Source organism: Bubalus kerabau, chromosome 1 (genome assembly GCF_029407905.1).
Source record: "Bubalus kerabau isolate K-KA32 ecotype Philippines breed swamp buffalo chromosome 1, PCC_UOA_SB_1v2, whole genome shotgun sequence".
Classification (NCBI taxonomy): domain Eukaryota; kingdom Metazoa; phylum Chordata; class Mammalia; order Artiodactyla; family Bovidae; genus Bubalus; species Bubalus kerabau.
In genome coordinates, this window is record NC_073624.1 from 82,324,208 (window position 1) to 82,396,296 (window position 72,089).

Genomic DNA, 72,089 nt, shown 5'->3' on the forward strand with positions numbered 1-72,089 from the left:
TGCAGAGTATATCATGAGAAATGCTGGGCTGGAAGAAGCACAAGCTGGAATCAAGATTGCCGGGAGAAATATCAATAACCTCAGATATGCAGATGACACCACCCTAATGGCAGAAAGTGAAGGGGAACTAAAGAGCCTCTTGATGAAAGTGAAAGAGGAGAGTGAAAAAGTTGGCTTAAAGCTAACGTTCAGAAAACGAAGATCATGGCATCACTTCATGGGAAATAGATGGGGAAACAGTGGAAACAGCATCAGACTTTATTTTTCTGGGCTCCAAAAGCAATGCAGATGGTGATTGCAGCCATGAAATTAAAACACGCTTACTCCTTGGAAGCAAAGTTATGACCATTCTTGATAGCATATTGAAAAGCAGAGACATTACTTTGCCAACAAAGGTCCATCTATCAAGGCTATGGTTTTTCCAGTGGTCATGTATGGATGTGAGAGTTGGACTGTGAAGAAAGCTGAGCACTGAAGAATTGATGCTTTTGAACTGTGGTGTTGGAGAAGACTCTTGAGAGTCCCTTGGACTGCAAGGAGATTCAACCAATCCATCCTAAAGGAGATCAGTCCTGGGTGTTCATTGGAAGGAATGATGCTGAAGCTGAAACTCCAATACTTTGGCCACCTCATGTGAAGAGTTGACTCATTGGAAAGACCCTGATGCTGGGAGGGATTGGCGGCAGGAGGAGAAGGGGACGACAGAGGATGAGATGGCTGGATGGCATCACTGACTTGATGGACATGAGTTTGGGAAAGTCCGGGAGTTGGTGATAGACAGGGAGGCCTGGCGTGCTGAGATCATGGGGTTGCAAAGAGTTGGACATGACTGTGTGACTGAACTGAACTGAGTTTATTCAGAAAAGAAGGAAGGGCATTTAATGAGAGGAGGTCAGCAGGTGCAAACGCTGTACCATTGGAATGTGCCTCATTTATTTGAAGAATAGCAAGGAAGGCAAAGCAATTTCTAATCCTTTTTGTTCTCTTCATCCTTATGCTTTAAGCATCATCAAAGTCTCTCAGTTATTAGGCATGACTTATTATTTTTAATGATATATCTTTCACATTCTTTTTCAAACTAGGAATATTATCTTAAATTCTGAATACCAACAATTCTTCCTTTAAAAGTCCACCTAAATATCATCTCAATTTTCCTCTCTCAGACATATTGGGATTCTGTTTTTATAATGTTCCTTTGTGCCACTAGCCATGATAATCATTTCAGTCTGAGTATTTTGAGTTTGTTATTTTTTTCAATCCACGTAGAAAAATTTACCAGAAAAATGGATTTGTGAGTCTGAAATGCAGAGTATATCCAATGTTGGAGAAAGATTTAGAAAAATTATTGTATAGGGGGATGTTAGAACCAGAAGAATTTGTGCTACCACACATTAGAAGAGGTAATAAGAATCAAGTATTGGGTATAAAATTATTCTCTAATTTAACATTGAGAGAAACAGAGAGAAAAAGACAATTTGGAGAAGAAACTTTAGAGTTCTTAGAGAACTAGGATTAAAACTAGGAGAAAATTAAAAAGTGATAAGGATATATGAGTGTCACAATGGACAATTTTCAGTTCTCTAGGTCTTGTACCATAATTAGAGGGAAATGCAGGGTTAGAGTAATTTTTCACGAAAGAGACAAACATAGTTTTTATGAAAAAGGAGGTCTAGAAAAATAGGTATTGACAATAAAAGAGATACAAACAATAATTGCTGAAAAGGAGACAGGAAGAGGTAGGTGGGGAAGAAAGTATTTTTAGTTGGAATCGAAACTAGTCAGCCTTCAATCAGAACATCCATGAAAACTCAGGAAAATCTGGTTACAAAAGCCTAGTAAACTAATAATATCAAGCAATAATTTGCCAATTTCTGGATAGATGATTTCTTTTCAATTTTTATGCCTTCTAAATTTTTATAGTTTCTACAATAAAAACAACTATTACATTGTGTTAGATCACTCAGGAAACAGATTTTAGAATGGAATTTTGTATGCAGAAAATTTTGGGGGGTAAATGTTATTTAGACAACTTTGCGTTTTTTTTTCCCCCTTGAGTATAATTGTAATAACAGTTTTAAAATCCTTGCCTGCTAATTCAAATATCTGCCTTCACTTTTAAGTAAATCACATTTTCCTGTTTTGTTTTTGGAAGAGGGATATCAGAAGCACTCAGGTTTGTCTAGTTGTTTTAGATTATATTTTGGACATTGTGACAATACATTTTGGAGATTCTAGATTTTTTTTTTTTTTAGTTTGTTTTTGAAAAGTATTAATAAGTTTCACTTTTTGTGTGAGAAAGCTGTTACTTTAACAGAATGCAAAGTTCTAACTCTGTGTCCCCTTTGGCAGTCAGCAGTTGAAATTTCTGGTAAGTTCTTATATTAGTTTCCTTATGGCAGCTGTAGCAAATTATCACCACAACAAAACAAAACAATAATTATCTTCTCAGTAAAAACAATAAAATTTATTTTTTCATTGTTCTGAAGTACAGAATGTCCGAATCAGTCTCACTGGGCCAGAATCAATGTGTCAACACAGCCACCCTCCTTTCAGAGGCTCTAGGGAATATCTACTCCTTGCTTCTTCCAAGTTCTGGTGGCTGTGGGAATTCCTTGGAAAATGGCTGCATCACTCCAAATTTTGAGGCCAGAATTCTCAAATCTCTCTCTGCTCTGCTTTCATATGTCTTCTGCTCTGTGCATAGTAAAATCTCACTTTGTGTTGCTCTTATAAGGATATATGTGATTGCATTTAGGATGGAGCAGGATAATCTGAGATAATCTTCCCATCTCAAGATCCTTAATTATATCTGCAGACTTTGCCATAAAAGGTAACATTCACAGGGTCCCGCAATTAAAGAGCATTATCCAGCCTACTAAGTTCTGTTAGCCTTATTTGGTCTGCTAGGAGTCTGACCTGTATATACACAGTTCAGAAGTCAGTTTAAATTTGACTTATACTCGGAATTGAGGACTCTCCCTTTATCTCTCCTTTCTGGAATTTTTCTCTTATTTTCTTTCTTCCATCATCATCCAGAACTCTGTCCTCTGTTTCTTCAAACCAGAAAGATTTTTTTTCTTTTTTACCATGTTGTCTTCTGATTCCTCAAGCCAGAAAGGTTTTATTTATTTGTGTATTTATTTGTTTTAGTTTTATCCATCCTGTTTGGCACCTACTGGAACTTTTCCTCAAGCCCAAAGTGTATAAAATGGGAAACTCATTTTCTACCATTTCCCTTTCCCATGTATAGAGTAGATACCTCATCACATTCTGCCTGCTTTTGGTTTTTAACAGTGGCTTCAAACAGGTTTTTCTTTTTGCTAGAGCTTATAATTTGTACATATGTATATGGAGGATGGTTCCACAATAGCTATTCCTCTATCACCAGAAGCTGAACTTTTCTAATTTTTAAGAGTACATGGGACATTCACCAAAATGCATTATAATTTTGCATTATAAGCAAAGCCTCAATAAATTGCCAAAGGTTAAAATCCAAAAGGTTTAGAATATTTTTTTGACAACAGTAAAATTAAACTAAAAATTTAGAAAGACAAGCAGGAAAACCTAAGGTAACTTTGGATCAAAAAAAGAAAAAGAAAAAAACAGAGATTAGAAAATATTTGAAGTGAACTATATGACAAGACATTAAAACTTGTAAGATATACTAAAGCACTACTTAAAAATAATATTGCAGCATTGAAGGCAAATATTAAAAAAGAAAAAAGGCTGAAAAATCAATGACATATACTTGGATTTGAAGAACAGAGAGGGACACCAAGTTAAAAGTGAGTGAAGAGGAAGAAAATAAGAGAGATAAGAGCAGAAATCAATAGATTAAAAAACAAACATACAATAGAATAAAATAAAAAAATCAAGAATTGATATCTGAAAAGGTTAATAAAATTTCTAAACACTGGAATAAGGGAAAAATACAATTTCTTGAGAATGAAAATGGATTATATATACAAATCTAATAGATGTTAAACACATAAAGGGTATAAATAACTTCAGACCAATAAATTTGGATGAAACGGACAAATCTTTTCCTCTGTTCTTTTCCTTTTACTTCTTTTGGTTGTTTTGGGAGTAGGATATATATTTGGGTAGATGATCTTTTATAAAGATGCTGATATTATACTCTTAGCAAATAGTTTTTTATTGTGCAACTCTGCCCCTCTTCTTATGGCACTGGAAACTGAGGTTTAAATCCAGTCTCTATCCTCTCAGTTAGTTATTAGAGTAGAACAAAGGTCTTCTAACACCCCGTTCTCTGGCCCTGTATCTGCCTCAGATGGTGAAACTGTCTGTCATTTCAAGGAAGTATTAAAGAAAATGGGATTTTCAGTATCTACAATGGCAGTTAAAAAGAAGGGAAAGGACATCCTAATTAAGGTTGTTAGTGAGAGCTAGTGAGAGTTAGTATCTCATCTCCTGCTCTCAGAGAAGAGAGATCGAAGTTACAATTTAATAACTGAATTGAGAATTGGCCCCTCCTTATGAGTTCCATGAGTTGGAGGAATTTAAAAGACATATTGGCTATGAATTAAGGAGTAACATGCCCTTTTGTTATAATACACATGGATTCTTATGTACCAAAATGGGCACCGTTACAGAATCCACAATAGTGAACTCGTGAAACAATGGAATCTGTGTGAATATATCCTTGCAATGTTAGCATAAGACTTTTCTGTAAATCCAGCTTTTTGGTGCATGGCAGTCATTGCCAAAACCAAAAACATTCTATTCTTTCTCTTAACCTCCAAAAAGATTGCAGAAGCTCTGGGTGAGCAGCAAGCTGCTACCGTTGACTGTATTTCTAGTCTTCAGTACTTGAAAATTATCTGCCCAGCCTTCTTCCCACCATGTGGTCCTGATAGTGTGTGTGTGTGTGTGTGTGTACATGTGCACAAGCACATCCCTTGGCCTGTGTTCCCAATCGGCTCTACAAAAGCTAGGTCAGTGGGCTGATGTGATTCTCCTCGAGATGCTGCAGGCTGGGATCAGCATGACTGTCTTCAAACCAGTTTCTGCTGTGTTAAGTTTGCTTGAAATTTTGATTGGAAAAGTCTTTTTTTTTCTAACTCTTCCTTCTCTTTCCTATATCAGGCTGTTAGCAACTGTTCTCCTGGGAAGCTTCAACGTGATGAAATGGTGGGTGGATCAGAGAAGAAAGAAAGGGAATGCGTGCTGTGGAAAGCTGTGCTGTTGCTGTAGTTTCCTTTCCTCTCACTGAGATGTAATCACTAGTTGGAGAAAATTGGAGTGTTTAAAGAATGAGAGCCAGTGCAGGGTGGGAGAGGGAGGGGATGGCAGGAGAATTCAATAATAGGGCCAAGGGGAGATTAGCAATGTAATGCCCAGTAAATTGTGCTGTGGAACTCTGCCAGTGATTAGAGAATCAGAGCTACTGGGGGAAAAGGCAAATTTTCCTAGTGTTTCTTTTGGAAATTTGCAAATAAGTTTGCTACCATACTGCCAGGTAAGGGGGGTTGAGACATGTTTCTGCAATTCTATTCTTTCTCACTTTAGGGACAATATGTGCTAGAGGCCATTGGTCTAGCTGACCACCCATTTTATCTGCTTTCTTTATACCCAAACAACAGCCCCAGTTACTCTGATTCCAATCTGGTGAGGCAGACCCCAAATTTACAAGCAAACTGATTCTCAACTACTGATTATGCCCTACATAATTTCCAATTAAAGTGGCATTCTTTCATATATATATTTATAGATGTTGGAAGATAGTACACCATTGTGTCAGTTCTGAGCTTCAAAAGGTTGTGTGGTTTGGAGTATGAACTCTCCAGGACTATATAACCAAAAATTTACTGTTCATTGAAGTGGAAAATATAGTGAACTGATTTCTGCACTCAGCTTTGTCCCTGTCTAGGTACATATCTTGGGCAAATTATAATGTCTGAATTGCTCCTTCATAGAATAACGGATGGAAATTGATGGTTTCTAAGTTTCTTTAAACTTTCAAATTTTGTAATGTACATATTCATCAATGTTGGATATCTTCATATGTTGGATATCTCCTACATATGAAGCATTATATACTCAACTAAGCTTTTTTATTAACTTTTGTTTCAAAGTAATACATTTCCATGGCTACTTCAATTTCCTCAGTTGTGAAATTGGGCTACTAATGGGCCTTCTTAGTTAAGAACATAAATACTGATTGCATCTGAAAGTGATTTGGAAAATGTAAAATGCACTGTAGCAGATCAGTTCAGTTCAGTCACTCAGTCATGTCTGACTCTGTGCCTGCATGGACTGTAGCACGCCAGGGATTCCCTGTCCATCACCAACTCCTGGAGCTTGCTCAAGCTCATGTTCAGTAATACCATCCAACCTTCTCATCCTCTGTCATCTCCTTCACCTCCTGTCTTTAATCCTTCACAGCATCAGGGTCTTTTCTAAGCAGTCAACTCTTCGCAACAGGTGGCCAAAGTATTGGAGTTTCAGCTTCAGCATCAGTCCTTCCAATGAATATTCAAGATTGATTTCCTTTAGGAGTGACTGATTTGATCTCCTTGAAGTCCAAGGGACTCTCAAGAGTCTTCTCCAACACCACAGTTCAAAAGCACCAATTCTTCACTGCTCAGCTTTCTTTATGGCCCAACTCTCACAGCTATACATGACTACTGGAAAAACCATAGCTTTGACTAGATGGACCTTTGTCAGTAAAATTTTGTCTCTTCTTTATAATATGCTATTTAGGTTGGTCATAGCTTCTCTTCCAAGAAGCAAGTGTCTTTTAATTTCATGGTTGCAGTCGCCACCTGCAGTGATTTTGGAGCCCAAGAAAATAAAGTCTGTCACTGCTTTCATTGTTTTCGCATCTATTTGCCATGAAGTGATGGGTCTGGATGCCATGATCTTCGTTTTTTGATTGCTGAGTTTTAAGCCAGCTTTTTTTTTCACTCTCCTCTTTCACTTTCATTAAGAGGCTCTTTAGTTCCTCTTTGCTTTCTGCCATAAGGATGATGTCAACTGCATATCTGAGGTTATTGATATTTCTCCTGGCAATCTTGATTCCAGCTTGTGCTTTATCCAGTCTGGCATTTTGCATGATGTATTCTGCATATAAGTTAAATAAGCAAGATGACAATATGCTTGTCAATATGCTTGACATGCTCCTTTCCCAATTTGGAACCAGTCCGTTGTTCCATGTCGAGTCCTAACTATTGTTTCTTGACCTGCATACAGGCTTCTCAGGATGCAGGTAAGGTTTTCTGGTACTCCTATCTCTTTAAGAATGTTCCACAGTTTGTTGTGACCCACAGAGTCAAAAGCTTCGGTGTAGTCAGTAAAGCAGAAGTAGCAGACACTGCAGCAGGTACTTGTGATATATTCACATACATGGGAAAACATGTACTCCAGGAACAGACATGGAGGTTTTATTCTCTGAGATAATAACCAACAACCTGGCGACAATTTGCTCTATGCACCTGTGACCAAATAGACTTAACCTAATAGTGTTCCCAAATTGTGTGTGTGCACACACTTCATTCATTGCCATGTTTACAATAGTAATATTTATCAAAGAAATGAAGGAATGAAACAATGAGGATAGAATAGAATTCTTTAGTAATCTTTTCACTTTCAATTTCAACTTCCATGGTAACCTCAGTGCTCAGTATTTTTCTTTGATACTCTGCTTTCTCACTGCTTAAATCTAGAGGAGGGTGTGCTAGAATTGATTGTGACTCAATATATGCTCAGGGATCAAAATGTTAGTACTGACTATGTACACTTCTTCTACAATATTTTACTATCTTAATTGCTTCCTGAGTCCCTCTTTAATAAGCTCAGTGGATTATTCTTACTTTATTCCTTAACACCTAACACAAGATGTGGCACAAATTAAGTGCTCAGTAAATGCAGTAAGTCATGAACAATTTGCCCAGTTCAATGACATAATTGGTATGGGTGCCTAGGTGAAGGCACAAGACTAATGGGAATATTATGTGGAAATATGAATGATGGGATCTTGAAATTTGCCATTGAATTTTAGTTATTTCTATTAGTGTTAAGAGGGTTCTTGACATAAGAATCTTGTCTATTGTTCACTATAAATTATGTCTAAGATCCCTTCTGCTTTCCAAATAAATTAATTTAATTCCTCCAGTTTCATGAAGAGAACATTTTATGAAGAATCTGGCTTAACAGTGATGACAACCTTAAATATGAAGCTAAGAGCCTACACTTGCTTAGCATTTTAATAACAATGTCATCTTCTCTACAGTTGTCCAGTGACCCACGCCCATCATAAGCTCTGAGAATGCGAGCTCTGTTATGCTCTGCACTAGTTAAGACAACTACTTAATTTAGGTGGATGAAGAACTTGGCTCTTTGCAGAAAGAAGGCAGCCTGTGAAGAAGACTGTTTCCTTATATGGCATTAGAATAAGATGCCTCCTTACCCCCAATTTGACTTGTGATATTCTATGATTATCCCTAATCTGAGCAATGGCTTGAATTCCAGGACTTTCTGACTCCACCTAGACCAATGGCAGAGATAAAAGTGGGCAGGCAGAAAATGGTTTTACCATCCTCCTCATTCACCTAAAGGTGACAGAGGATGAGATGGCTGGATGGCATCACTGACTCAATGGACTTGAGTCTCAGTGAACTCCGGGAGTTGGTGATGGACAGGGAGGCCTGGCGTGCTGCGATTCATGGGGTCGCAAAGAGTCGGACACGACTGAGCGACTGATCTAATCTGATCTGATCATTCACCTAAAAGGCAGACTTGGGATCATGTAGGTTTGAGTTGGCTTATCCACCCTCTGCTTCTCAGTTTGAGCACAAAAGAATCACAATCAGTAGAAAGGGAACAGATTGATTATCAGTCTGGTGGTAATTGTTTGAAAACTTTTGCCATCAAATGAACTGCCCAAGGCAAGTCTCTTAAGCAGTTTAACCTTAATTGCCTTCCTTTAGTTTTTTTTGAGAGGTGATTATTGCAACATTTTCCCTTCTAAAACATTGTTCCTGCTAGGGGATATTTTGGAGTCTCCCTCCTCTTATAGAATGAGATGTTCAACCTTATTTCCCTTCACGAAATACTGCCATGTTACATTTAGGGGGAAAAAAAGGAAACTCGAAACAAAATCTTCAAGATTTTTCCTTTTCTTATGATATTTTTTTCCACGTAATTATATGTATTTTTCTATTTAGCTTCATTCGTTACCGAAGTTCGTGCCTCTCTATCTAGGCACTCACTGCTGCTAATATTTTGGCCTGTCAAATCTCGCAGAGCAGAATGGTCCCTTCAGGAAAGCCCTGGAAAGTACTGGGTGTCTGGTTCTGCCTGGTCCCTCCCTCCCTCTTGGGGTCTCAGATGACAAGTCAACAAACCAGTTTCCTCCTCTTAGGGGTCACGGATCCAGTGGCTGCAGGGTTTGGTTCCAGGGACTGCAGAGACCCTTGCGGTTGGGTCTAGCAGCAGCTACCCTGTTCCGCAGCAAGCCCTCGTCCTGGGATGAGTGACATCCCGCTTGCCCAATCAGATACGCGGCTTTCTCTCTAGTGCCCGCACCACTTTCCTTGCCGCTCCAATAACCGCTCTAAAAGGCCCGGCTTCTGCTGTCAAGTAGCTGGGGTGGGCTCGGCCGAGGCGAGTAGGGGCGCCGGGTGGGGAGATGCGCTCCCAGGTGTTTGCGGCGGAAGTGGGAAACCTGTAGGTTATGGTCCAGCTGTGCCGCGCCGAGGCGAGCAGAATCAGGGAACAGGTAGGAGGCAGGACTTTCCCTTCTTTGCAGACAGAATAAAGAATGCGTATTTTCCTGCGGCTGTTGCCTCCCTTCCCCTTCCCCCAGCCCCGCCCCGCCCTCGTCACCCCCAGATCTCCTGCGGTCTCCGCAGCTCTCGTTGAGAAGGACGGCAGGAAGGGCTGGGTGAAGGGAGTGTCGTACCGGGAAGGAGGGATGCGGGCTCCAGGAGCCCGGGGTGACGGGCAGGGCAGGCGGTAGTGCCTTGGGAAAGGGGGCCGAACCCCCGTCTCCTCTCGTCAACTTTCCTCTCAGAGGCTGCGGCCGACACCGCGGGCGATGAGCCCAAGAGGTGCCAAGTCGCCCGAGCGGGGGAGGGTCTAGGGGAGCAGACATGTCAGCAGCCGGTAACCCAGGTCTTCCTAAACTGAGATGAGCGCCCTCTCCTCCCCACGCCTGTCTGCACCCGCTCGTTTCCTCTCTCCTACCTTGTCTCTAGACTAGCACAACCCTGAAAAACTGGGAATGGTTGCGCTGAGAGGAAAGGGGACCTGTTTTCTCCCTGGCCCTTGGGGAGTGGGGGGTTGGGGAAAAAACCTGCAACTCGAGGGGCATTTTCCAATTAATTACATCTCCATTGAGAAGACATCAGTCCTTCTCCCCTATTTGCTGCAGACTTGAGGAGGGGAGAGGCAGGGAAGGCTTGGCCTCTTCTCTCCTAGCGTGGCATTGTCTATCCTAGTTTTTAAAAGATGGGTTTATCCTGGGGGATTCCCAGAGAGTTAAGTAATTGTGCCAGGATGGCTCCCAGGGGCTGCAAGGCAGCCTCCCTGGCTGACCACATCTGGGTAGTAGGTGTTGGCCCAGTGCCGGTTCCTGCTAGAGTCAGATTGCTGGAATCAGTAAGCAGAAGAATTGCAGAGAAATTGGACGCTGCATCACTACCAGGGTCTGATGACACCCTGCTTTGAAAATTACTCAAACATTCGGGTGATGGGAAGAAGGAAGATGGGAGGAGCTGTAACCTCTTCCTATTTATTCATGCCCCATCCAGCATGGGCATTTGTACATGTACTTGTGTGTGCATATCTCCAAGGTGGAGCTATATATAGCTCCTGCACACCCAGCCCTGTTTGCCTGCTGCTGAGCAGGCTGGCTTGGCCTTCTGAAGCAATCTGGAAACACTGAGTGGGAGGGGAAAGAGGGAATCAAATTCTCCATTGGGGGGAAAGCCAGAGAAGATGCACTCAGACTGAGGAAGCCTTGCATAAAATAATATTTTTGTGTTGCCCATGAAGATCAATATTTCCAAATATTATTTTGAATACATTCTTGGAGTGCTGTTTGATCTTCATCCATTTCCCTGCATTTTCAGCTTCACAGCATGAAATGTAGCATACATATCAAATAAATATGAATCATATCTGGGATGCTTGTGTCTGTATCTTGATTGTTGGATGGTAAATTTATTTGGTAAGTTGCAGTTGACAGTATTTGGAATCTGGGGGAATTGATCCACGCATTTTATGGGATATAAAACTAAGGAAGCTTTAGAACCTCAGAAGGTAATTTTGATATATTTTTTGTACAAACTTTACTTATAGATTTGATATTTAAACTTCTGCTGTTGTTTTATATCAAATCTATTTGCACTACATGGACTTTCTTTGCATTTATTTCCCCATTGCCTGGAATTATTTAATTTTGGTGATAACCTTTCCATTTTCTTAGATGAGAAAACTAAGATTTTTGAGGACAGAAATAATTTGTTTAAAATCTTCCCCAAATCCACTATTTCAACCCTAACATTCGAAAACCTACTGTAAATTAATTGCATAGCAGTTTGCCATCAAATAGAATACTTCAGTGTCCCATGGTTTATTGGTCCTGGTAACAAAACTTGATCAATATTGATATCACTAACAGTATAGGCCAAGGTTGGATGGGAGGGCATATTGGCGGGAGAATGGATACACGTATATGTGTAGCCGAGTCCCTTTGCTGTCCCACCTGAAATTATCACAGCATTGTTAATCAGCTACACGGCAATATAAAATAAAAAGTTAAAGAAAAACAGTATAGGCCAAGGTTATTCAGTTATTCAGACACTAAGTATCATTTGATTGGTTTAATTATTTATTATTTGTATGTCTGATTTGTCTTCTAATTAGGCAGTATGTACTTTGTAGAAAAAGACCATAACCCAATATTTGTGTATACATCAAGATGAACACAGTTCTAAGGAGGCTCAAAGATTCTTACTGAGGAAATATCATCATAAGGAATTGTTTGGATGAATGCAGCAGTGGTTTGGGGTAATCTATTAATTGTTAGAAGGCTCTGTGTTGGGAACTAATTTTGGAAACTTCCTTTGACTCCATTATTCTCTCCATGGGGAGGAATGAATGACATGAGGTGTTTTTATATCCTTCCACAGAATGATTCTATTTTCCAGTAGAGGTTATGAAGATGTACATGTTATTGTATGGATTCTCTGATATCTTCTTCCTCTTGAGTCAAAGTTGAAAAATAGATAATCCATATTTCTCCACGCAAAACATGCCACCCCACATGCCTTATTAAAAAAGAGATCAACAAGGTCCATCCATTTCTAATGATAAATTGGCCATGGTCTGTGTCATATCTAGAACTTATCCTCTTTAAGTCATCAGTAAGTCCTTCCTCAAGGCCAGTCTTCAATTTTTTTTAGTGGTGCATTCATGTTATTCTCTTTTAATCTGACATTTCTGCCATATTGTCCATCTCCTCCTTGAAATTGAGACAATAGCTACTAGAAGAAGAAATACTGTTTATACTAATGATAATGTATTTCGAGAAAACAATTTTTGTTTTTTCGCTTTTTGGCCATCAATAATCTTCATCCTTAAACAGGCTTTTAGCAAAGGATACTGCAGTTTTCTAGGCTTTTCTGATTTGTGATCAGTTTTTTTTTTCTTTTGTCTACTTCCAGATGCCCACCATCTATTCAGTTTAATTTATTTCATTTCTATTCTAAATTTAATTTGTATTTTTCTGTTTTCCTTAATACCAGTTTCATCCGTCATTGCATGACTCCATTAGTGCAGTTATCAAACATCCCTGTGTATAAGTTTCTCTGCTTAAATCTGAGATGCCAAATATTATTATTGATATAATGTATTTTTAATGTTCCTTATTGATTCAACTCTGCTTTGAATCTTTCACTGTGCTTTTACTTTGTATCTTGAAGAGCACTGGCTTTGGAGCAAGAATACGTGGGTTCAAATCCTTAGAACAGGAAATACCAGTTGTATGAACTTTGAAATATAGCAGATGGAGCATGGGGCATTATTTCACTATGGTTGTCTAAATGACTTGCTGTATAAAATTGTATTTGAAAGAATATTCATTTAGTATTAAATTTAAATGTTAAATTATAGCTTTTTATAGTTATAAGGAAATACAGGATCATTCAAGAAAAATTGGAAATCAAGATAGTTTCATCATGCACAGAGATCTACTATCAACCTTCTAGTTTTATTTTTATGAATATGCATACATATTTTAAACTTACAGATCTGAATTTACAGTGAATATGCATTTTGGCATTCAGCTTTTTTCTAGCATAACACACACCATAAATATTCATTTATTTCATTTAATATTCTTACTAAGCATGTTCTTTTATGGCTGCCGTTTTTTTTTGTAACAAAGCCTTTAGATAGTTTCGTTTTTCACACTTGCGGAAATGAACGTAGATACTCATTAGTCTTTACCTTTCAGATCATTTCTTTACTATAACTTCTTAGATGTTATTGAATCAAATGTATAAATATTTCCAGACTCTAAATGCTACTTCCCAAATTGCTCTTACCAAAAAAAAAAAAAAAAAAGTGCACAAATTGATACTCAGTTTAAACTGATTGGCTGTAATCTCATTAACACTTGGTATTATGGTTAAAACAACTGTGACTATTTTGTAGTCAAAATTATATATCTAATCATTCTTTGAGTTGTGTCTCTATGATTTTGAATGAGTTTGACATATTTTCACTTCTCAAACCTTTATCTTCTCTTTGTATTTTTTTATTTGTGGATTTTACTTGACTATTTCTCTGTTGAGGTATTCATAGTTTCTTCATATAATAACAAATCTGATATAAACTGAAAATTTTCCTCACCCTGTTTTTTTCCCCTTTCTTTTTTTATGTTGAACATACAGAAATTTATAACCTTACTGTAATTTAATCTATAAATCTATTTGCAGTGATATTTTTCATTGCTTTAAGGCCCATAAATCTTTCTGCTACCTGCAAAGAATTGAATATAACAACATGCATTGAGAGTGCTTTTGCTGAAATTTTTCCTTCTTTGAAGTGGGATTTGGCTTATGTATATCATGTATCTCTGTGTGAAATGCCTCTTGGGGATGTATAAAATACGCTCACAGTCTGCTGAGATCCCATTATTATTTATGTGGCTTTCCCATGAAGTGAATAGTACCTTAATTCTTTCTGAGCTACCGTTGTCCATTTCAAAAGTGCCACAGGGCAGAATGTACTATGGAAGATATTAATGACCAGGTTACTCAGCCAGAGAAGGGCACATTGTTTGCACAATTATCTGAATGACTCAGACACTAAATCTGCTTTTGCCAGGATTATCCAGATGGTCCTTAATTCACTGGATAATTGCTCACCCCTGTACTTGATTTTGGTGATGTAGACTTGACTCTGTCATTGCTTTTCCTACCTTGTTTTGTTTGTTGCTATTCTCTAAGTGCTTAGGGTTTGTCACATTCATTTCTTTTCCTCAGAGGCATTTTCTAAGGTCCTTGAAAGCACACATTTTAGAATTATTCAGAGCTTTGCTTGAGACCTAGCTCAGCCACTTGCAAACTGTGTGATTCAGGGCAAGTTACTTAATTTCTTTAAACCTTTGTTTCCTATGTAGGAAATGAGGATATTCTGAGGATGTTCAGAGTTCAGAGCCCCTACTTCAGTCCCACTGTCCTGTAGTCTTCTCAAGCACATTCTCTGCACTATCAGTTCTCTTTCTGAAACCAATCTCAACAGGTACCTCCTCTGCTGAAAATTCTTTGGTAGAGTTTTTTTTCTCTCTTTCTTAAATAACAAACTGGCTGAAGTTCTTTAAGTCTTTTTCTTAATTAAGGACCTAATGTCCTTTTTAAGTGGTCCTTATTTACTTCTCTAAATTCATTTCCTCATCATTCCAGTTTCTTCCATCTCCAATATTCCACAGTGTCAATCATACTAAACTTTTAGCATTTCATCTTATTTATATATTCTTCCTGTATTTTCCCAAACCCCACTTCTGCTCCATATTCTGTTTCCTGCCAGACATTTTCTGTCTCCTTGTCTGCCATGTAGTTGGTTTGCCTCACCTCTTTAAGGCTCAGGTCAGCTGCCACCATCTTAAGGAAGACTTTCCAAAATTTCCAGGCTAAGTTTTAACTCTTATTCAGTGAATTCATAATAACCGTTGGGATCCTAACCATAGAACTTACAATACTGTATTATAACTGACTATTTACTTGCTTGTTACCCCTATTGTAAATCCTTGAGGACAGGGCCAATGCCTTATTCCTCTTTGGGCCCAGTGAAGACTGCTGCTGCTAAGTCACTTTAGTCGTGTCCGACTCTGTGCGACCCCATAGACAGCAGCCCACCAGGCTCCCCAGTCCCTGGGATTCTCCAGGCAAGAACACTGGAATGGGTTGCCATTTCCTTCTCCAATGGTAAAAGTGAAAAGCGAAAGTGAAGCTGCTCAGTCGTGTCCAACTCTCAGTGACCCCAGGGACTGCAGCACCAGGCTCCTCCGTCCATGGGATTTTCCAGGCAAGAGTACTGGAGTGGGGTGCCATTGCCTTCTCCAACTGATGTATATTTCTGAAGAAATGAATTTAAAGAAGGTTAAGACTAAGTACCTTTTTAAGATGTCAGAAGATTACAGATTTATATCTCTACCTTGGAAATAAGAAATAAAACTAGAAGCTATGTCAATCTTCTTAATTTTTCAATGATTGCTGGGTTTGTTGATTTATACAGCAAGACAGATAAAAAAGAATCTTTTAATAAGTAATTTGTCAAGATAGGGCTTCCCTGATGACTCAGTTGGTAAAGAATCCACCTGCAATGCAGGAGGCCCCGGTTTGATGCCTAGGTTGGGAAGATCTGCTGGAGAAGGGATAGGTTACCCACTCTAGTATTCTTGGGCTTCCCTTGTGCCTCAGCTGGTAAAAAATTTGCCTAAAATGCAGGAGACCTGGGTTCAATCCCTGGATTGGGAAGATCCTCTGAAAAGGGAAAGGCTACCCATTCCAGTATTCTGGCCTAGAGAATTTCATCAACTGTATAGTCCATGGGGTCACAGAGAGTTGGACATGACAGAGCAACTTTCACTCAATTGTCAAGATAAGGCATGCTTAGGACATTGAGTAACCCAAATGCTAAATCAGTAGGTAATTCTTAATTCTCCATTTTAGAAGAAGGAATAAATGTATAGTTACATGGATAATGTAGATATATAAGTTAAGCTGTGATGAACTAAATACTGATAAATTGAATTCTCTTTCTCTTCATTTAATAAAAAGCCTTTGATTGGTATGGATTCTGGAAGTTTGTAAAGCATCAGTTCAGTTCAGTTGCTCAGTCATGTCTGACTCTTTGTGACCCCATGGGCTGCAGCATGCCAGGCTTCCCTGTCCATCACCAACTCCTGGAGCTTGTTCAAACTCATGTCCATTAGGTTGGTGATGCCATCCAACCATCTCATCCTCTGTCATCACCTTCCCTCCTGCTTTCAATCTTTCCCAACATCAGGGTCTTTTCTAGTGAGTCAGTTTTTCTCATCAGGTGGCCATAGAGTTGGAGTTTCAGCTTCAGCATTAGTCCTTCCAATGAATATTCAGAACTGATTTCTTTAGGATACACTGTTTGAATCTCCTTGCAGTCCAAGGGACTCTCAAGAGTCTTCTCCAACACCACAGTTCAAAGGCATCAATTCTTTGGCACTCAACTTTCTTTATGGTCAAACTCTCACAATCCATACATGACTACTGAAAAAAACCATACCTTTGACTAGATAGAACTTTGTTGGCAAAGTAATGTCTCTGCTTTTTAATATGCTGTCTAGACTGATCATAGCTTTCCTTCCAAGGAGCAAGTGTCTTTTAATTTCATGGCTGCAGCCACCATCTGCAGTGATTCTGGAGCCCCCCAAAATAAAGTCTCTCACTGTTTCCATTGTTTCTCCCTCAATTTGCCATGAAGTGATGGGACCGGATACCATGATCTTCATTTTCTGAATGTTGAGGTTTAAGCCAACTTTTTCACTCTCCTCTTTCACTTTCATCAAGAGACTCTTTAGTTCTTCTACACTTTCTACTGAGGGTGGTGTCATCTGCATATCTGAGATTATTGATATTTCTCCTGGCAATCTTGATTCCAGCTTGGGCTTCATCCAGTCCAACATTTCTCATGATGTATTCTGCATATAAGTTAAACAAACAGAGTGACAATATACAGCCTTGACGTACTCCTTTTCCTATTTGGAACCAGTCTGCTGTTCCATGCCCAGTTCTAACTGTTGCTTCTTGACCTGCATACAGATTTCTCAAGAGGCAGGTCTGGTGGTCTGGTATTCCTATCTCTTGAAGAATTTTCCACAGTTTGTTGTGATGCACACAGTCAATAGTCAAAGTCTTTGGTGTAGTCAATGAAGCAGAAATAGACGTTTTTCTGTAACTCTCTTGCTTTTTCAATGATCCAACAGATGTTGGCAATTTGATCTCTGGTTCCTCTCTGCCTTTTCTAAATTAAGCTTGGACATCTGGAAGTTCATGGTTCATGTACTGCTGAAGCCTGGCTTGCAGAATTTTGAGCATTACTTTGCTAGTGTGTGAGATGAGTGCAATTGTGCGGTAGTTTGAACTGTCTTTGGCATTGCCTTTCTTTGGGATTGGAATAAAAACTGGCCTTTTCCAGTCCAGTGGCCACTTCTGAGTTTTCCAAATTTGCTGGCATAATGAGTGAAGCATTTTCACAGCATCATCTTTCAGGATTTGAAAGAACTCAACTAGAATTCCATCACCTCTACTAGCTTTGTTCATAGAAATGTTTCCTAAGGCCCACTTGACTTTGCATTCCAGGATGTCTGGCTCTATGTGAATGATCACACCATCGTGGCTATCTGGGTCGTGAAGATATTTTTTGGTGCTAGAAAACTAACTCACTTTTTCCCCAAAAAAATTATTTGGAATGATGATGAAACTAAGACATCTACTTTTAATAAAACATTGCATTGCTTTTATTAAAAAAAAATAAACTTTTGTTGGAATAACAGAAATATAGCAAATCACACAGAAAAGAGTCATGATATCAAGATTCAGTTCTGAATAAAGAACTTTGTCAGTACCCAAAACCCCCTCTTCCAGCAATCATTACCACCTTGTTCTTCCACAAAAGTAATCACTAATTCTAACTTCAAGACCATAGAATTGTTCTGCCTGTTTTTGAAATTTGTATAGATAGAATCATAGCATATGTTACTTTTTTTGCATCAAATTTCTTTTGCTCAGCCTTTTTGTTGAGATATATCCATGTTTTGAATGTAATAATAATTCATTTTTGTTGTTCTGTAAAATTCCATTGTACTCCAACACAGACCTATCTGTTCTACCTGTTAGATGTCTAGGTTGTTTTCAGTTTTGTGTAATAGTTTTCTTATAATCATACATTCTTTTATATGCCTTTTGTAGTGCATGTATATATATGCATTTTTTGCTAAGATGTAACTAAGATTAGTTTCCTGTGATTGTGGTTTTCCTTCTGTCTGCCTTCTGATGGAGAAGGGTAAGAGGCTTATGGAAGCTTCCTGATGGGAGAGACTAACTGAGGGGGAAATTAGGTCTTGTTCTGATGGGCGGGGGGCCATGTTCAGTAAATCTTTAATGCAATTTTCTGTTGATGGATGGAGCTGTGTTACCTCCCTGTTATTTACCTGGGGCCAAACTATGGTGGAGGTAATGAAGATAATGGCGACCTCCTTTAAAAGGTCCCATGCATGCAATGCTACACTCAATGCCCCCAACCCACATAGGCCATCACCGACCCATTCCTCCGCGAGAGACTCCTGGACACTTACAGGCAAGTCTGGGTCAGTCTCTTGTGGGGTTGCTATTCCTTTCTACTGAGTCCTGGCGCACACGAGGTTCTATTTGTGCCCTCCAAGAGACTATTTCCCAGTCCTGTGTAAGTTCTGGTGGCTCTAAGGTGGGGTTAATGGCGACCTCCTCCGAGAAGGCTTATGCTATATCCAGGTCTGCTGCACCCAGAGCCGTTTCCCCTGCAGCAGTCCACTGCTGACCCGTACCTCCACAGGAAATGCTCAAACACAGTCTGTCTCAGTCTCTGTGGGGTCTCTGGGTCCTGGTGCGCACAAGGTTTGTTTGAGCCCTCTGACCGTTTCTAGCGGGTATGGGGTTTGATTCTAAATGTGATTTCACCCCTTCTACCATCTTTCTGGGGCTTCTCCTTTGTTCTTGGATGTGGGGTATCTCCTCACAGTTGCTTGAGTGCGATGCAACCGCTGCTCTAGCACCTACCATCTTGCTGGGGCTTCTCTGCCCTTGGACATGGGGTATCTCCCCAAAGCCGCTACTGTACCATATCGCCACCACACAGCCTGTACCTCAACAGATTTTTCCCCCTAAGCTTCCCTTCTTTGTCTATCAGTTTTATGCACCAATGGGGTGGCAGTCAGAAAGACCCAGCAAAGGAAACTCTAAAAAACCCAAGATGGATGGGTCATGGTGGAGAGTTCTGAAAAAACCTGGTCAACTGGAGAAGGGAAAGGCAAACCACTTCAATATTCTTGCCTTGAGAACCCAATGAACAGTATGAAAAGGCAAAAAAGATAGGACACTAAAAGATGAACTCGCCAGGTTTGTAGGTGCCCAATATGCTACTAGAAATCACTGGAGAAATAACTTCAGAAAGAATAAAGAAATGGAGCCAGCGAAAAAACAATGCCCAATTGTGGATGTGCCTGGTGATGGAAGTAAAGTCCGATGCTGTAAAGAGCAATATTGCATAGGAAACTGGAATGCTAGGTCGATGAATCAAGTCAAATTGGAAGTGGTCAAACAGGGGATGGCAAGAGTGAACATTGACATTTTAGGATTCAGTGAACTAAAATACACTGGAATGGGTGAATTTAACTCAGATGACCATTATATATACTACTGTCATCAAGAATCCCTTAGAAGAAATGGAGTAGCCATCATAGTCAACAAGAGTCCAAAATGCAGTACTTGGATGCAGTCTCAAAAACAACAGCATGATCTCTGTTCATTTCCAAGGCAAACCATTCAATATCAGAGCAATCCAAGTCTGTGCCCCAACCAGTAATGCTGAAGAAGTTGCAGTTGAATGGTTCTATGAAGAGCTACAAGACTTTCTAGAACTAACACCCCCAAAAGATGTCCTTTTCATTAATAGGGGACTGGAATGCAAAAGTAGGATGTCAAGAGATACCTGGAGTAACAGGCAAATTTGGCCTTGGAGTATGAAATGAAGCAAGTCAATGGCTAATAGAGTTTTGCCAAGAGAATGCACTGATCATAGCAAACACCCTCTTCCAACAACACAAGAGAAGGCTTTACATGTGGACATCACCAGATGGTCAATACCAAAATCCGATTGATTATATTCTTTGCAACCAAAGATGGAGAAGTTCCATACAGTCAGCAAAAACAAGACAGGGAGCTGACTGTGGCACAGACCATGACTCCTTATTGCCAAATTCAGACTTAAATTGAAGAAAGTAGGGAAAATCACCAGACCATTCAGGTATGACCTAAATCAAATCCCTTATGATTATACAGTGGAAGGGATTAGATCTGATAGACAGAGTGCCTGCAGAACTATGGACAGAGGTTTATGACATTGTCAAGAGGCAGAGATCAAGACCATTCCCAAGGAAAAAAAAAATGCAAAAAGGCAAAATGATTGGTGAGGAGGCCTTACAAATAGCTGTGAATGGAAGAGATTTGAAAGACAAAGGAGAAAAGGAAAGATATACCCATTTGAATGCAGAGTTCCAAAGAATAGCAACGAGAGATAAGAAAGCCTTCCTCAGGGATCCATGTAAAGAAATTAAGGAAAACAATAGAATGGGAAAGACTAGAGAGCTCTTCAAGAAAATTAGAGATACCAAGGGAATATTTCGCAAAGATGGGCACAATAAAGGACAAAAATGTTATAGACCTAACAGAAGCAGAAGATATTGAGAGGTGGCAAGAATACACGGAAGAACTATACAAAAAGATCTTCATGACCCAGATAATCATGATGGTGTGATCATCAACCTAGAGCCAGACATCCTGGAATGTGAAGTCAAGTAGGCCTTAAGAAGCATCACTATGAACAAAGCAGGTGGAGGTGATGGAATTCCAGTTGAGCTATTTCAAATCCTAAAAGATGATGCTGTAAAAGTGTTGCACTCAATATGCCAGCAAATTTGAAACCTCAGCAGTGGCCACAGGACTGGAAAAGGTCAGTTTTTATTCCAATCCCAAAGAAAGGCAATGTCAAAGAATGTTCAAACCACCACACAATTGCATTTATCTCACATGCAAGCAAAGTAATGCTCAAAGTTCTCCAAGCCAAGCTTCAACAGTATGTAAACTTAGAACTTCCAGATGTTCAAGCTGGATTTAGAATATGTAGAGGAACCAGAGATCAAATTGCCAACATCTGTTGGTTAATTGAAAAACCAAGAGTTCCAGGAAAACATCTACTTCTACTTTATTGATTATACCAAAGCCTTTGACTGTGTGGATCACAACAAACTACAGAAATTCTTCAAAAGATGGGAATAGCAGACCACCTTTACCTGCCTATTGAGAAATCTGTATGCAGGTCAAGAAGCAACAGTTAGAACTGGACATGAAACAACAGACTGGTTACTAATTGGGAAAGGAGTACATCAAGGCTGTATATTGTCACCCTGCTTATTTAACTTCTATGCAGAGTACATCATGCAAAATGTTGGACTGGATGAAGCCCAAGCTGGAATCAAGATTGCCAGGAGAAATATCAATAACCTCAGATATGCAGATGACACCACCCTTAAGGCAGAAAGCAAAGAAGAACTAAAGAGTCTCTTGATGAAAGTGAAAGAGGAGAGTGAAAAAGTTGGCTTAAAGCTCAACATTCATAAAACTAAGATCATGGCATCCAGTCCCATCACTTAATGGCAAATAGATGGGGAAACAATGGAAACAGTGGCAGACTTTATTTTTGGGGACTCCAAGATCACTGCAGATGGTTAGTGCAGCCATGAAATGAAAAGCCTTGCTCCTTGGAAGAAAAGTTATGACCACCGTAGACAGCATATTAAAAAGTAGAGACAATACTTTGCCCACAAATGTTCGTCAGTCAAAGCATTTATGCAGTAGTCATATATGGATGTGAGCACCGAAAAATTGATGCTTTTGAACTGTGGTGTTGGAGAAGACTCTTGAGAGTCCCTCGCACTGCAAGGAGATCCAGCCAGTCCATCCTAGAGGAAATCAGTCCTGAATATTCATTGGAAGGACTGATGCTGAAGCTGAAACTCCAATACTCTGGCCACCTGATGAGAAGAACTGACTCTTTAGAAAAGACCCTGATGCTGGGAAAGATTGAAGGCAGTAGGCAAAGGGATGACAGAGGATGAGATGGCTGGATAACATCACCAAGTCAATGGACATGAGTTTGAGTAAACTGTGGGATTTGGCAATGGACAGGGATGCCTGGTGTGCTGCAGTCCATGGGGTCGCAAAGAGTTGGACATGACTCAGCGACTGAACTGAACCTAAGGTTAAGTTGCTGAATCAATGACTAATGCTTAGTAGAAATTCCTAGATTTTCCCAAGGGATTGAGCCAACTTCCAGTTTAACCTCTGGTGTGTGAGATTCCAAGTTACTCATTAGCTTTGCCTTCAGTTGGTTTTAATAGTCTTTTTAACTTAAACTATTATAGTAGGTGGGAAAGTGTGGAAATGGATGTCTCATTATGGTTTTAATTTGCATTTTTCATAAATATGTTATTAAATGCCTATATATATATATATATATACACATACATACATATATAGGCTGTTTGAATATGGTATTTTGGTTTTATTGGTTTTTAGTCACTAAGTCATGTCTGACTCTTTTAGACTCTATGGGCTGTAATCCTGTCAGACTTCTCTGTCTATGGGGTTTCCCAGCAAAGAATACTGGAATAGGTTGCTATTTTCTTTTCCAGGGACCTTCCTTACTGAGTGATCGAACGTTTGTCTCCTGAATTGTCAGGCAGACTCTTTGCCACTGAGACACCTGGGAAGGCAATGATGCTTTAGAGTACCATTCAAAGATTTTGTCCACTTTACTGTTATCTGTCTTTTGTTTATTGATTAATAAGTGGTTCCTTATATTAATATACTTTGAATTTGAGTGCTTAGAAAATATTTGCAAATCTTTTCCCTGGTGGCTTAGATGGCAAACAGTCTGAGAGACTCTTTTGGGAATAATTCATTTGAGAATAATAAGTTTATTTTTCTCTTATCCATTCTTTGTAACTTATTAAACATCTTAACTTATTATGCTGACTAAGAGCTCTAGGACAGTGGTGAGTAGAAATGGTGTTAGTTGACTCATTCTTTATCTCATAAGAAAATTTCTCAAAAGTTCATCTTTAAGTATCAGATTTTTTTTGTAGGTAACTTTTGTCAGGCTAAGGTGATGTCAAATTTATGTTGCTTGGACTCATGAGATGAGATATATTACCTCTTTTTATTCTGGTAAGAGTTTGTGAATGATACATTTTAATTTTCTGTACAATCAACTAGTGAAGACATTTGGCACTAGAAATTTTTCTCTGGCAATATTTTTAAACTATAAGTTCAGTTACTTTATGTCTATTCATATTTTCTATGTATTATTTAATCTTTTTTGTAAGCTGGACTTGTCTAGGAGTTTGTCCACCTAAATTGTCAAATGTATTGGACATTGTTCTTAAAAATAATCTCATACTATATTTTTAATATGTATATGATTTTTTTTTACTTTCGATTTTTTTTTATTTTATTTTTTTAAATTTTATTTTATTTTTAAACTTTACATCACTGTATTAGTTTTGCCAAATATCAAAATGAATCCGCCACAGGTATACATGTGTTCCCCGTCCTGAACCCTCCTCCCTCCTCCCTCCCCATTCCATCCCTCTGGGTCGTCCCAGTGCACCAGCCCCAAGCATCCAATATCGTGCATCGAACCTGGACTGGCAACTCGTTTCATACATGATATTTTACATGTTTCAATGCCATTCTCCCAAATCTCCCCACCTCTCACAGAGTCCATAAGACTGTTCTATACATCAGTGTCTCTTTTGCTGTCTCGTACACAGGGTTATTGTTACCATCTTTCTAAATTCCATATATATGCGTTAGTATACTGTATTGGTGTTTTTCTTTCTGGCTTACTTCACTCTGTATAATAGGCTCCAGCTTCATCCACCTCATTAGAACTGATTCAAATGTATTCTTTTTAATGGCTGAGTAATACTCCATTGTGTATATGTACCACAGCTTGTATATGATTTTTAATGATGATTCTCTTTTCATTCTTTTAAATCCACTGACAGAGCTGACTATTCTTAATATTTTGTATATATTTTAAAAGATTTCAAAATGCATCATATTATGTATAGTGCTCTATCACTTTTTTTCTCTTGGCCAATTTTTATTTTCACACATTGTAGTGCTAACACATCTTTTTTCATATTTGCATGCTGTCCCTCTGCATGGAACACAGTTTATTTATGTCACCCTTATTGGATCTTTGCTTTATTTGTAATTATTTTTTAAAGAATGCCAAAAGAATACCATTCTACATGTACCTTTGTACATTCCTTAGAATACTTCACTAATACATTTCTAGAGTGAAATTCCTAGCAAAGAGTTACATCTTTTGTAGAGTATCAGTATTTCCAAATTGTTCTTCAAAGACATTATAGCAATTTATAATCTTAGTAACATGAATAAGAATGTTTTCTGTTGCATATCCTCCCTTGTGGGCTTCCCTCAAGTGGCTCGGAAGGTAAATAATCCTCCTGCAATGCAGAAGACCCGGGTTGACCCCTGGGTTGGAAAAATCCCTTGAAGAAGTGGGATGGCTACCCACTCCAGTATTCTTGCCTGGAGAATTCCATGATCAGAGGAAACTGGTGGGCCACAGTCAGTCCATGGTGTAGCAAAGAGTTGAATGTGACTGAGTGACTAACATTTTTGTTTTTCATCCTCCCTTGTACTGAGTATTATCAATCTTTCAAATACTTTTAGAAGATGTTTTTCTTTCTAAATGAAACCACTATTTAAAAAATAATATAAATGATTTGCAACTATGCACCGATGACATCATAAAATATAAATTTGATATTTCCCTATAGATTTTTTACTTTATACGTAAAATACTTTTGGCTATTATTGGGATTGTAAAATATTTCAATTAGATTTGGCACTAAGTTGTTTTTATAAAATTTAAGTGCTAAAAAACTCTCTCACTTTCATTGTTTGTTATAGCTTTTCAATATAATATATAGCATGTCTGCTTGTGCAGGAAAGAATATAGTACTAGATGTTCAACAACATAATTTTTAAAAATTGAGATATATTTATTACAGAAAATTCATCTTTTTTAAAAATAAATTTTATTGGCATATAGTTGATTTACAATGTTGTATTAGTTTCTGCTGTACTGCAAAGTGTATCAGTTATACATGTACATATATTCAGTCTTTTTTAGATCCCTTTTCCTTATAGGTCATTATTGAGTCTTAAGTAGAGTTCCTTCTGCTAACAGTAGAGGGAACTGTATCAGTTATCTATTGTATATATGAGTGAGGGAGTGAGTGAAGTCACTCAGTCATGTCTGACTCTTTGCGACCCCATGGACTGTAGCCTACCAGGCATCTCCATCCATGGGATTCTCCAGGCAAGAATACTGGAGTGGGTTACCATTTCCTTTTCCAGGGGATCTTCCCAACCCAGGGATCGAACCCGGGTATCCTGCATTGGAGGCAGACACTTTAACCTCTGAGCCACCAGGAAATATATAGTAGTATGTATATATCAATCTCAGTCTCTCAATTTATCCCTCCACTGTTTCCCCCAACTTGTAACCACAAGTTTGTTTTCTACATCTGTGACTCAAATACTGTTTGGTAATTTCATTTGATTATTTTTTTAGATTCCACATATAAGCAATATCATATGATAAAATTCACCTTTTAAAAGTATACAATCTTTTTTGTTGTTTTTATTGTACTCATTATCTGTGCAACCATCACGTTTACTGAATTCTAGAACAATTTCATCACTCCCAAATACAACTCTTAATTGTTCCTCCCATTTCCTAACCACTTAGTTAGGAAATAGTCTGTCTCTATGACTTTGCCTATACTGCACATTTCATAGAAATGGAATCACACAATGTGTCCTTTTCTAGCTGGCTTCTTTCACTAAGCATAATGCTTTCAAGGTACATCCATGTTTTAGCATATATCAGTATTTTTTATTGCTGAATAATATTTCATTGTATGGATATACTACATTTTATTTATTTGTTTATCAGTTGAAGGGCATTTAGGCTGTTCCCACTTTCTGGCTACAGTGAATACTAGTGTCATGAATGTATGTGTACACATTTTTCAATGAATATATTTTTAGTTCTTTTGGGTATACACCTTAAAGTAGAATTGTAGGGTCATATGGTAACTCTCGGAGAAGGCAATGGCACCCCACTCTAGTACTCTTGCCTGGAAAATCCCATGGACGGAGGAGCCTGGTGGGCTGCAGTCTATGGGGTCGCTAGAGTCAGACACGACTGAGCGACTTCACTTTCACTTTTCACTTTTCACTTTCATGCATTGGAGAAGGAAATGGCAACCCATTCCAGTGTTCTTGCCTGGAGAATCCCAGGGACAGGGGAGCCTGGTAGGCTGCCGTCTATGGGGTCGCATAGAGTTGGACACAACTAAAGCAACACAGCAGCAGCATGGTAACTCTATTTAACTCTGTAAAAAAATTTATTTATTTTTAATTGGAGGATAATTGCTTTATAATATTATGTTGATTTCTGGCATATATCAACAAAATATACCATAGGCATATGTAGACATAGATTTAAATCTAAATTCTGGCACTTAGTAGATATGTATTCCTGAGAAATCTACTCAATTCTTATAACTGTGAGTGGCTTCATTTCCTAAATTGAGGAAAATACATATGAAAGTAAGTTTGCTATATTGCCTGTCATCTATTTTCTAGGTGTAATTTAAATGATTAAGCTAGTCAGGCAGGGCCTTTTCTCTTTCACTTGCCTAATTATGGCCTTGTCAATGTTACTTGTTCTTCAGGGAAAACAGCTTCCAGATATGAAAAAGGACTGTTTCCTGTAAACAATCTATGAAGTTGAGCTAAAAGTAGATCTTCTGCTAGAAGTGGAGAGAAATAATGTGATTAATATCTTTTCCTTTATTTATTATATATTGTATTTGTCAGTGGAAGGAAAGAAGAAAGAAGGGAGAGAGAGAAGGAGAGAAAACAGAAACACATCTCCTGTGTGGTAAGCATTGTAGAGTAAATAAATCAGACTTTTCCTTCCTTCAAGAGGCTTCTAATATAAGTGGGGAAAATAGATGAAAAGATAACCCCAAATTGTGTGATGAGTGCTTTTATACAAGTAGATTCAATGTTAATTGAATACTGTATGCCAGGGACATTTACAAGAGTATGACTGGTTTAAGTAACTGAGAGAAATCTAATATATGACAGAGTATATCCTAGGTCTCCTGCATTGGGCAAGCAGGTTCTTTACCACTAGTGCTACCTGGGAAGCCTATAAAGTAGCAAAACATATGGCCAAAGAGGAAAAAATAGTAGATCAAGAAATCTCTACTTTGTATTTTTCCCTAGAAGCAGTGGTTCCAAGAAAGACTGATTTAATTGAATATTTTTAAATATGTTGGGAGAATTTAATGAAGTTAAAAATAAATATTAGGTATGAGAGGATGTTGTAATTTCAAAAATGTGGAAATTAACTAGATTTTAAACAGCATGTCTAGATAATTGCTGATAAGAAATATTGCTACAAATTGGCAGGATTGTACTCTCCAAATCATCTTTTAACATCTCTCATAATAATTTCATTTTGACTTCATTTTGCTATTAGTGTTCTATAAAAACTCCCTTTAAGTAATTAAGGAGAGAAAATTAAATATATGTTTTCATCCCAATCTTTTCATAGGTTCTTCGAGAGCTAGATTTCTGCTAAGACATATATATCTTGTAAAAAAGCCATATAAATTCATGGGAGTTCTTAGAAGTTCATTGGACTTTGGATGTTATTTAGGCCATGGCTGAGAATACCACCATGCTTATTTCATAAACACAGATGGTTTCCTATTTGCTTTACAGAATAGTCATTTATAGCATGACCAAATCACCAAAAATGTTGTCTATTAGTACTGTGATTTTTAGGGATATTTGAAATAGAAGGTTTTTATAAAATGCTACCTATGTCTGACATCAACAGACTGAGAATTTTTAAATTCATTTTTACTATAGCAAAGTGACCAATTGTAAAGAGAAGATTGCCATTACTACTAGTTTAAATGATTTTATTAGTCATAGTAAAAATGTGCTCAAATGTTAATCCTTGTCATTTGAAAGGTTACAGTTGCAATAAAAATTCCTCTATTTCTGGTAGTTCACTGATTGAATATTGACAAGTCACAACAAATAACTGACATATAGCAAGTGTGCATAATTTGTTTCTTTCTTTACTTTCTGTCTCCTTTTAGTGCTGCTGTTGTTCAAGGAAGTATTTTGCTCAAGTGTATGACAATATTGGCCATTTTTGAATATGTGAAACGTATTTTTAAAGCCAGTTATTGTCCATTATTTGATTCATTAAAGCTTCTACTCAGCTTTTATATCAGTTCAGTTCAGTTCAATTGCACAGTCATATCTGACTCTTTGCTACCCCATGGACTGCACCACACCAGGCTTCTCTGTCCATCACCAACTCCTGAAGCTTGCTCAAACTCATGTGCATTGAGTTGGTGATGCCATCCAACCATCTCATCCTCTGTCATTCCCTTCTCATCCTGCCTTTAGACTTCCAAGCATCAGGGTCTTTTTCAGTGAGTCAATTCTTCACATCAGGTGACCAAAGTATTGGAGCTTCACCATCAGCATCAGTCTTTCCAATGAACATTCAGGACTGATTTCCCATAGATTGGTTTGATCTCCTTGCAGTTCAAGGGACTCTCAAGAGTCTTCTCCAACACCACAGTTCAAAAGCATCAATTCTTTGGCACTCAGCCTTCTTTATGGTCCAACTCTCACATCCATACATGACTACTGGAAAAACCATAGCTTTGACTGTACAGATCTTTGTTGGCAATGTAATGTCTCTGCTTTTTAATATGCTGTCTAGGTTGGTCATAGCTTTTCTTCCAAGGAGCAAGCATCTTTTAATTTCATGGCTGCAGTCACCATCTGCAGTGATTTTGGAGCCCCCCAAAATAAAGTCTGTCACTGTTTCCATTGTTTCCCCAACTATTTGCCATGAAGAGATGGGACTGGATGCCATGATCTTAGTTTATTGAATGTTGAGTTTTAAGCCAACTTTTTCACTCTCCTCTTTCACTTTTATCAAGAGGCTCTTTAGTTCTTCTTTGCTTTCTGCTATGAGGGTGGTGTCATCTGCATATCTGAGGTTATTGATATTTTTCCTGCCAATCTTGATTCCGGCTTGCGCTTCAACCAGCCTAGTATTTCACGTGATGTAAATAAGCGGAGCGGCAATATGCAGCCGTGGTGTACTCCTTTCTCAGCTTGGAATCAGTCGTTTGATGTCTGGTTCTAACTGTTGCTTTTTGACCTGCACACAGTTATCTCAGGAGGCAGGTAAGGTGGTCTGCTTTTCCCATCTCTTGAAGAATTTTCCATAGTTTGTTGTGATCCACACAAAGGCTTTAACGTAGTCAATGAAGCAGAAAGAAAGAAATGAAAGTGAATTTGCTCAGTTGTGTCTGACTCTTTGTGACCGCATGGGCTGTAGCCTACCATGCTCCTCCGTCCATGGGATTTTCCAGGCAAGAGTATTGGAGTGCGTTGCCATTTCCTTCTCCAGAGTATCTTCCCAACCCCGGGATCAAACCTGGGTCTCCCACATTGTAGTCAGATGCTTTACTATCTGAGCCACCAGAAGTAGATGTTTTCTGGAATTTTCTGGTGTTTTCTATCATCCAATGGATGTTGGTAATTTGATCTCTGTTCCTCTGCCTTTTCTAAATCCAGCTTGAACATCTGGAAGTTCTGGGTTCGCATACTGTTGAAGCCTGGCTTGAAGAATTTTGAGCATTACTTTGCTAGCCTGTGAGATGAGTATAATCGTGTGATAGTTTGACATTCTTTGCCATTGCCTTTCTTTCATCGGAATGAAAACTGACCTTTTGCAGTCCTGTGGCCCCTGCTGAGGTTTCCAAATTTGGTGACATATTGAGTGCAGCACTTTCACAGCATCATCTTTAGGATTTGAAATAGCTCAACTGGAATTCCATCACCTCCACTAGCTTTATTCAATAGTGATACTTCCTAAAGCAGCTTTAATATACTTATGTGTTTATTCATTCTACACTTGCTCATGTTTGAGGTGTGGTAAATACTGTAGATGGTGAATACTAATGAAAAAATATTTCCTAAATATCAGATCATAATTTTTCTCAAAAGTTCTTTAGTAATGGACTTCAGGCTGAATTCTGAGCAAAAACAACATCTATTTTTAATAGTATCTTTGATGCTTTAATGAGGTAGAAAGCTTTGCTTGTGTCTGCATTGTATATCTGTCAAACATCTGCTCATTTTTAAAGATTATTCTGTTCCACTTCATTCAGGAAGCTTTTCCTAGCTTGACTTCTCCCAGTTAGATTGACACCTTCCTTTTTATCTCCCCAGGTAACCTTTATAAAGTTCTTCTATAACCCCTTCACTATTAATGCTTATAATTATGTTTCCTTTTCTTAACTTGACAGTACGTGTTCATTAAAAAAAAAAAATCTTAAGTTCTTAGAACATTGCCTCTCATGTGTAGGGATACTCAACACTCCATGTATGTCTGTCTTTCTTTTTTAAGGCAAGTATTTTAGAAATGTTCTTTTGCAATAGTGTTCCATACTCTGAAAATGCCAGAGAAAAACCATCAATTTATTAGCAGATGCCAAAAAATAGGATTTTCTCCATATTTGTAGATAATTATAGTCCTACAATTGTCCTACAACTGAGGTACTATAGGTTCATGGTTCTCAGACTTTAGAGTTCACAAGAATTACTTTAGATTATTTGTTAAAAATGAGGAGTTCTGACCTCCAACCTACAGAATCTGGTTCAGTAAATCTGGAATATAATACAGAAGTCTACAGTGAAACTCTGGTGTTCCTCAAACATTTGACAAATAAAAATTTGGTCACCTAGATGGAGCTAATGCTTATACCCCAGTAATATCTACATATAAATATAGTATTAAGTATAATGCTGTTCTACAATTAGACCAGTTTTGTAAGGAACAAGGGAAATGGGTAGAAGCAATGGCAACCCACTCCAGTACTCTTGCCTGGAAAATCCCATGGATGGAGGAGCCTGGTAGGCTGCAGTCCATGGGGTCACTAAGAGTCAGGCATAACTGAGGGACTTCACTTTCACTTTTCACTTTCATGCACTGGAGAGGGAAATGGCAACCCACTCCAGTATTCTTGCCTGGAGAATCCCAGGGACAGAGGAGCCTACTGGGCTGCCGTCTATGGGGTCGCATAGAGTCGGACACGACTGAAGCGACTTAGCAGCAGTAGCAGAAGCATAAATACACACACACATAAACCTGTTTGGATTGTGCCTAAATGATTGTTTTTAAAGACCTCATATCACTACAATGTCAGAGTCATTGTTTCTTTCTATTGCTCTGTTGACTGTTTTTCTTTCTTTCTTCTTTTTGTATTTTCTTTTTTGTTTGCTATCAAAACATGACTTTTTACAAACATCACTAGCCAGTCAGGGCATCCTTCTCTTTCCTTCATGTGAAATATTAAATTATTTCAGTGCATCAAATAATATAATTTTTGTATCTTCTGTTGTGCTTGGCCATACATATTTTTGATGCCTAATCATGGGTGACTGATTTATCTCTAAAAAGGTGTTTGTTTGTTTTTGTCAAGGCGAATTCAGAACAGTATTTTGGAGTCTTCAGATTCCTTGGTGACTTTTGGAGGGATGGTTGTTGGATTGCTAAGAATATTAAAATAAGATTTTGAAGCCTATCAAATTCTCAAAATGGTTGCTTAAAATGAGTATTTATTTATAAACAGAGCAAAGAGCACACACATATCACTTGCTTTAATTCTTATATACATGTCAAAAAATTATGCATTATTTTATAATGTTAAGTCCTTCAGTGGCTTTTTACTCCTGGGTACTTTTTTCCAATGTAAACTATATTATGTATTAGAATTTTTAGTCTTGTTTACTTCCAATATTTGATTTTAAATTTGAGAGAAAATACAGTATATTACTCATGGCTATGCTTTTATTTTGGAATCAAAATTTTACTGCTAAAATTTTCTGTTCACATTTTCTAATTCCGTTGGTTTCCAACAATATGCTAAAAATGTTCCACTGCATGTTACCTGGTCTGAGGTGGTAGATTTAAGTATAATGACTACATTAGAATATTTCTGTAGAACCAACTGAGAAACAATGATACAGATATTACCACAAATCATGTTTTTCATATTGCCTTCTATTTTTTAAGAAGAATTCTGCAAAATAAAGAAATTTCTTTGGATTCTTGCTAAGGAGATGGTAAAGAGACTGTCATACTGGACTCAGCAATTATTTATCTTTTTAGATTTTTTAGTGCAATTCATATATAACCTAGTTACTTCTCTTTTTTAATTTTAAATTAAGCCTTCCTCCATTTTTTTCTGAAATACGTTCTGGAAGATGACATTAATATTTATGTTACTAAAAATATCATTTTGAAGTGGAATACCTTACTTAATTAAATGTTGCTTCATTCAATGTCTTCACCTCTAGTGTTTTCCTTTAAACCTATGAGGGAGGAAGGATCTCTTCCCTTTCTTAATTCTAATTCTTCTATGTTTATTCTGGATCTCAGTTTTGTACAACATGAGAGAAAATTTGTTCTTATACTCATATATTTCCTCCTCTGAAATGCCAGTCTTTCTCTTAACTCCCTAATTTTCCCCTGCCTTCAAACATTTTAGGTGTTTTTCTACTAAGTTTTCTAGATCATTTAAAAAATTTCATGTTTTCTCTTGTCTCTTCTAAAATTATTAGTGTATAGTTTCTAAATATGACCTCTGCTAGAGTCACACTCTCCTTCCATTCTTCTGATTCAGTGTAATGGAGGAAGAAAGTCAGTTTCTGCCTAAATCTTCTTTCTCTTCCTGGGTCCTGGATTACACCCTCTTATCTTTTTTTAGGGTCCTCACCACATTACCACCTCTTTCTTGGATCTTTAACTTTGATCTCTACTGGCTTCCTGATGCCAACATTTAAGCAAACCTAATCCTCTTTCATTTTAAAAATAGACAAAATTAAATAAACAAAACCTCTTCCAACTCTTGCCTACCACAAACTACTGTAGTCATTTTTCCCTTTTCTCTTTCACAGCCAAATTTCTTTGAACCTTTATTTACATTTGCTTTACTGTTTTGTTTTTTTTTTTAATTCTCTCTAATATCTGAAACCTGGGTCTTATGCCAGACATTTTAATAAGACCAGTTTCATTAAATACCCAAAATACCCCTTAGTTCCTAAATTCTATGGGTACTGTTCAGATATCACCTACTTGATCTTTCAGCAGAAATCAACATTGTTAAATTTTCCTTCTTGGTAAGGTCTTTTCATAGTTTGCATTTATTTTTAAGCAAATGTTTATTTCTCTTCGATTCCCACTGTTGATAGAGCATACAGCTACACCAGTTGATGTTATGTTCAGTTATATGTCATTTTGCGCAATGTAATAGTAGTAGATATGAACTAAGCAAAGATTATGCACCTGAGTTTGGCTTGGTTCTTATTCCCAGTCATCTGCATTAAGAAGTACGTATGCTGGGAATCTGGAGAAGGCAATGGCACCCCACTCCAGTACTCTTGTCTGGAGAATCCCATGGACGGAGGAGCCTGAAGGGCTGCCATCTATGGGGTCGCAAAGAGTCGGACACGACTGAAGCGACTTAGAAGCAGCAGCAGCAGCATGCTGGGAATCTGCTGATCCAAGGTGAATGTGGAAACATGTGAGCAAACATAAGGTCAATACAAAGCTTAAAGCCAGGCCCAGTTACTCTACAACCTAAAGCATGATTGACCCAGTTAAACTCTGGACTCTTGTGCAAGAGAAAAAATATTGTATGTTTGGGATGTTTATTTTGCAACATTATTGGGCAATACCTAATTGATATAACTATATTCCTTGATTTTCATGAAGCCATTTTTTTTAAGTCTCATAAACTTTCGTAGCCTCTGTAGTCTTTTCTTCCAGAGGCTTCTGCCCTAAAACCATTACCTCAATTTGAATACACTACTGCAAGATCTTATTTCCAGGGATGGTTTTGATTGCTATCTATATGCTGATAACTTCTAAATCATTAGCTTCAATTTGGCCTATACATTAGACCCATCTTGTCAAAAATGCATTGGATGTCTTAACTTGATAATTTCACAAGCACACTAAACTCCATTTCTGAACACAGTGCTTCTGCTCCACAATATATTTCATACTGAACCTCAGAGGGGATCAAATTAAAACAGTTATGTACTCAGTTCAGTTCAGTCGCTCAGTCATGTCCGACTCTTTGCGACCCCATGAATTTCAGCACGCCAGGCCTCCCTGTCCACCACAAACTCCCGGAGTTCACTCAAACTCACATGCATCGAGACAGTGATGCCATCCAGCTATCTCATCCTCTGTCTTTCCCTTCTCCTCCTGCCCCCAATCCCTCCCAGCATCAGAGTCTTTTCCAATGAGTCAACTCTTCGCATGAGGTGGCCAAATCACTGGAGTTTCAGCTTTAGCATCATTCCTTCCAAAGAACACCCAGGACTGATCTCCTTTAGAATGGACTGGTTGGATTTCCTTGCAGTCCAAGGGACTCTCAAAAGTCTTCTCCAACACCCCAGTTCAAAAGCATCAACATTACAAAAATTAGTATAGAGGTTATGAGTCACTGCATTTTTGCTTTATGCCTTTAGATATATTATCTGACTTGTTACAACAACTGTTAGGTTGTATATTATTATCCCTTCAGATGAGGGACATGAAGCCTATTTAAATAAAATAACCTAAGATCATTAGCTAGTCTGGAACTGAAACAGTTCAAATGCAAATCTGCCTGATCCAAGTGGCTACATGTGCTTAATCACTGTCATGTGATACTCTTTGCAACCCCACGGCTCCTCTGTTCATAGGGATTCTCCAGGAAAGAATACTGGAGTAGGTTGCCATTCCCTCCTCCAGGGGATCTTCCCAACCTAGGGATTGTTCCAGGTCTCCCACATTGCAGGCAGATTCTTTACCATCTGAGCCACCAGGGAAGCCCTAGAATACTGGAGTAGGTAGCTTATCCCTTTTCCAGGGAGGCTTCCTGACCTAGGAATTGAACCAGGGTCTCCTCCACTGCAGGCAGATTCTTCAACAGCTGAGCTACCACGGAAGACCAGTGGCTGTATACTGTGGGCCTACGTATATAATTTTATGGACTGCTTGTTTAAAATCTAAATTTAAGGACCAGACTCTCCTTTTCAAGGTGTTGTACTGCTGCTGCTAAGTCACTTCAGTCGTGTCCAACTCTGTGCGACCCCATAGATGGCAGCCCACCAGGCTCCCCTGTCCCTGGGATTCTCCAGGCAAGAACACTGGAGTGGGTTGCCATTTCCTTCTCCAATGCATGAAAGTGAAAAGTGAAAGAGAAGTCGCTCAGTAGTGTCCAATATACATATTATCTATTGAACAATAACTGTCTCTGTTTCCTCAAAATAATTTTTTTTTTGCTATCTCTCTTCCATACAAATGACCCACATTACTGCTGTCTTTATTCATGCTATTTATTGTAAATAATGGTAGCTGCTTCCACATATATCCAAATTCTCTCCTTCTCAGATGCACTTCATTTAAAGCTTAGGGCTTTAAGAGATTCTCAAACTATTTCTAAAGACAGTGGTAATTTCTTAAACACCTATAGTATTTTTTTTCTAATCATATCAACTAAAATTTATTGAAAATTACTTTTAAGGCACTGATCTTAATTTAAGGAAGCTTTCACAATTATGGAAGTGAAATATTCCTCACATATAATTTGTGTATATTATTTAATAGTTTCATGTTCAAGTTTCTTCAGCTGTCTTGAACACAAATGTGTGGCCAGACTCTTTTGTGTCAATTTCAACACAAAGTACATTTTATTGAAAAGTTGGTAAGTGAACTAAGTATTTTATTTTTAACTCCTATTGCTTTTACTTTTACTTCCCTCTCAAAAATATCATTGACATAACATGTCATCTAGAGAATATTTCTCTCCCTTAAATCATAGATTTATATAATATTGAAATAATCATAAGAATCGACTTATTTATGTTATTAAGTAAATTAAAATAAAGTCATTATTTTTATTTACTTGCTAAGTTGTGTCCAGACTCTTTTGTGACCCCATGGACTCTAGCCCACCAGGCTCCTCTGTCTATGGGATTTCTTAGGCAAGAAGTCTAGAGTGGGTTGCAATTTCTTCTCCAGGGATCTTCCAGACCCAGGGATCAAACCCAAATCTCCTGCATTAGCAGGCAGATCCTTTACCACTGAGCCACCAGGGAAGCCTATAAATAAAGTTAGCCAAAAGCTGTAGCCTCAAGGTTAGTTATTAAGGTCTCCGTCATACTCATTTATAAGAACTAAAGTATGTGAGAAGTAAGATAGGGTTACTCAATAATTCCTATTTCTATTAACACAATTTTATTGTGTTAATAATTTCTGGATTATTTGACATATTTTAAGTAATTTTTAACATATTAATTAATTTATTTTATTGAAGGATAATTGTTTTACAGAATTTTGTTGTTTTCTGTCAAACCTTAACATCAGCCACAGGTATACATATATCCCATCCCTTTTGAACCTCCCTCCCATCTCCCTCCCCATCCCACCCCTCTAGGTTGATACAGAGCCCCTGTTTGAGTTTCCTGAGACATACAGCAATTCCTGTTGGCTATCTATTTTACATACGGTAATGCAAGTTTCCTTGTTACTCTTCCCATACAGCTCATCCTCTCCTCCCCTCTCCCTGTGTCCATAAGTCTATTCTCTATGTCTGTTTCTCCACTGGTGCCCTGTAAAGAAATTCTTCAAGTACCATTCAAAAGTACCATTTTTCTAGATTCTGTATATATGCATTACAATACGATATTTATCTTTCTCTTTCTGACTTACTTCATTTTGTATAATAGGTTCTAGGCTCATCCACCTCATTATAACTGACTCAAATTTGTTCCTTTTATGGCTGAATAATATTCCACTGTATATATGTACCATAACTTCTTTATCCATTCATCTGTCGATGGGCATCTAGGTTGCTTTCATGTTCTAGCTATTGTAAATAGTGCTGCAATGAACAATGGGATACATGTATCTTTTTCAGTTTTGATTTCCTCAGGGTATATGCATAGGAGTGGGATTGATGGGTCATATGGTGGCTGAACTGAACTGAACTGAACTGATGGTGGTTTTATTCCTAGTTTTTTAAGGAATCTCCATACTGTCTTCCATAGTGGTTGTACCAATTTACATTCCTACCAACAGTGCAAGAGCATTCCCTTTACTCCACATTCTCTCTAGCATTTATCGTTTGTAGACTTTTTGATGATGGCCATTCTGACCAGTGTGAGGTGATATCTCATTGTAGTTTTCATTTGCATTTCTCTAATAATGAGCGATGTTGAGCACCTCTTCATGTATTTGTTAGCCATCTGTATGTCTTCTTTGGAGAAATGTCTGTTTAGGTCTTTTTCCCACTTTTTGATTGGGTTGTTTGGCATTTTGGAAATTAACTTGTATATTACATTTTAGAAATTAATCCTTTGTCACTTGTTTCATTTGCTATTATTTTCTTCCATTCTGAGGGCTGTCTTTTCATCTTGCTTATAGTTTCCTTTGCTGTGCAAAAGCTTTTAAGTTTAATCAGGTCCCACTTCTTCGTTTTTATTTCCTTTACTCTAGGAGGTGGGTCATAGAGGATCTTGCTTTGATTTATGTCATCAAGTGTTCTGCCTATGTTTTCCTTTAAGAGTTTTATAGTTTCTGATCTTACATTTAGGTCTTTAATCCATTTTGAGTTTATCTTTGTATATGGTGCTAGGGAGTGTTCTAATTTCATTCTTTTACATATAGCTGTCCAGTTTTCCCAGCACCATTTATTGAAGAGGCTGTCTTTGCCCCACTGGATATTCTTGTGTCCTTTGTCAAAAATAAGGTGCCCATAGGTGCATGTTTATTTCTGGGCTTTCTATCTTGTTCCATTGGTCTGCTGCTGTTGCTGCTGCTAAGTCACTACCGTCGTGTCCGACTCTGTTCTACCCCATAGATGGCAGTCCACCAGGCTCCCCCATCCCTGGGATTCTCCAGGCAAGAATACTGGAGTGGGTTGCCATTTCCTTCTCCAATTCATGAAAGTGAAAATGAAGTTACTCAGTCGTGTCCGACTCTTCGCGACCCCATGGACTGCAGCCCACCAGGCTCCTCCATCCATGGGATTTTCCAGGCAAGAGTATTGGAGTGGGGTGCCATTGCCTTCTCCATCCATTGGTCTATATTTCTGTTTTTGTGCCAGTACCATACTGTCTTGATAACTGTAGCTTTGTAGTATAATCTGAAGTCAGGAAGGTTGATTCTTCCAGCTCCGTTCTTCTCAAGACTGCTTTGGCTATTCAGGGTCTTTTGTGTTTCCATATGAATTGTGAAAATTTTTGTTCTAGTTCTGTGAAAAATGCCATTGGTAATTTCATAGAGGTCACATTGAACCTGTAGATTGCCTTTGGTAATATAGTCATTTTCACAATATTGATTCTTCCAACCCAGGAACATGGAATATCTCTCCATCTGTTTATGTTTCTATCTTCTTTTATTTCTTTCATTAGTGTCTTATAATTTTCTGTGTATAGTTCTTTTGTCTCCTTAGGTAAGTTTATTCCTAGATATTTAATTCTTCTTGTTGAGATGGTAAATGGGATTGATTCCTTAATTTCTCTTTCTGATTTTTCATTGTTAGTATATAGAAATGCATGTGATTTCTGTGTATTGATTTTGTGTCCTGCAACTTTGCTAAATTCACTAATTAGCTCTAGTAATTTTCTGATACTAGGTAAGTTTTTCTATGAAATCTTTTGCTAAATTTTTATGAAATGGCTTAACAGATGTAAATTTTTTAGCATAGTTTCTCACAAAAGAAGCTTTTGAAAATAGAAGTTCTGGAGAGGTCATGCTGAAGATATTGTGCTTTTCAGGTTCTACCATGTTAACAAAAAAGTATTATGAAGGCAGAGAAGAAAATTATTATTCAGGGAGAATACTGTGGAACTCTCAATATACATAATAAAATAAGAGGAAAAGTAAGCAAAATTTCCAACTAAAAGTGCTTCTGTTTTGTTACCTTACCAATCACTGAAAATTAAATTTATATGTCTTTCCCATATTTAGTCCTTTGGTTTAAATTATATTAAATGGCAGCATCATACTGTTTTTTTTTTTTTTTTTTCCTGATATTTTCAAATTATACTCTGCTCCATTTCTCCCTGCTAAGAGAAACTAGATGAGGTCAAATGCCCTCCCTGGGTAGTAATTGGAATTCTTCTGATTCTCTTTCTCCCTGACTACCTAGATGGTAAGAGATGGCTTGATTAATTATGTCCTCATTCTATTCTATTGTTAGAATTTGGAGTACTAACTGAAAAATTTCAGGCTTGACCAACAGTGAAGTTGCTTAGTCATGCCCGACTCTTCAATCCCATGGACTGTAGCCTACCAGGCTCATCCATCCATGGAATTTTCCAGGCAAGAATCTTGGAGTGGGTTGCCGTTTCCTTCTTCAGGGGATCTTCCCAGCCCAGGGATCGAACCCAGGTCTCTTGCACTACAGGCAGATGCCTTATTGTCTGAGTCACCAGAAGAGCCACCAGGCTTGACCACATATGAATATAAATCTAAAATCAATATAAAAGTTTAAAATTGTTAGTTTTTTTATTGAATTATCCATATAATAGCTCTTCTTTCATTATAAGAATAACGGAGAGTTGACTTAAGCATATTGTTTGTTTGAAAATTCTCCACCAGTAGGAGAAGGACATGGCAACACACTCCAGTGTTCTTCCCTGGAGAATCCCAGAGACGGCAGAGCCTGGTGGGCTGCTGTCTATGGGGTCGCTACTAGTCGGACATGACTGAGTGATACTTTCACTTTTCACTTTCATGCATTGGAGAAGGAAATGGCAACCCACTCCAGTGTTCTTGCCTGGAGAATCCCAGGGACGGGGGAGCCTGGTGGGCTGGCGTCTGTGGGGTCGCACAGAGTTGGACACGACTGAAGCGACTTAGCAGCAGCGGCAGCAGCAGAAGGCATATTAAAGGTTTTCAGCAGTTCAAACACTATATATTCATTTTAAACGTTAGCAAACCCAGGAAGTTTATGCAATTTTGGCACTAATAAAAAAATGGAACAGACTTCAGAGAGTCTTAGTATGGGTCATTTCTGCAGTTAATAGTTTGGAAGTAGCAATTGTAAAATTTTATTTAGTGTCACATATTACTGAATTATAACCACTTCCATCTGTCCATTATTAAAATGTTGATCATTAATGATGCCATTATATCCATCTTTATTAGAAGGTGAAAAGATATAGTAGCATATGTAATTCCTAATTCTTTATTATTAGAATGCTCTCATCTCTCGTGTGTGTGTGTGTGTGTGTGTGTGTGTGTGTGTGTGCACGTGCTCAGTCATGTCTGACTCTGCGACCCCATGGACTGTAGCCTGTCAGGCTCCTCTGTCCATCGAATTTTCCAGGCAAGAATACTGGAGTGGGTTGCCATTGCTACTCCAAGGCTCTTCCCAACACAGGGACTGAATCCCTCTCTTTCATGTCTCCTGCATTGGCAGGCAGTTTCTTTACTACTGTGCTACCTGGGAAGCCCCACATCTCTTGTATCTTCTCATAAATAAATGTTGCTGGTAATGTTATATATGATATTTTTTAAGAAATGACATTTTGCATTATCTTTCCTGTAGACTTTTCAATTCTACAATTTATTCAGTTCTGAGCTGGTGACCTTATAAGATGTAAGTTGTCAAGAACTCGAAATTGTTTCATAAACACATATAAAGGCATTCAAACAACCAAAATGTAAGGTTTAATTTCAGTGAGCTAAAAATGCATATATCATATTAACATTCTGCAGTTTGTGCAACTTTTGAATTTCCATACACTCTAGTTCCCAAGAAATTGACTTTTTCAGAACCTGCTGAAATGGAATATGACTTTAATGTTAAATTTTATGTTCTATTTCAATCCACTCACTCAAAAATGGACTGCAAGTGAATTGTTTCTCATAAAAAGGTAAATATTGATCCTTTCAAATCAGAACCTCAGGTCCTCATGGTAATTCTGCAGCTGATGAAGAAATGCCCTCTACATGGTAATTGTTTTGTAAGCATTTTTATGAAACAAAGGAAAAATAAATATAGAAAGGAATGAGAGTACAATATATAACACCATAGATTATGAACTGAATTTTATTTGCATTAGATATCCTCTAAGCCTATGGTTCTGAAGCATGAAAATAAGTATCTCTGGAAAAACTTGTTAAAACATATTCTCAAAGCTTCTGATTCAGTAGTCTGAAGTGGGGCCTGATTATTTGTATTTTAACAAGCTCTCAGGTGATGATGATGCTGCCTTCTCAAGAATCACTCTGGGTATTGCTCTAATTACCTTTGGTACTAAACCTTTGTTAACTGGTAACACTTGCCTTCAGAAAATGATAATCACACCACAGTATTAGCAAATGGAAGAAAATAACAAAACAGCTTAGTTAATTATATAGGATGATGCCAAGTAGCAGGATTCTTTGCCTTGATTTAACATTACCCACACATTTTCCCCCTTGCTATCAAAAAATAGCAAAAGTAATATTTTATGGCCTGATTTGATAATTCTCATGTTGGAGAAAATATTTATATTTCTGTTGCTTTTGAGAAATAAGTCTGTTATGGTCTCAAGTGGGAGATTGGTCATTGGAACCTAGGCCGAAATGGCTCCAATATCCATTCTTCTTTCTTCTCTTCCATGTTTATTGATGCCTCTCTCTTTCTTTCTTCCCTTCCTCCCTCCCCTCTTGCTTTCTTTTTTCCTTCCCCCCTCTCTCTCCCTTTATTTGTCCTTCTTTTTTAAAACTCAGATCTAAATATCCTGGAATAAAAAATGAACTCTAACACATGCTGAAAGGTAGCAGCCTATGAGAAGCAATATATCCTTTAGAATATATACTCAGTACATATGGTAACAGCTTTGCTTATAGTACCTTGCTCTTCAGTTCAGTTCAGTTCAGTTCAGTCGCTCAGTCATGTCCGACTCTTTGCAACCCCATGAATCACAGCACGCCAGGCCTCCCTGTCCATCACCAACTCCCGGAGTTCATTCAAACTCATGTCCATCAAGTTGGTGATGCCATCCAGCCATCTCATCCTCTGTCATCCCCTTATCCTCCTGCCCCCAATCCCTCCAAGCATCAGGGTCTTTTCCAATGAGTCAACTCTTCGCATGAGGTGGCCAAAGTACTGGAGTTTCAGCTTTAGCATCATTCCTTCCAAAGAAATCCCAGGGCTGATCTCCTTCAGAATGGACTGGTTGGATCTCCTTGCAGGCCAAGGGACTCTCAAGAGTCTTCTCCAACACCACAGCTCAAAAGCATCAATTCTTCACTGTTCAGCTTTCTTCACAGTCCAACTCTCACATCCATACATAACTACTGGAAAAACCATAGCCTTGACTAGATGGACCTTTGTTGGCAAAGTAATGTCTCTGCTTTTGAATATGCTATCTAGGTTGGTCATAACTTTCCTTCCAAGGAGTAACCGTCTTTTAATTTCATGGCTGCAATCACCATCTGCAGTGATTTTGGAGCCCAGAAAAATAAAGTCTGACACTGTTTTCACTATTTCCCCTTCTATTTCCCATGATGGGACCAGATGCCATGATCTTCGTTTTCTGAATATTGAGCTTTAAGCCAACTTTTTCACTCTCCACTTTCACTTTCATCAAGAGGCTTTTTAGCTCCTCTTCACTTTCTGCCATAAGGGTGGTGTCATCTGCATTGGATGTGGGTAAATATGTATGTCTGGAGATAGGAACACGATCTACATTTTCCATGCATGTCTGGAACTCATAGGCTTAACCTGCAATGCAAAGGGCATCCAAAGGTAGGCAGATAGTCTAGGTACAAAATAATTACTGCTGTAATTATGGTTGAAACCAACTATGATCTATTCCCATGGTTATAGGAACAATAAATCAATAAAGTCTATTCACTAACTAAAATAAAAAATTCATTAAACTTAACTAAAATGAATGTCATGCTACTTTTCCTGTAAAGATCTTAGAACAATATCTGTCATATAGTATGGTCATTATTAATTTTTTTGTGTGTATATTGACTTTCCAACTTAAAAATATTTTCTTGCTGTAAATTCTGGAATAAGCTCTTTAACATCAACTAGTCATGTAAATTAATATTTAAAATGAGTGAATTTCTGCTCATCAGCTGAGTGTCAACATTAGCAAATATAAAATCATCTTCAAATATACTTCATTTCTTCTACTCAAGTCACTTCCATTGTTTCCTTGAGGGAGCATTATAACCTCACAAGAAAATAGTTTCATATTGCTGTAAAAAATATGGTTTTGTTTTTCTTTCATTGGTTTAGGTTGAAATTTAGTATTAAAATCAACATTGGATAAAATCACTCCTGTAAGTGCAGTGTACCTAGTAATTGGAGGTAGCTCTTTAGTATTTCTTAAGCAAAACGGGGGCCTCTTATAAGTAATTGTATTTATGAATTTTTGTAAAATTAGATTTTTCATATCTAGGTCTGTTTTATCTATTCTTTAATCAGGTTTAAAGACACTAAGTAAAATGGGATCTTTGGTTGTATATATCATCTATAGGCTTCCCAGGTGGCTCAGTGTAAAGAATCCACTTGTCAAAGCAGGAGACATGGGTTCAGTCCCTGGGTGGGAAAGTTCCCCTGGAGAAGGAAATGGCAACCCACTCCAGTGTTCTTTTCTGGGAAATCCCATGCATAGAGAAGGCTGGCAAGTTATAGTCCATGGAGTTACACTAGAGTCAGACACGACTTAGTGACTAAATGACAACAATAAATGTTTTATCTCTCAGCAAGACAAATTCTAAATTTTTTATTGACTGGCATATAAGTGCAGTAGATTAGGGTTTAATTTTTTCTCTGTTTTTAAAATTATGTTTTTGTGTGAAATTCAGCAAATGTTTCTGTTATTCCATGTAATGGATATCTCTTTTTAAAGCAATGTATATTCTCATTTGAAACCAAGAACTCTCTGGATAGATTTAAAGGTGGTCCTAAGTGTTATGAAAGGTTTTTCAATACCTTGTCTGGTAAGGAAACTGGAGCTTTCCAGTCAACACTAGGAGTTGGCTTTAGTGAATTCAGCCTTGTCTATAGAGCCCAACAAACAAAAAGTTGACTTTAATGAATTCAGGCCTCTGGGGAAAGGGCTAAAGTGCTCTATTCCTCCTCAGAGTGCTGGGGCAGTGTGATTGAACAGAGTACTTATGTGGCACTATGAGGCAGAACTTATCCCCTCTTTACAGATGAAGAAACTGAGGCCACTAGAGATTACATGTTTAGCTCTACAAGTCACAGGTGGCATTTAGACTCAGATCTGATTAACTTTGTACCTATCTTTCAAAGTTTTCCCAGGCTTTGCTGTTCTCTTTATCTGAACTGACTGGCTTGTGTATTTCTAGGCCCTGGTTACCCATCTGATAAAAGTTTGGCATTTCTTTCCATCAAAGCATATTTTACAAAGGTGCCCTTAGGAAGATAGTTTCATTGAATTTTATTTTCTTTCATGGTGTGGGGGCGTTAAATCTTAAAAGAGTTGCTTTTTGAAATCACCATTATCTGATTACCTGAATGTTACTACAGTTCAAAACTTTTTGAACATTGAACAATTAAAGTTATTTATAAAGTTATTTGTCCTTTGAGGACAGAAGGGTTGTTCATTCAGCTGGAAATAATGTATTCAAGATGGAAAATTTAACAGTTGCTGATTCATCACATGAGATAATGCGTATTTATGGATATTCTTTTGTAATAATAGAGCATGCTAAATAAATCACTAATATGTGAACATAATGGGAAGATGAAATAATAGTCACTTTGATTTAAAATTGAGGTTAGTTATATTTTCAGAGTATAGTATTTAAAGAAGCTTTATATATAGACCCAATCATTTAGCCACCACAAAATTCCTTTAGTCCAAGAATTTGCTATACAATTTCTAAGCTATTTTATAAGCAACTTCCAAGTATCAGACCTTCTTAACCTGATCATCTGGCAAATAAAATACAGATACTAATTATATCAGCTAAAAGAAAGGAAGCAGTAACTTTTATGACAGAGCATTCAACTTTGAATCAGGACCAGAAACTTAACTGTATTTCATGTGGAATTGTGGAACTCACCTTATCTCATTGTGCTTTGAGGTCAAGAAAATAAATCATTCTTATTTGCTTAAGGTATTCTTTCATGCTTCAGAGGAAGTATATATATATATAATACACTAGTTATGTAACTGCTGAGACTCTTAGGCAGCGAAGAAAGTATTTATTAAGTATCTGCCATGTGTTAGCATCATGCTAGGGCTTCCCTGGTAGCTCAGCTGGTAAAGAATCTGCCTGCAATGCAGGAGACCTCGGTTCTATTCCTGGGTCAGTAAGATGCCCTGGAGAAGGGATAGACTACCCACTCTAGTATTCTTGGAGTTCCCTGGTGGTTCAGATGGGGAACTGCGTTCAATCCCTGAATGGGGAAGATCCCCTGGAGGAGGTCATGGCACCCTACTCCAGTAATCTTGCCTGGAGAATTGCCATGGACAGAGGAGCCTGGCAGGCTATTGTCCATGGGGTCAAAAAGAGTCGGACACAACTGAGCGACTAAGTACAGCACAGCACAGCATCATGCTAAAGTTTAAAAGAGTGGAATTTTATTAAAAGATCTGCCTTGCTGGTCCTGATGCTGACATTCAACTATGTGCTTAGATTAATCTGCTTATGAATCTACTCTCTATATTCTTTACTCAAGTTTATCTCTAAAGAGTGTCGAAGTCAAAAAAGACTGTTCAAAGGAACATACTTATTAGCAGTAATTTGATCTTTTAAGAGAATGAGATGGTTGGATGACATCACCAACTCAATGGGCGTAAGTTTGAGCAAGTTATGAGGGCTGATAGTGGACAGGGAAGCCTGGTGTGCTGCAGTCCATAGGGTCGCAAAGAGTTGGACATGACTGAGTGACTGAACTGAACTTATTTTTTAAGTTCTAGCTTCTTCATTGTCTTTCAAAGATTTAATTCAGAGTATGTTTCAGTACTTCAGATTGATGTGAGTCTAATTTTGTGTGTGAGTCCCATTTTGTGTGTGTGCCCTGTGTGTGTATGTATGCATGAGTGTAGAGCAGTATAAAAATATTATGACACACAGTCAAATGACATTTAGTTTGTATGGCTGTTTTGTGTTTTTGAAAATTGAATTTTATTTGAAATGCCAAGGGTAGTATGGTTGACAGATATACGAATCCTATTATAAATCCCTTTGAAAAAGTAGCTATAATCAAGTAGTTTTTTAATGTAATTAAACATTAAAAAATAATATTGTCAGATTATTTAAATTGAAGACAAGCTATGATTGTTGTGTCAAATGTAAAACTAGGAAAATACATTTTTGCCTTTTGAGAGAACTTTATTAGTTGATCCTCTTTCTTCTCTTTCTAAACACCAGGCATCACAGTTCATCAAGATGTCCTCATTTATCGGAATTAAAATAGCGATGCCCACATAAAGAATGCCATGCTTTGTATCTCAGTCCTCCTTGAGCATCTCCAGTGCTCAACTTTTCACTTTTTCACTTTTCACTTTTTCACTTATCACATACCCTGCCCCAAAAGTCAATGAAATAAGCTACAAGGGTGATGGCCATAAAAGCACTCAGGACCAGCTCCTATTTTGTCTCTTTTGTTTCTTTCTTATTTTTACTCTCTTAAGATCTCTTATGGATCTATTTTCTAAGTTTGAAAAGTCTTTATGTTATGTAGAGAACTCTAAAATATCTTATTTTCATTGACAAAGAGAAATGCCAATTTGACTTTGGTACTCAGTTCTAGTTCTTAATGTACCCTCTGTAATTTATTGTCAAAAGGTTCTGATTGCTATTAAGGCATGTTACATAAATTTAAGCTGTTGGGAACAATAGACTTATCCATAAACTAATAAGTACCTCATTGTTGGGCTACATACAGTACAAAAAAAAAAATGCAGGTCAACATTTCCTTTCTTATAATTCTGTAACTCAGAAAAGCTTGAGACATACAGCATTGGTGATAAAACCTGCTTTTGACCTGAACTTATGGTAGCAAATCTGTTCTGACTGATCTGAGATGATTTCTGTCTTATTTATTCTATCTGAAGTGAATATGCACAATTTTTCCTAAAGAAATATTGATATTTTTGATTATATGTTACTATGCCAGACAGATACATGGCAGTGGTGGTGTAGTTGCTAAGTTGTGTTCAACACTTATAACTCCATGGACTGTAGCCCCCAGGCTCCTATGTCCAAGACAGATATATACTCTTCCAAAATTCCAAAAACTCCAGAAATATTTCAATTCAAAACATATCTGGTCCCATGAAATTTGGACATCATCAGATGGTCATGGATGTCATCACATGGTCAATACCAAAATAAAATTGATTATATTCTTTGCAACCAAAGATGGAAAGCTCTATACAGTCAGCAAAAACAAGATCGGGAGCTGACTGTGGCTCAGATCATGAACTTCTTATTGTAAAATTCAGACTTAAATTGAAGAAAGTAGAAAAAAAAAAGAAAAAAAAAACTACTAGAACATTCAGGTATGACCTAAATCAAATACTTTATGATTATACAGTGGAAGTGACAAATAGATTCAAGGGATTAGATCTGATAGATAGAGTGCCTGGAGAATTATGGACACAGATTGATAACACTGTATAGGAGATGGTGGTCAAAACCATCCCCAAGAAGAAATGCAAAAACTCAAAATGGCTGTCTAAGGAGGCCTTACAAATAATTGAGAAAACAAGAGAAGTGAAAGGCAAAGGAGAACAAGAAAGGTATACCCATCTGAATTCAGAGTTCCAAAGAATAGCAAGGAGATATAAGAAAGACTTCCTCAGTGATCAGTGGAAAGAAATACAGGAAAACAATAGAATGGGAAAGACTAGAGAGCTCTTCAAGAAAATTAGAGATACCAAGGGAATATTTCATTCAATGATGGGCACAATAAAGGACAGAAATGGTATGGACCTGACAAAAGCAGAAGATATTAAGAAGAGGTGGCAAGAATACAGAGAAGAACTATTATACAAAAAGATCTTAATGACACAGATAACCATGATGGTGTGATCACTCACCTAAAGCCAGACGTACTGGAGTGTGAAGTCAAGTGGGCCTTAGGAAGGATCTCTATGAACAAAGCTAGTGGAGGTGATGGAATTCCAGTTGAGCTATTTCAAATCCTAAAAGATGATGCTATTAAAGTGCTACACTCAATATGCCAACCAATTTGGAAAACTCAGCAGTGGCCACAGTACCATACAGTTGCATTCATCTCACACACTAGCAAAGTAATGCTCAAAATTCTCTGAGTTAGGCTTCAGCAGTACATGAACCTAGAGCTTCCAGATGTTCAAGCTGGATTTAGAAAAGGCAGAGAAACCAGAGATCAAATTGCCAACATCCTTTGGATCATAGAAAAAGCAAGAGAGTTCCAGAAAAATATCTACTTCTGCTTTATTGACTACACTAAACCCTTTGACTGTATGGATCACAACAAACTGTGGAAAATTCTTCAAGAGATGGGAATACCAGACCACCTAACCTACCTCCTGAGAAATCTGTATGCAGGTCAAAAAGCAACAGTTAGAACTGGACATGGAACAATGGACTGGTTGTAAATCGGGAAAGGAGCACACCAAGGCTATATATTGTCACCTTGCTTATGTAACTTATATGCAGAGTACGTCATGCGAAATGCCAGACTAGATGAAGCACAGGCTGGAATCAAGATTTCCAGGAGAAATATCATTAACATCTGATATGCAAATGACACCACCATTATGGCAGAAAGCAAAGAAGAACTAAAGAACCTCTTGATGAAAGTAAAAGAGGAGAGTGAAAAAGCTGGCTTAAAACTCAAAATTCAATAAACAAAGATCATGTCATCACGTCTTATCACTTCATGGCAAAGAGATGGAAAAACAATGGAAATAGTGACAACCTTTATCTTCTTGGGCTCTAAAATCACTGCAGATGGTGACTGTAGCCAATGAATTAAAAGATGCTTGCTCCTTGGAAGAAAAGCTATGACAAACCTATATGCATATTAAAAAGCATATTAAAAGGGTATGAAGAGTTGGACTATAAAGAAAGCTGAAAGCCGAAGAATTGATGCTTTTGAACTGTGGTGTAGAAGACTCCTGAGAGTCCTTTGGACAGTAAGGAAATCAAACCATTGGGAAAGACTCTGATGCTGGTCATGATTGAAGGCAGGAGAAGAAGGGGGATAACAGAGGATGAGATGGTTGGATGGCATCACTGATTTGATGGACATGAATTTGAACAAGCTCCATTAGTTGGCGATGGACAGAAAAGCTTCGCATGCTGCATTCCATGGGGTTGCAAAGAGTTGGACATGACTGAGCAACTGAACTGAACTGAACTGAACTGAAAATAATAATAACAGCAGCTACCACATAGAATTGTGGGAGGATTGCATCATGTGATGCATATATTGGAAGATGCCTAACACATAAGAATCACATTTATACTGCTTATTATGAAGTTATTCATCCCTAGGCCCAGTGACTAAAGTTATTCTTATGCTATGGAATTCTATATAATTCATTCTTAGTTACTCAAGAGAGTTGTTTTCATTGCATTTCATTTCATTTCATATAGATTTTCCTTCTATAAGATAATTTTTTTCATAACCTTTTTAAGATATATCTAATAATCAAAGCAATTATCTAATGAAGAAGCCATCTTAGCATGCTATTTACTCATGTTTATTACTGGAAGCACTCAGCTGACTCACATGTGACTTAGTTTTAACTTCTCCATGAAGCAGAGGAAATTGGAACTACAGAATGTTTTGTCTCATGAAATACTTGATGTGTTGTTTACTCTTGATGAGTCAAGTTTTATAGCTAAGCCATTAAATACACTCATAAGGTGATCATATCCTTTGTCCTATAAGAATCTCATTGAAATGAGCAATAATAAGCTACAAAATTGGAGTTTGGGTGGTAAATATGGCAAGGGATTATATTCATAATAGAAACTTTGATATGGCTTTGCTAGACATAGTGAAATCTTACTAGAATGAAGAAACTACTAACATGACCAAGAAGCCCTGTGTGTGTTAGAAAAGACTCACCAAAAAAGGAAAGTGGAAGAGATGATAGTGGGACCATATTGTGATTTTCATGAACCCCAGGCACTTCTACCTGTATGGGTCCATTTCTCCATAAAAAATAATTACAAATGATATTTTCCAATATATATTTTCCAATTTTCTGTACTTAATATAAAGATAAATATAATCCAAGCTGATTTATTCTTATATATTTATTAATATTATATCTGTTTTCTCTTCTTTTAAAGCAAATTAAAATTAAAACGATTTTTGTTAACTCCTAAAAGTAACATGGACCATAAACATTGTACCTGCTGTACCTCTCTCATGGATAAATGCTATCCTCGATGCTGATAGAAATTCACCAGTGCTTTTTGTTAAAAGCCAAATATCAGTGCAACACATTGATTTCTACAGGAAAATTTAACAGGCATAAAATAGGAGTGTGACACAGCCAACTAATGTTCTTTCAATAAAGAAAAAGAAAACTCATCTTCAAATTAGACTGGCATATCCTGTCCTGACTTCCTCCAGTTCAACTTAATTTCTTTCCAATATCATCCCAGGCTCCGGGATCTGTTGTTAGCATAATGAAAGTAACATGATTGCAAACTACTCCCTTACCCTTTCATTTGTACTGGAAAGATTTGGAAATAGATCCTCAAGTTGGTTATTTTTTTTTTTTTTTTTTTTTTGCAGAACCTGTCTCAATGTTCAGTATATAAAAAGCATGCTCTTCTCTGTGAGCACAACAAACAAAACACTCTGATTCAAAAGACAGTGACATTTGAAACAAAGATAGAGTATATTCTTGTGCATTTGTTACTACAACACAGTAGAAAATTTTAGAATATGTTAGGTTGACTTATAAATTAAATTTTTATTTTAATCGAAGAAATAAATCAAAGCACTGCAGTTTACAGTGGTACAAAATCATAATTAGAGAATGATCTGAAATAAGAAAATCTGCATGGAATGTAAAACACAATTGCCATATTAAAACTTGAATAAAAATAGAAACCACTGATGGCATTTCACAAAATCAGTAATGTAAATGACATATTTAAGAAATTCTTCCTGAACTTGGAAAAAGTATGAGGTCAAAGTAACAAAAGACAAAGGAAGTGTGACCAAAATAGCCTTAAAGTTTCCCTCAGCTTGACTAACTTTCTAGAGGCTTTTCATGACTATAGGTCTCTCTGATTTCCTTTTCTTGAAGGATTTACTTTAGAAAACTTCTTGAAAATTCTTTCTCTGCCCCTGTGAAATTTGTATAAATAATTCCTCAGCTTCTATCCAGTTTTATAATCCAGGAATGTCTTTTTCAAAGACCTAGGAATCATTCTTTCAAAATATAGCCATCAAGAAATATGGCACCCCCAACTCTCAGTTTCTGTGGAAGTATAGAAAACTAACCTCAACAAGCAACAGTTAGCAAACAGATGGTCTAATCACAGTGACCCTCCCACTAACATCTTTTTGTACTTTTCTACTAGCTCAGTTCAGTTCAGTTGCTCAGTCATGTCCGACTCTTTGCGACCCCATGACCTGCAGCACACCAGGCCTCCCTGTCCATTGCCAGTTCCTGGAGCTTACTCAAACTCATGTCCACTGAGTTGGTGATGCCATCCAACCATCTCATGCTATGTTGTACCCTTCTCCTCCTGCCTTCAATCTTTCCCGGCATCAGGTTTTTTTCAAATGAGTCAGTTCTTCACATCAGGTAGCCAAAGTATTGGAGTTTCAGTTTCAGCATCAGTCCTTCCAATGAATATTCAGGACTGATTTCCTTTAGGATTGACAGGTTGGATCTCCTTGCAGTCCAAGGGACTCTCAAGAGTCTTCTCCAACACCACAGCTCAAAAACATCAATTCTTCCTCTCTCAGCTTTCTTTATAGTCCAACTCTCACATCCATACATGACTACTGGAAAAACCATAGCTTTAACTAGACGGACCTTTGTTGGCAAAGTAATGTCTCTGCTTTTTAATATGCTGTCTAGGTTGGTCATAACTTTTCTTCCAAGGAGCAAGCATCTTTTAATTTCATGGTACAGTCACCATCTGCAGTGACTTTGGAACCCAAAAAAATAAAGTCTGCCACTGTTTTCACCGTTTCCCCATTTATTTGCCATGAAGTGATGGGACCAGATGCCATGATCTTAGTTTTCTGAATGTTGAGTTTTAAGCCAACTTTTTCACTCTCCTCTTTCACTTTCATCAAGAGGCTCATTAGTTCTTCACTTTCTGCCAAGGGTGGTGTCATCTGCATATCTGAGGTTATTGATATTTCTCCCAGCAATCTTGATTCCAGCTTGTGTTTCTTCCAGCCCAGCATTTTCATGATGTACTCTGCATATAAGTTAAGTAAGCAGGGTGACAATATATGGCCTTGATGTGCTCCTTTGCCTATTTGAAACCAGTCTGTTCCATGTCTACTAGTACATGTTCTATTAGCTCACCCCTGATCTAAAAACTCTCCCACCACTTGTTTCAATGGAGTTGAGTTCAGTCTCTTTTCTTATTACAATAGTTCTAATTAAGTCTTCCTTGCCTATTTAAATTTGTCCAGTATAATTTTACTTTGACACATCAAAGTCAGATCTTTGAGATTCAGTGGGTATTTAATAAGCATCTAATAATAATAGTAATAATAATAATATTAACAAATTCAGGAATAACTATTGACTGTGGTCCATTCCCAAAGCAGCTCTTCTTAGTCCAGGACAGTTTTCCAGAGAAACTATTGCCGTGAACTCACAGTAGCTGGGGGACGTGTGTACTGACCAGCAAAAGAGACTTGAAGGGGGCTGGCAACATGTACTACAGACATGTTTTCTGTTAAAACTAATTTTGACTGCAAGAAAGAGAAAATCTGATGAAAGTGGTTTAAACAAAGTAAAGGCTTTATCTTTCTCATGAATCAAGGAGTCAGAGGTAGGCAGTTTAGACCTGTGAGTGGCTCTAGGACTTCCTTAAGGATCTGTGTCCTTTCTCCCTGGTTATAGTGTCCTGCTTAGTGTGTGGTTTCATCCTTGTGTTCAGGATGGCTGCTAAAGCTCTGTGCATATGACCACATTCCAGGCAGTATACAAGCACATATTCATAGCTCATTCATGTTGTTGTAAGGCAGAGCTTGTATATTGAATGTCTTGTCCCTTCAGTCCTCTGCCCTTCCCCTGTTCCTGCCTGGAATGTGGTCATATGCACAAAGCTTTAACCTTTACTTTATCATTTATCATTCATCACCTCCCTCTGTACATAAGAAACCAACACAACATTGTAAAGTAATTATCCTCCTATTAAATGTATATATATATATATATATATATATATATATATATACAAGTTCTATTGGGAAAAAACCTTTAACTTTCCCAGTAGTACTACCCAATGACTTAACATCTCATTGTTAAAAGTAGATCACATATTCAACCATAGTTATTGAAACTTTCAGCTGTCTACCTTCTTGTACGAAAGGAGGTCAGATGAGAAGGATTTGGGATAACTCTAAACATCCATTGCATTTGGCAAACTGAACATTTTCACATTTGAGATAAATAACTTTCTTAACCCTGACAAAAGTACAGATCCAATTCTACAATTATATGATGCTTAAAAATAGCAGAGAAAAAAATGTATAAAATTATGCAACAGGCCTAAGTTATATTCAGAAAAAATTATATAATAAAAACTGAAAATAAGTGAACTTAGTGTTGAGTTAATCAAGAAAGATATTAAGAAAAAATGCTTAAGGAAAATAAGAAAAAATTATGAAAAGCAAAAGTTGACATTTATAAATTTGAAAAAAAAATGAGGAGGAGGAATGCAATTGTTAAATCAATCCAATATTTGTTCTTTACAAGGTTGGTAAAATAGACCAACCCTTGTGCAAAATGTATAGGGAAACAAGGGAGAAAGGCACTACGTTATGTTAGAAATGATAGAGAGGGTATAACAACATATTTTGGGTGTTTTCCTCCTTCAGGATAAAGAAAATACTGTGATGGTCATATGTTAAGAAAAGGCAAAAATTTGATGAAGTGAAAGTTTTTTAGTAAAAGGAAAATGACCAAAATTGATCCTATAGATAATGGGATAGCATGGGGAAAATGGTTGAAATAGTAACTTAGTTTCAAAACAATACAAGTCTAGTGGAAATGGAAGCACTTGATTTAAAAGTAAATTTAAAAATTAAAAATAAAGTACTTATCCTCTATATTACAATTTTGCCTACAGGGATTTTTCTTGAGGGGAGAATGAGGCATATATGTAGATTTATGTGACTAGATATGCATCGTGGTACTATTCATTACCACTATTTACTATAGAAAAATAATGAAAAAATAAATATACAAATATAGAGGATTGTGGCTCATACATGCAAATGTATTAATAGATTTAATTATATGATATTGGTGTTATCAACAATTTCTTCTCTACAAAACCAGAGATTTCATATGCTCCAAACTAATAAATACACAAATACCTATTTATAAGCCCCCAGGTTTCAGCTGTGGCTATCTCTGAGTTAGGGAGATTATTAGTGGTTTTCATCATCTAATTAATTCTAATAAATGAACAAAATGAGCAAATAACATGCATATATTACTTTGTAATGTTGCGCTAAACTATGCACTCTTGGGGAATGTATATTTGATTTTGGTAATTATTACATTCCTGGTTCAGGGTGAGTTCTACAAATATTTGTTGAATCAATGACTGAAAGAATTTATACTATAAAAGACTTTAAATTGCAAATGAGGAGAGTTAGGGAAATTGCTTCTTAAATTATTTGCCTCACTATGTGGAAGGGTTAAGGCAATTTTGAGCCTATCATGGGTCAATTTAGGCAATTATTTTTCCTTAATGGATTCCATATGTGTAGCATCTGATATGGGGCTATTATGAGATTTTATATTGACTTTATGGTTATCTTTGAAAACATCTAATTAAGTTTCACAAATATAATTTGATGTGGGAAATAATGAAAACATCAATGATAAATGGAGATATACAATCTCAAGAGAAAAATTTCTGCCCCACAGTTCAGAATAGAATGGTAACATAGCATTTGAATCTATAATCTATAGATTAATATAGATATAATCTATAATCTATAATGGTATATGCTGCTGCTGCTAAGTCACTTCAGTCATGTCTGACTCTGTGCGACCCCATAGACAGCAGCCTACCAGGCTCCTCTGTCCCTGGGATTCTCTAGGCAAGAATACTGGAGTGGGTTGCCATTTCCTTCTCCAATGCATGGTGCATGCTAAATCACTTCAGTCGTGTCTGACTCTGTGTGACCCTATGGACAGCAGCCCATCAGGCTCCTCTGTCCACAGGATTCTCTAGGCAAGAATACTGGAGTGGGTTGCCATTTCCTTCTCCAGTGGTATATGAAATTGCATCAAATACGTTTCACTGATTCAGTTTTCAAATTATCAAATTTTAAAATGATGTCCTGGACAACTTATCACAGTTTTGTAGACTAGGCTCATGGCCTGCCAGGAAAACTGTATTTCAGCACTCTATTTATTTTCTCTAATATAAAAAATGTCAAACGGAATCACTGACTCTGATGGTCTTTACTGCAAAAGAAGATTGAAATCCACCTTTGCTCAGAAATTCTATTAGTGCTTCTATTGAGGAAAGGCAAAGAAAAGCATTGAATTGTTAATGATTTGCTTACAAATATTTTTTGATAACGTGTTTGGATAAACTAAAGTGAAAGTGAAAGTGAAAGTGAAGTCGCTCAGTTGTGTCCGACTCTTTGCGATCCCGTGGACTGTAGCCCACCAGGCTCCTCTGTCCATGGGATTCTCCAGGCAAGAATACTGGAGTGGGTTACCATTTCCTTCTCCAGGGGATCTTCCTGACCCAGGAATCGAACCCAGGTCTCCCACATTGAAGGCAGACGCTTTAACCTCTGAGCCACCAGGGAAGCAAGAGTTAATTTCCTAAAATTCCTTTCTTTCAAATAATTTTGCTGATGTAAACCTCCCAATCCAGTAACTTTCTTTGATAGTCCCCTTAAATATAAAAATACTAATTTTTGCCCACATAAATTAATAAATGATGCAGGCATTTTGTATCATTATCTGCCCTTACTCATAGAGTTGGTGTGTTATATATATATATGTAGTTGGTATATATTTTAATTAGATACAAAATTACAACTGCATTCTTACTTTTACTAGAAAGCATATTTTTTCAGTCATAGATGTATTAACCTATAGAGGAATTAGAGGCACAGTCTTTGCATTCTGTCTATAAAAAAGATGCACTTTCTGGGTATGAACTTGGGCTTTGAGGGAAATATGTAGACCAGGAGAGGATATTTATGAATATTATAAGTAGATGCATTTGGTCATAATATTTTGTGACTCATGTCATATTTAATTTTCATTTTTTGAGACACAAAATACAGTGTTTCAGGAATGTAATGTTGCCCAGTAACAAAGAGTTTATAAACCCAAATGAGGCTCCATTGATTTTCTGGTTTTGTTTTTTTCCCAGTCATTAATAAATAGCTTAAAAATGAAATCTGAAATATACATTCAAAGCTTGAGTTCTTTATATGCTATAAAAGTCAGATTTTTTTCCAGGTATTAAAATATATTTAGTGGCAATATTTGACAGCAAAATACAAAGGTTATATTTCCCTATGATGCCATCATTTTCAGAAGTGTTCTGATGGATCTTTTTCCTGAGAGGAAGACTTTTGAGATTTTGACACCATGACACAAAGAAAGCCAACAAGCTTGAAAAGCAGCATGAATGACTTAGGTTGACTGTGTGTGAAAAAGTCTTTATTTCCAAAAGTATTTGTTCATCATTGAAATAGGAAGAAAATTTGCAGGGTATTTCCAATTTGATGAAATACCATATATAATACATTTTTAAATTTATATTTAATAGGTATATTTTATTCTTTGTCCTGAATTTTTGCATTCACCTTTAATGCCAAGTAGCTCCATTTAATTTGGAAAGTTTGTGCCTGATAGAATACAACCTCTCAATTGATATCTGTGTTTGTGAAGAGCACTGATGATTGATCTGATTGCAATTCCAGCAGTTAAAGGCGTGTTCATTTCATGATCAAGTAGCTTGAAAACACTTCTCTAAATGAATGCTTTTTTTCTATTTGATGATTCTTTCAGTGCACACCAGGGTTTTTCTTGCCTGGGTTTTCCCAGAAACCCCCCTTTTGACATTTCCATTAAACTATAAAAAATTAGTGTTTACTGATTAACATCTCATTTTAAGAGCTCTGCTAAAAGCCATATTCATGAATCAAAGTCTGTGTTTATCACTGGTAATTAACTTGACAAAAGTCAGTTTTCCAGGCTAATCGTCTTCTGGCTGCTTTATGTGATGGCTGTCAGTTCAGATCTACAAAGCAATCGGAGTCTGCTAAAATGGAGGGGAAGGCAGAAGAACTAGTGGTTAGGTTACGTTCTCTAGCTGGGAACATATTCTAATTAAAATTCAGAAGTATAATGGAAAAACAGAAACATTCAAAAATGTTGACTTGAGAATCACATATTTACAATTATGTAAACCAGCCTAAATAAGATCAAACTGGTGGTAAGAGTTAAATGCGAGTCAATGTAATAAATACCCTAGGTTTGCCATGTGAATGTTCTGAGCAAGATGCTGTACAGGTAGTAGATCATCTATGGCACTACAGAGATTTGTGGTTAAGAATGCTGCCTCTACAATGAGACATGCTTAAGTATTGGCCCTTTGCTAGTTGTGTGATTTTGGAAGCACTACTCAATTTTATCCTGCCCTCATAAAAAAAAAATCACATATCTTATATTCTTATTTATTCAATCCCTGGGTCAGGAAGACTCCCTGGAATAGGAAATAGTAACCTGTTCCAGTATTCTTGCCTGGAAAATTCTATGGACAGAGGAGCCAGGTGTGCTATACAATCCATCAGGTTGCAAATTTTGGACACAACTTAGTGACTGGGTACACACATACACATATGTCTATTTTAATATATTTATTTGATTAAACCAAATGATGACCTTAATCCACTGCCTGGCATTTAGCAAATGCAAAATAATTATCATACATTATAATCCTAACTATTATTATCACAATCTGCTACTAAGTGAAATGCCAAGTACACAAATTGTTACAGTATAATATAATAATATAATATGCATGCTAAGAAAAAAAATATATGAACAGATTGTCCTTAGGATTCAGAAATGCAGAACCAATATCTGGGCTTGAAAATCTTGGAAGAGGAGGAGAAGTTGATTTGGGTAATGTTCTTTAGAAAGATAGCTAATGTTTATCAATTAAGGTGAGGATATCTCACCTATTTAAAAGGTATTAAACTCTAGTTGAAGAGTATGAGCAAAATGATGCATCAGGAAAAGCACAATGTATAATTGAGGAGCAGTAAAGCATTCATTTTACTGGAGCATAAGATTTTGTAATAGAGCAAAAGAAGATTATTCTTCAAAGATGGCTAAATATTGTTGTTTAATATATTTAAATCATCAATAGATTGTTTTAAGTTTCAAAGGATATTTTGATTACTTTTTGCAGGCCAAAATATTCCATTATCAGAAAGTCCAACAGAACCAAAACAGACCAAGCTTTCCTACAAAATCTCAGTTAGCCTCTATTTAATAATTAAAGCCATTTATAAACTTGTATTAGAAGTGCTAGGTTTTATGGAAGTCGATTAAATGCCATTTTTTAGAAGCAGTAAGAATCTTAAAAATATATGACAAGATGCTTAAAAATGTATATATGGTTCACACAAAGAAAGGACACAAGTAGAATCTTTTAAATAAAATTAAACACCTCTATCTTTGTTTGATAGACGCATGGGTCTATCGAGGTATGAGTCTCGATTCTGCAACAGAATCACCTCTGGTATTTGTCAATTTACACAGCTTTGAACTGACCCTAAAAGATTCTGGGGCTTCCTTGGTGGGTCAGAAGGTAAAAGAATCTGCCTGCACTGTGGAGACCTGGTTCGATTCCTGCATCAGGAAGATCCCCTCGAGAAGGGAATATCTACCCATTCCAGTATTCTTGCCTGGAGAATTCCATGGACAGAGGATCATGACAGGCTATGGTCTGTGGGGTCACAAAGAGTTAGACACAACTAAGTGACTTACCACTTTCACACTTGAAGATTCTGATTCCATTTGTTAGAATGCAACTCAAGACACAAATGATTTTCAGAAACAAAGGGATTTCAATTGTGAAAAGAAAGAGCAGAGACACTTTCCCAACTCAAATTATTAAAAGAAAAAAAAATAAACCATGTTTTTAACAAAACTAGGAATATTTGTACTCTTGAATCACAATTTAAGAAGCTTCCAAGGCGGTGCTAGTAGTAAAGAACCTGCCTGCCAATATAGGAGACAAAAGAAATATGGATTCAATCCCTGGGTCAGGGAGATCCCCTGGAGGAAGGTATGGCAGCCCACTCTAATACTCTTGCCTGGAGAATGCCATGGACAGAGGAGCCTCCCAATCTACAGTTCATGGGGTCATGAAGACTCGGACATGATTGAAGAGATTTAGCACGCACATTGTCAAATACAGTAAATATCAATCCAGGGTTTCCAAAGATCCTGACAGAGACATAAGTAGTCATATGTCTTAGACATACACAGCTAAATACAAATGTTCAGAGTATGCTAAAGAGAAAAAGCAGCAATCTTTGATATGAGCCAGTGGAAATGTGTTTAAATCATTTATATGTTTTAAAGACATGTAAAATGATGCTGTGAAGTGCTTAAGATCACAAAATGCATAGAGGTAAAACTTTGAAATCTTTAAGAATGATAAAAAACAAATTCAGTTAAGCTTGTCAGATTTAGCAAATAAACATACATTCAAATTGGAGATCACATGAGCTATAATAAAAATTAAGTCATTGTTTATCTGGAATTCAAGTTTAATGAAGAGTCCTGAATTTTATATAGTGATGCCACTTAGGAGGTGGTCTGGAGGAGTGCACAGAGGTTCCAATCATATCTGTGATGTTTGACCTCTTTATGGAAAATCAGAAACAAGGATAATCAAATGTTAGAATTTGATAGAACTTTATGTTTAATACAGGCATATCTATTTTGTAATCCTTTTTACTATTGTAAAAATAATTTTAAATATAATGGATGAACAGACTTCACTGATAGTAACAACACAAAGGAGAAGCTACCTTGGTATAAACTTATCAGTAAATGTCTAAGACCCATTTGAAGAAAACATACTGAACTACTGAGTGTTAGGAAGATATGCATAGATTTAAAAAATACTGTATTTTGTTATTGTGTAGGAACACTTATGATGTCAAGAAACCTGTGGTTTCTATGTGAATTAACAGATTTAATGAATACTTCTAAGAAAAGACTCAATACACATTTTTCTGAACTAGACAATATAGTAAATTCTAAACTTCATAAGGATAAACACATTTGCAAGAACTGCCAGATAAATCTGACAATTATGAATAATAAAGGCAATATGCCAACATTGTGATAAAATATAAATCTACTGTTGCTAAAATGAGTGCTATGTAAAAATATCATATAATACATATCAAAATTATATTTAAGAAAAAGTCATATCCTGTTTTAACACCCTGGATGGCTATAGAAATAAAATTGTGACAATCATTGCATAATGTGGATTTACTCACAATGTGTATATATATATATCTGTATATGTAATATATATTTTACATTTTTATTAAAGTATAGTTGGTTTACAATGTTATGTCAATCTCTGATGTATGGCAAAGTGACTCAGTTTTACACATATATACATTCTTTTTTCAAATATTCTTTTCCATTGTGGTTTATCCCAAGAGTTTGGATTAGTTCCCTGTGCTATACAGTGGGGCCTTTTTGTTCACAGTATATTTTTGAATCTTTGCTATTGTTTTAATCTTTAAAATTTTTGCTCCAGTTCAGCTCTATGTTACCTTCTATCTGAAAATTGCAATAGGTCTTTAACTGCTGTTAATACTTGCAAGTCCTTAGGGCTTTTGTTCCACCTCAGTTAAAATGATATTTTGCAAATGCATATAATAGTGTGTTAACTTCCTTACATAAAGTAGGCTATTCATTACATACTGCTGCTGCTGCTGCTAAGTCGCTTCAGTCGTGTCCGACCCTGTGCAACCCCATAGACGGCAGCCCACCAAGCTCCCCTGTCCCTGGGATTCTCCAGGCAAGAACACTGGAGTGGGTTGCCATTTCCTCCTCCAATGCATGAAAGTGAAAAGTGAAAGTGAAGTCGCTCAGTCCTGTCGGACTCTTTGCAACCCCATGGACTGCAGCCCACTAGGCTCCTCCGTCCATTGGATTTTCCAGGCAAGAGTACTGGAGTGGGGTGCCATTGCCTTCTCTGTCATTACATACTAGACAAGTGTAATCATATTAGCATGGAATGAAGGACACTCTAGGACCCAGCCTTACTTCTTCAGTCTTGTCTTTAGCACTCACATAACTTGGAAAGTTCTTCCCCATCTCCTCACACACACAGGAGTATTTCTCACTGCCTGGAATTTCCTTTCAACTTGCTTGTTTCACCTGGCTAATTTTTATTTATCTAAAGAATTAATTCAGCTACTACACCTGAACTCTCCAGTGGATGGACTAAGTGTACCATCTCTGAATATCTCCCTGTGTCCATTTAAGAGCTCATGAGTGAATCTTGGAATTTCTAAATTATATTTCATTATCTATATTACTTAATGTACTCCTCAAGACAAAATTTCATTTATCTTTTTGCACTTAGTTCCCAGTATACTGTATACATAATTGATGGTTAATAAATATTGAAGTGACTTGTTAAATATCAGTTGGAATCCTTTCAGTAAAATATACAACACAGATGCCTAGACAAGTGACAACTAACCAAGCAGGCAAGCTAACACTAAAAGTCCTGGAATAGGAAGGTGGACATCATATTTCTAGTCTTATTGGCTATATCCTAACATCTGTTTCTTTATTTTACTTATAAAATAAAGTTTTCATAATTTTAGTTGTTGAATTCAGTTAAATTTATACATAAATAAATCATAATCTGACCTTTCAGCTTTAATTGAAGCCTATTTACCAATCTTCTCAATAAGACTTTGAGTTTGATTAATATACTTAATTACTTACTTATTTCTACCAGACATTATAAATATTAGCAGAATACTTGAAACAACCTTTGCACTACATATTATTTTTACTTTGTTGTGTCAGTTGCTAAGTCATACCCAACTCTGTGAAGCCCTGGACTCTAGCATGCCAGGTTCCTCTGTCCACTATCTCCTGGAGTTTACTCAACTTCATGTCCATTGAGTTGGTGATACTATCCAACCATCTCATCCTCTGCCTCCCCTTTCTCCTTTTTTTCATTTATTTTTACTTCACAAATGAGGGACTATGAGATTTAGTGGTGAAGTAAGTTGTTCAACGTAACAAATAGTGAATGTCAACTGTCAGGGAAACAAAGTAGACTAATTCATTTTACCTCAGAATTTATTTTTCCTAATTACAAGTATGATCCTGTTTTTATCTTCTGTGATAGAGGTATATAATAAATAATACCACATGAATTAAATTTTAATAGAAAAAGTTAAAATTCTAGAAGTGGAATCATAATATATTATCAATAGTAATTAATTACATTTGAACTTATTATATTTTTAAATTTGCTTTGAGAGGTTGAATTTCTTTTTTCCTTTCATTTTAGATGGAAAAAAAATGAGATTTCTAAACTTTTCCAGAGTTTTATGTACACTTTTAAGAAATGGAGCAGATCTATTTCTACTATAGTAGGCCTTTCTATTAAGTTAGACAAACTGGCCCGATAATATCACATTACAATGAGAGTTTGGCTTAAAATGTTTAAAATAGAACCTGTGTAACCTAGCCACAACTGGAGGGAGCCAATAATGTTCTCCTACTGTTTGATGACAAAAAGAACTTCAGGGAAGTTTCATTTATCCTGCTCTTTCACTATGCAGCAAGGTGACTGCCAAGTTTTTCACAATAGCTTAAATGGTCTAAAACTAAAAACATTTGGTAGGGTGGTATTTCACCATAGCAGCTCCATGGCTTAATAGCTGATCCAAGAGTTTACATAAAAAAGGAAAAAAGAAAAAACTTTGTTTGTAGCAGAGAATTCTGTCCAAATTAACTTTCATTTGATTACTTAATACTTCAGAAATGACAAAATTTTCAAGGGAGTAAAGTTTGTCTTTGCTGCTTTTTGACTCTTCTGTCACTTCTGTATCTCATCCTCTTTCATGTCCTTTGACTTATATCCCTAGAGATAATTCAGGCTTTGTTACTAGTTCTAAGTCTCCCTATACTTGAAGACTGTCTGATAAGAATTACTCTGCAAATATTTGCTTTATAATGCGGTACTCTGATAATTTCCCACATCAATCATTTATCAAAGGTCTGTTATGGCAGGTATTGATTTAAGCATTAGCATGTGCTGTATATTCAACTAATATTACGAAGAGAAAATGATGCAATGATGACTAAGACCCAGTCTCTACTCTGGAGGAGATTATCATTTAGTAAGAAAGCTAGATTAGCCAATAATTAAATTCTATTGCCTTGCAATGATAATGTGTAAGATATACGAGTACAGTGTTATGAAAATGTAGAGAGTAGGACAAGTTACTCTGCAGGATGATAACAGAGGGAAGGGAGGCTTTGTTGAGGAAGAGAATTTGAGTCATATTTTGTGGGCTATGTTTGGGAGAGACACATTGAGACGTTCATAAACCAATGGGATTGGGAAAGGACCCTGAAAGTCCTTAGTCTTTCTGTTCAGTTTGGCAGAAACACATGGGATGGGGTAGGGAGAGTTAAGAGATGTGCTTGGACAATTACCCTTGCTCTAGACTTCCAAGAGCTTTTTTGAAGCACAAATGAGTTTGAATTGTTACAAACTGGGCATTGGGGGAAAATATTTTTTAAAATAATTAGAAGTGACATAAAGAATGTTACAATAGTTAAGGACACCAGCTATGACTCTTACTAGCTATGTTAACAAATTGCTTATCCTTTTTGTGTGTCAGTTTGTCAATAAAAGAGGGCTGATGTATGTGATTGGTGTAAAGATTAAGTGAGAGAATATAGGCTAAATATTTAGAATTGGTGTTTGGAAAACAAAGACCACCATAGATGAATGCATCAATTAAATGAGAGTGAAGATGCATCAAATTAAGGGGATTTCTAGAGTAAAAGAACCTGTAATTGGTGACTGGTTATTCCTGATAGGAGAGATAAAGAAAGAAATGAAATTATCTCTTAAGTTTTCCAGCTTGAAAAACAGATACGGCCACATGAAACCCCACAGACCAGAAGTAATTGAAGGAATTACTGTTAACACTTTTGTACAACATCTTTTCAAGAAAACTCTGGTACATTCAGTTCCCAATAGAATACAGAGGACTGGAACATAAAATAGAGACAGTGTAGGCAGGTACAAGATGATGTTTGATGCTTTTGTCTTTTCTTCTAAGTATAGCAACACACTGGAGTTTTCAGCAGAGTTGAGACCTGATATGATTTGCATTTTAAAATATCAGCTTGGTTGCTGTGTGCAGAATAAATTGCAGAGGTCAAAAGGAGAAATAGTGGAGTCAGAGGTTATTGCTGTAAAATAATAGCATGAATAACAATACAAAGAAATTGTGAGGAAAAAATAAGTCATAATGCCAATGGACTCAACTTTGATTTACTGTTAAAGAAATGCTCCTTAATAGGAATATGTGATACAAAAAAAAAAAAAATACAAATTCATTATAGGCGATGAAAACTATTTTGGTAAAAGAGGTTTGAATCTGCAGTTCCTCTTTCTGGGCAATGAGTAGTCCTGGTTGAGTGAAATGGAATATGTATGAAGTAGAATATTACACAATAAAGCTGTGTAGGCAAGAGATCCAGATAGTGGAGGGCATAAAATACAAGTTTAGGAATCAGTAGTTCCTTCTACAGGTAGCAAAAATAACTATAGATATCTGAAGAGGACAATGCAGTGTACAATTTGGCACTTTAGACAATTTGATTTGGCAGTGGTTTTTAGTATTGTAAGGAGATGTCTGGACTTCCCTCTTGCGTCAGTAGTCAAGAATCTCCTACAATGCAGGAGACATGGGTTTAATCCCTGAATCAGGAATATCCTCTGGAGAAGGAAATAGCAATCCACTCCAGTATTTTTGCCTGGGAAATCCCATGGACAGAGGAGTCTTGTGGGCTACAGTCCACAGAGTCACAAAAGAGACGTGATTTAGCAACTAAACAATAACAACATTGGATGCAAGAGGATCTACTAGGGAGAAAAGTATCTGGAGGGATAAGAGGTGAGCATCTGGGCAGAGGCTAGGTTTAGTCTTTATTGTTAAGTGAGAGACAATGGAAAGAAAGAATTGATGTAATGGGTTAAAGGAGAAGGAAGAATGAAAGGTAACTTCAAATTTACATAAAAGATACATATCACTTTTAATCCCTCAAGAAACTGGTGAGGTAGGCAATATTCTTATTTTACAGAGGAAGAAACTGAGGTGCTAAAGGCATAGTGGTTTGCCGAGTTCTTGTAGCTAAAGAGTGTCAGTTGGGATTTTTAAACCAAGGTAAATTATATAACTGTCTCAAAATGCTCTGAAATAATTTAAATTTCTAAAGATTGATTATGTGTGTATATTGTACTCTGCTTTCAAGATATTTATTCCCATGGAATATGTTTTACTTGATACCTGCTGTGCTCATTTAAAAATACTCTGATGGTGTATTCCAGGTATTAAATAAATCAAAACTGTATTTAAATAGAACTTTGGCTTTTAGTCTCATTATTTTCATTTAATCACAAAGATGATTTTAATATGTTTGTTTCTAATCTCTTATATGTTTTTTATATCTGCTTCCTTACTGATTTAATCAACTATGACAACTCCAACAAGCAAATAAAAAAGTGGAATAAAGTCAAAGGATCAAATTGAGGAAACAATTTAGTAGAAGATAAAATGTTTTTACAGTAAGTCTAAACTCATAATTTAAAATAGTTTAAAAATTATAGATATGATATTTATTTGTAATCTATCTTTTCTTCCCAAGTTAATATTAAAATGTGTTAAACCTGAAAACATGTAAAACACCCCTCAGGTTCTTATACTTGGTCTTATACCATAGAATTCTTTAATATTAATGAATTATTTCAATTTAATTATTTCACTTATTTTAGATGATGAACTTGATTTCTGTCTTCTTAGTTGCATCTAAAGAGCACTAATACTTTATCTTTCTGGAATTCTATTTCATTTTGCAAGAACAGTTCAGGGACTGAATTACATAATAATTGTACAGAACTGTCCCTTTTTAAATATTTAAAATAAATCACCATAAATTAATGCTAATTGCTCTCACACAGTGAACTATATATTATAGCAAAGTAGGTACACAGTATATATAAAGTAGACAGCCTATATCATCACTGTTCACCTTTCAAGGATATTTTTGACTGAAAAAATACTTCTTTTGATTGTTATGCTTAATCTTATACATGTTTTTGCAAATAGCATTGTGAATTATATTAACACTAACAGATAATTTTCAGTGAAGGAAATAAGGCTCTGTTGGGTGTCTAAGAACCATAATATAAGATCAGTGCAATAATTATTTTCATTAATAAATGGTAGGTGTGAGGTCCTGAATGAACACTGAGCAAAAAGAATATATAATAGCAAAAGTAATAATTACATTAGTTTATTTAATTCTCCCAAGAACCTTGGAAACCTGATCTTGCTGATGATCACTCCATTTTCATGGATAATAAAAATGAAGTTTAGAGGTTAAATAACATGACCAAAACATGAGATGGGAGAGCCACAATTATACTCCCAAGTGTATATGACCTTGAGTGCTATAAAGTACTCCTAATTACTATATTTTTAAAACATTTAAAATATATGTCAATTGGCTAATGCAAATGTATGATAAAATAAGAATTTTCCTAAATTTTGGTAACCCAAGCAAGGCATTGTATTGATGTTCTTTTTCCTTAGCCTGTTACCATTGTTGTAGACTTAATACTACATAATTTGATCTAAGCTTTGGAAAGATAATAGTATAGAAAGTAGATTTAAAGGAAAACAAAACTGATACAGAAATATATATTTGTAGTCACATGATACAGAGAAGGCGATGGCACCCCACTCCAGTACTCTTGCCTGGAAAATCCATGGATGGAGGAGCCTGGTGGGCTGCAGTCCATGGGGTCACGAAGAGTCGGACACGACTGAGCGACTTCCTTTTCACTTTTCACTTTCATGCCTTGGAGAAGGAAATGGCAACCCACTCCAGTGTTCTAGCCTGGGGAATCCCAGGGATGGCGTAGCCTGGTGGGCTGCCGTCTATGGGGTCGCACAGAGTCGGACACGACTGAAGCGACTTAGCAGCAGCAGCAGTCACATGATATAGTGCAGATAAGAATTAGGAGGGTCTGAAATAAATTCATCAATTAACGTATTGGTGTAAACAGTAAAAATAAATAGTATAAATGATATTTAGTGAGTGCCTAATGTGGGCTGGAGACTGGTGTAAACACAAAGTTCTCACTCTCATTGAGCTCACATTTCACAAAAAAGTAAATATATGTCAGGTAGTAACAGGTACTATGAAGAGTTTCAGTAAAGTTGGTTAAAGGAGAGAGATAGTATACAGAAGAAGGGGCTTTGGGAACTGGGGTGTTATGGATAGGATTTCACTGTTTTTTCATACTTGAGTAAGGAAGTCTTGAAACTGTCTTGAGAAGGAAGGAATGAAGCACTATATTAAGTATCTCTACTGGTTTTTATAAAATAAGAACAGAGGATTGACCATTAATCTGATGATGCAGACATCTCTGGAGCCTTGAGGAGAGCTCTTGTGGATTGATAAGATGATAAGCCTGATCAAATTGGTTCAAGAGAACAGAAGAAGAGGAAGGGGGTTAGTATTAGTAGCTTTTTTGAGTTTTGCTATAAAAGAAAGCAGAGAAAAGGAATAGTAGTTGGATGAGAATGTGCATTAAGTAAGGTTTGTTGTCATTTTAAAGATAAAAAAATTCCTTAAATCAGGTTTGCATGATGATGGGAATCATCCAGAAAAGAGGAAAATCAAGATGGCAACAGGCAGGATGATATTCTGGAGTACTGTCTTTGAGAAGCCAAAAGGTATGGATAAATTCCAAATAGATAGATGGGATTAGCTTTAGGTAGAATTAGGGTGGGCTTCCCTGGTGGCTCTCATGGTATAGAATCTGCTTGTGATGAAGCACACCTAGGTTCAATCCCTAGGTCAAGAAGACCCCCGGGAGAAGGGAATGGCTACCCACTCCAGTATTCTTGTCTGGAGAATTCCATGGACAGAGGAGCCTGGAAGGTTACAGTCCACAGGGTAACAAAGAGTCAGAACTAACACTTTCACTTGGAGGGCATAAACAAAACCTTGTGCGCACCAGAACCTAGGAGAAAGGAGCAGTGACCCCACAACAGACTGAGCCAGACTTGCCTGTGAGTGTCTGGGAATCTCTGGTGGAGTTGTGGATCAACAGTGGCCTGCCATGGGGTTGGGGCACTGAATACAACAGTCCTTGCATAAGTCCTTTTGAAGGACTTACCCCTACCATAGTTTGACCTCAGGCCAAACTACAGGGATAGAACACAGCCCCACATGAACAGAAAATTGGATTAAAGATTTACTGAGCTTGGCCAGGTCATCAGAGAGAGAAAGACTCAGATTCTCCACAGCCAGTCCCTCCCATCAGGAAGTTTCCACAAGCCTCTTACCTTTATCTATCAGAGGGCAGACAGAATCAAAACCACAATTACAGGAAACTAATCAAAACCGCAATTATAGAAAACTAACCAAACTGATAATTTGGATCACATCCTTGTCTGATTCGATGAAATTGTGAGCTGTGCCATGTAGGGCCACCCAAGATGGACAGGTAATGGTGGTGGAGAGTTCTGACAAAACATGGTCCACCGGAGGAGGGAATGGCAAACCACTTCAGTATTCTTGCCTTGAGAACCCCATGAACAGTATGAAAAGGCAAAAAGATAGGAAGGACTGATTTCCTTTAGGATGGACTGGTTGGATCTCCTTGCAGTCCAAGGGACTCTCGAGAGTCTTCTCCAACACCACAGTTCAAAATGCTGCACTCAATATGCCAGCAAATTTGGAAACATCAGCAGTGGACACAGGACTGGAAAAGGTCCGTTTTCATTCCAGTCCCAAAGAAAGGGCATGCCAAAGAATGTTCAAACTACTGCAGAATTGCACTCATCTCACATGCTAGCAAAGTAATGCTCAAAATTCTCCAAGCTAGGCTTCAACAGTATATGTACTGAGAACTTCCAGATGTTCAAGCTGAATTTAGAAAAGGCAGAGGAATCAGAAATCAAATTGCCAATAATTCTATGTTGGATATAGAAAAATCAAGAGAATTCCAGAAAAACATATACTTCTGCTTCATTGACTATGCTAAAACCTTTGACTGTGTGGATCACAGCAAACTGTGGAAAATTCTTAAAGAGATGGAAATACCAAATCACCTTACTTGCCTCCTGAGGGAAGACTGGCGTGTTGCAATCCATGGCGTCACAAAGAGTTGGACATGCATGTGCTATTTGGTAAAGATTGGCTAAAGCTTCACGATTTGTGGCTGTGACTGTTGAAGGAAATATCATTAGAGGTTAGTAGCTTAAAGTGAAATGGTATTCAGGGATTATTTACATTTTAATAAAAATTTACTAAATATCTCTTCTGTGCCAGAAATCATCCAAGGGATCCTTGAACAAGCAGACATTGTGAACAGAGGTGACAAAAACCTAGTTCTCAAATATCCTACATTATAATGTAGGTTATTTCTTTTAGCCTAGGAGCCTTGAGCATTTTAAAATTTTAAATTAGGAGAAAGAGTCAAAGGGGAGAGTGGAAAGAAGAGGTGGTTCCAGGTCATGACATAGTGAAGGGGAGTATACAAAGTGTGTGGGGTACTCTACATCACAAAAGGAAGTGCCTATAAATTACAAAAAAAAAAAGTGTATTTTAAGCTTATGACATTTACATGAAGAAGGATTGTGTACAGAAACACAATGGCTCAGTGAGAAGAACAATATAATAGTTTTCAGAAGATCATGGTTTTAGCCCCACACTTAACTAGTTATACAAAAGAGGAAAGAGACTTGTGGCTGCTTCAGTGTAAATTAGAGGTATCAGCTCAATTGCAAGGTGTTCTTACATTGGTTAAATGAGAGTGTAGGTTCTCTGAAGAGCCTGATACATTTTTGTTATAAGAAAATGGTAATTGACAAGGCACATCTGCATATCTTCTGACCTCTATTTTGTGGTTCTTTAATCTTTATAATCATTATTTTTATTTATTTGACTATAATTGAAGTAATATATCTTTATTTAATATTTTAATGTTTTTTATATTTGAAAATATGTTTACATTTATAAAACACTTTTTTATTATGAGCAAGTTAACAAAATAAATTTAGAATATATTATTCCCTTTGACAACTGTGCACTAATATAAAAACAAAGACTTTATTATGCCTTGTGTGATCACATGTTATAATAGATGAGCCTTAGCATACAATTACTGCTTTGTTTGATGTTTATTAGCCCATGCTTTGGTGCAATTGAATTTGTCCTAAATTCACTGTTTCAGAGCTACAACATGTGTAAGTACATTCATTGTCCTATGATAATACTCTCTTGCTTGAGTTAAGAGACTATAACTTTAGGACTGTTAAGGGTCTTTTCTTTAGGTTCTAGAAACTCCTGTTAAAATGTTGAAAATATGTAGACATTAAAATATTTCAAATGATGGAAGCATTATCCTTATCTGATACGATTTTGAAAAATAAGCATGTAATCTGTACAGGATGAGGCTCATTTCTCATTTTCCCTTTTGGTGCAAGCATTACTGAATGTTATTTAAGTGGATAACAATTTGTAGATTATTTTATTTAATTCCAAATAAGATAATTCCATGATACATTAAATTGTTTATAATTCTAATCTATATTATTGGGGCTTTCCAATAAGTTTGAGACTATTACTTCATCTTTTAAAATGATATCACAAAAGTTAAAAAAGAAATTTGAAGTGTAGCATTTTAACCTCTAGAATGCTTTAGAATCTTTTAAGATATATAACATCTGATTTATAAAAATAATAATGCTGTTTTCCCTTAGTCTCTTCCATATTAACACATAGGCAAATAAGAACTTAAATTCAGAAACATCCTATGACTGCCCAGTTACATGTTTGGAATGTAGAGCCTAGATTACACAACTACAGTATATGTCATTGCCTTTGGTGGTTTTAATAACAAAGTATCTGGTGGTGGTAGTGGTGATGAGGATAGAGTGAGTGAGGATAAAAAGCTAGTTTATC

The 72,089-nt window shown here is 36.9% G+C and overlaps 1 long non-coding RNA gene across 1 annotated transcript; it reads left to right on the plus strand.

Annotated features, from left to right (window-relative positions):
* Positions 1 to 9,602: 9,602 nt before the first annotated feature.
* On the plus strand, positions 9,603 to 28,473 carry LOC129641662 (uncharacterized). Its single transcript, XR_008709383.1, has 3 exons — positions 9,603 to 9,739; positions 27,309 to 27,372; positions 28,054 to 28,473. It is a non-coding gene; the product is annotated as an uncharacterized LOC129641662 (long non-coding RNA).
* Positions 28,474 to 72,089: the final 43,616 nt, after the last annotated feature.